This window comes from Salmo salar, chromosome 01 (assembly GCF_965601325.2).
Source record: "Salmo salar chromosome 01, fSalSal1, whole genome shotgun sequence".
Classification (NCBI taxonomy): domain Eukaryota; kingdom Metazoa; phylum Chordata; class Actinopteri; order Salmoniformes; family Salmonidae; genus Salmo; species Salmo salar.
This window is the reverse complement of record NC_138291.1, coordinates 4,821,925-4,894,013: the sequence shown is the minus strand read 5'-3', so window position 1 is coordinate 4,894,013 and position 72,089 is coordinate 4,821,925. Positions and strand designations below refer to the sequence as shown.

At 44.0% G+C, this 72,089-nt stretch overlaps 2 protein-coding genes across 6 annotated transcripts; one reads left to right on the top strand and one right to left on the bottom strand.

Annotated features, from left to right (window-relative positions):
* Nucleotides 1-20,499: 20,499 nt before the first annotated feature.
* Nucleotides 20,500-30,797, bottom strand: LOC106599105 (arginase-2, mitochondrial). Its single transcript, XM_014190234.3, has 8 exons — nucleotides 30,602-30,797; nucleotides 30,420-30,492; nucleotides 25,268-25,442; nucleotides 24,853-25,012; nucleotides 24,472-24,566; nucleotides 21,743-21,847; nucleotides 21,433-21,569; nucleotides 20,500-21,036 (listed from the first exon to the last, which is right to left on the bottom strand). The coding sequence occupies exons 1-8, from the start codon at nucleotides 30,710-30,712 to the stop codon at nucleotides 20,849-20,851; spliced, it is 1,044 nt and encodes a 347-aa protein (XP_014045709.1). The 5' UTR covers nucleotides 30,713-30,797; the 3' UTR covers nucleotides 20,500-20,848.
* A 967-nt stretch (nucleotides 30,798-31,764) lies between these two features.
* On the top strand, nucleotides 31,765-66,059 carry LOC106599215 (RNA-binding protein 25). 5 transcript variants are annotated; one of them, XM_045706956.2, is made up of 18 exons: nucleotides 31,765-31,942; nucleotides 32,310-32,421; nucleotides 32,720-32,769; nucleotides 32,933-33,109; nucleotides 37,001-37,058; nucleotides 38,658-38,818; nucleotides 40,100-40,297; nucleotides 44,833-44,916; nucleotides 49,358-49,692; nucleotides 49,785-49,896; nucleotides 51,416-51,505; nucleotides 51,687-51,760; nucleotides 55,115-55,265; nucleotides 55,980-56,505; nucleotides 58,488-58,798; nucleotides 62,040-62,138; nucleotides 64,204-64,251; nucleotides 64,705-66,059. In XM_045706956.2, the coding sequence occupies exons 2-18, from the start codon at nucleotides 32,328-32,330 to the stop codon at nucleotides 64,795-64,797; spliced, it is 2,661 nt and encodes an 886-aa protein (XP_045562912.2). In that variant the 5' UTR covers nucleotides 31,765-31,942; nucleotides 32,310-32,327; the 3' UTR covers nucleotides 64,798-66,059. The 5 variants fall into 5 exon arrangements, with proteins under 5 accessions (XP_045562912.2, XP_045562843.2, XP_045562831.2 ...); XM_045706887.2 differs by having other exon boundaries at nucleotides 40,100-40,300; XM_045706875.2 differs by having other exon boundaries at nucleotides 37,001-37,073.
* Nucleotides 66,060-72,089: the final 6,030 nt, after the last annotated feature.

Here is a 72,089-nt window from a genome sequence, read left to right as displayed (position 1 = left end):
TTGGTTCTCATTGGGGAAGACTGAACTCAAGTTAGGGATTATATGTCATACTGTCCTATACGACTTTGCCCAGCATGTTATACCCCAGAGGTTGTAAATAAACCCTTTTTTAAGCTGATACAATTTGAATCATTTATTATAGGGCTCTGAAACCCATCGCCGAATGGCTTCAGACTGAGCATTTCTCATTCATTTACAGGGAGCAATTTCCGTTTTATAACCGGTAGTTTCCATTTATTTAACAGTATTGTAACACAAAGTCAGAAAATGTATGTTATAATGTGCACCTTACCATATATTTACATAAAATAACATATCAATGTCATAAAACGAATCACAAAGAAATGAGTTCAAACTGGAATATAATATCTCTACTCAAACGAAACCATTAACTTAAAAATACCTTGAGAAAACAACAGGAATATAATAACTCTTAACTCAAACGATACCATTTCAAACAGTCATTCCTCAAACACTTTCATCCTCTTGAGTCACAGTCCTCTGAGTCGCTGTCCTCTGAGTCACTGTGGAACACCTCTTCACCAGTCCTGACCATATCATAACCAGCCAACATCGTAAATTCTGCAGGAGGTTCAACATGTTCTGCATTTTCTTTGGGAGCAACACAGAGGCACCCAAGAGAAGCAAGCGCCTCTTCAAAAAGCCCCAGCTCTCTCTGGCAATACAAAAGGACCATTGTGTAGGTCTGCCTCTATAAGAGGCCTTTCCTCGGCTGCCCTAAGGCACAATAGTGTGCAGCAGCATCACACAACACACTGCTTGGCCCGGAGAAGACTGTCCCCCAAGCTGTTGGACACCTGGGACCAGACTGGATATTCTTGCTGTGGAACATCCATGTACTCCAGTCTTGGGGGAAATTGAAGTGACTTGTTCCTTCCATTGTAGTCGTTGATCTGATGTTTGTATTTCTATGCCTGCTTGATTTTTCTAGAGAGACGCACAACAATTTTAGATGGAAAAAAAACTAGTTGAAAGAAATGGTAATGAAAATCTTGAAAGTTTGATAGAAATCTTTATTGTACAACTGTATACTGTACATATTTATTTTACCTTTATCTAACTAGGCAAGTCAGTTAAGAACAAATTCTTATTTTCAATAACGGCCTAGGAACAGTGGGTTACCTGCCTTGTTCAGGGGCAGAACGACAGATTTGTACCTTGTCAGCTCGGGGATTCGAACTTGCAACCTTTCGGTTACTAGCCCAACGCTCTAACCACTAGGCTACCCTGCCACCCCATATACCAATACAGTGGGACAAATATGATGGAGATAACATTGTAAAAAAAAAAAAAAGTGTTTTACTTTTCAAGTGCAGTAGTCAGCCATGTGTTCCTATCATCAATGATTGTTGTTTACATAATCCACAAACCATCCGTTTTATAAATTACAATCTGGGTCAGGTGGGCATGATGTGAAAGCTTGGGTCTATTGCCAACTAAAGTAGCTAAGCTATAAAATATGATCTTACAGGGGTTATGAAGGCAGTTCAGGAAAACAGAATATTGGTGTCCACCGAAAGGAGAGATGAGTGTGTGTGCCACGGCGCATGTTCTTCACAATAAACAACCCAGTGTATTCCATGTCATCTGGTAACTGTACATCAAACGGGCTCATTCTGTTCAGAACAACCCAGTGTATTCCATGTCATCTGGGAACTACATCAAACGGGCTCATTCAGAACAACCCAGTGTATTCCATGATATCTGGTAACTACATCAAACAGGCTCATTCTGTTCAGAACAACCCAGTGTATTCCATGTCATCTGGGAACTGTACATCAAACGGGCTCATTCTGTTCAGAACAACCCAGTGTATTCCATGTCATCTGGGAACTGTACATCAAACGGGCTCATTCTGTTCAGAACAACCCAGTGTATTCCATGTCATCTGGGAACTGTACATCAAACGGGCTCATTCTGTTCAGAACAACCCAGTGTATTCCATGTCATCTGGGAACTACATCAAACGGGCTCATTCTGTTCAGAACAACCCAGTGTATTCCATGTAATCTGGGAACTACATCAAACGGGCTCATTCTGTTCAGAACAACCCAGTGTATTCCATGTCATCTGGTAACTGTACATCAAACGGGCTCATTCTGTTCAGAACTACCCAGTGTATTCCATGTCATCTGGTAACTACATCAAACGGGCTCATTCTGTTCAGAACAACCCAGTGTATTCCATGTCATCTGGTAACTGTACATCAAACGGGCTCATTCTGTTCAGAACAACCCAGTGTATTCCATGTCATCTGGGAACTACATCAAACGGGCTCATTCTGTTCAGAACAACCCAGTGTATTCCATGTCATCTGGGAACTACATCAAACGGGCTCATTCTGTTCAGAACAACCCAGTGTATTCCATGTCATCTGGTAACTGTACATCAAACGGGCTCATTCTGTTCAGAACAACCCAGTGTATTCCATGTCATCTGGGAACTACATCAAACGGGCTCATTCTGTTCAGAACAACCCAGTGTATTCCATGTCATCTGGTAACTGTACATCAAACGGGCTCATTCTGTTCAGAACAACCCAGTGTATTCCATGTCATCTGGGAACTACATCAAACATAGTGATTATAAAGGTTGACATTGTGTATGATATGAGTTTATATGACATGAGTTTATATGACATGAGTTTATATGATATGAGTTTATATGATATGAGTTTATATGACATGAGTTTATATGATATGAGTTTATATGATATGAGTTTATATGATATGAGTTTATATGATATGAGTTTATATGATATGAGTTTATATGACATGAGTTTATATGATATGAGTTTATATGATATGAGTTTATATGACATGAGTTTATATGACATGAGTTTATATGATATGAGTTTATATGACATGAGTTTATATGATATGAGTTTATATGACATGAGTTTATATGATATGAGTTTATATGATATGAGTTTATATGACATGAGTTTATATGATATGAGTTTATATGACATGAGTTTTATGGTTTGGAAATGTGAAGTGCACATTTGGACTCACAGGTGTTTTGGTTTGCTTGTATGACATCAAAGCGGTATTTATTATAATCCTCTACAGCTCATCTTTTCAGAATACATAAAGTCCTCTTAATTTACAGCTTTTCTCTCACTCAGACAACAACACATTTTGCTAAAGTTTCCCAATTAGCAGGAGGGATGGGGGCAACTTCCTGTCATGTGGTGCTCAAGAATCAGAACAGCTGTCAATCAAAACCCCCATACAGAGCTGAGAAGCACAGAACGAGAGCCTGATGTATAGCGTGTTAGTGGACAGCCTGACCTGATGTATAGCGTGTTAGTGGACAGCCTGACCTGATGTATAGCGTGTTACTGGACAGCCTGACCTGATGTATAGCGTGTTAGTGGACAGCCTGACCTGATGTATAGCGTGTTACTGGACAGCCTGACCTGATGTATAGCGTGTTACTGGACAGCCTGACCTGATGTATAGCGTGTTACTGGACAGCCTGACCTGATGTATAGCGTGTTAGTGGACAGCCTGACCTGATGTATAGCGTGTTAGTGGACAGCCTGACCTGATGTATTGCGTGTTAGTGGACAGCCTGACCTGATGTATAGCGTGTTAGTGGACAGCCTGACCTGATGTATAGCGTGTTAGTGGACAGCCTGACCTGATGTATAGCGTGTTAGTGGACAGCCTGACCTGATGTATAGCGTGTTAGTGGACACCCTGACCTGATGTATAGCGTGTTACTGGACAGCCTGACCTGATGTATAGCGTGTTACTGGACAGCCTGACCTGATGTATAGCGTGTTACTGGACAGCCTGACCTGATGTATAGCGTGTTAGTGGACAGCCTGACCTGATGTATAGCGTGTTAGTGGACAGCCTGACCTGATGTATTGCGTGTTAGTGGACAGCCTGACCTGATGTATAGCGTGTTAGTGGACAGCCTGACCTGATGTATAGCGTGTTAGTGGACACCCTGACCTGATGTATAGCGTGTTAGTGGACAGCCTGACCTGATCTATAGCGTGTTACTGGACAGCCTGACCTGATGTATAGCGTGTTACTGGACAGCCTGACCTGATGTATAGCGTGTTAGTGGACAGCCTGACCTGATGTATAGCGTGTTAGTGGACAGCCTGACCTGATGTATAGCGTGTTAGTGGACAGCCTGACCTGATGTATAGCGTGTTAGTGGACAGCCTGACCTGATGTATAGCGTGTTACTGGACAGCCTGACCTGATGTATAGCGTGTTAGTGGACAGCCTGACCTGATGTAAAGCGTGTTAGTGGACAGCCTGACCTGATGTATAGCGTGTTAGTGGACAGCCTGACCTGATGTATAGCGTGTTACTGGACAGCCTGACCTGATGTATACCGTGTTAGTGGACAGCCTGACCTGATGTATAGCGTGTTACTGGACAGCCTGACCTGATGTATAGCGTGTTAGTGGACAGCCTGACCTGATGTATAGCGTGTTAGTGGACAGCCTGATGTATAGCGTGTTAGTGGACAGCCTGATGTATAGCGTGTTACTGGACAGCCTGACCTGATGTATAGCGTGTTAGTGGACAGCCTGACAGGCCGTCATTATAAATAAGAATTTGTTCTTAACTGACTTGCCTAGTTAAATAAAGGTTAAATAAAAATATAATATATATATATAAATATAGGAACGTGTCCATCATGACTGTCAGGGCTAAACCAGACAAAAAGGTGTGTCTATAGATTGGGATTAAACCTTAAGTCAGAGATGAAGTAACTACTTTTCCCCGTATGGACAGCCTGACCTGCCGTTTTATTGTGTGCATAATTATGGGATATCAATACAATCCTGAACAATGGGTCATCTCAATACTTAACTGATTTCCATTTATAAATTCTTACCCTGCACCGACTCTGACTACTCAACAGAGCATCAGTTGCAACACACCATGAGATGGTGCCATCTCTTTTGGGATCTTACCAAACTGTCACGGGTGTCGTAGGGTAGAGACCAAGACGCAGCGGGAAAATGTACACTCATCTTCTTTTTTTTTTTATTGGTGAAGGAGGAAAAACACGTATACGAGAAACCACACACGAACTGGACAGTCTCGTCAGGCAAACGGCTAAACAAGAACAATCTCCCATAAAATCCCATGAAAAACAAACTCCTAATTACAGGACCTTCAATCAGAGGCAACGATAACCAGCTGCCTCCAATTGAAAGTCCGACCCCAATAAACTAAACAAAGAACTAAAATAGACTAGATAGAACATAGAAATATACTAACATAGAACATAGACTAACAAACCCCGAACCACATAAACCAAACACCCCTCTACCTAAATACATAGCCCGAACCACATAAACCAAACACCCCTCTACCTAAATACATAGCCCGAACCACATAAAACAAACACCACCTGCCACGTCCTGACCAAACTATAATAACAAATAACCCCTATTACTGGTCAGGACGTGACACAAACTTTCGTAAGTAAGACCACAACCTCCATTTGTTCTCTGTCAACAAGCTCGCTACCAGTCACATATCTGGCCCTATCAGTGACCTCTTTTTTTTTTTGGGGGGGGGGGGGGGCATTTTACCCCTATTTCTCCCCAATTTAGTGATATACAACTGGTAGTTACAATCTAGTCCCAGTAGTGCAACTGCGATGCTAGTGGTGATGCAGTGCCTTAGACCGCTGCGCCACTCGGGAGGCCCGACCTGAAATGTAAAGTACAATCAGAAACCATAATGAGCATTACAATGGGTGATGATGATTCATTAAGGGACAAATTACAACTATCTGTTTCTTAATACTGTTAAGGCCACTGTCTGCAACTACAAAGAATTAGTGTTTAACAGAATAAATTATATAGATTTTTTTTTTTTTATTCATTACCTGTCAGTCATCATCATGGGTATAGGCATGAAAGGCAGGCACTGCAACAGTGGTGTCCACAATCAGATCGGGACTGGTTTTCAAAATGTCAAAACATTTCTGTGTAAAGAGCAGTTTTTTTGGGGCATTTTTGTTATAAAACATTACTTCAAAGTGGGTATGGAGAAATCCGTATCAAACGATTCATGAATGTCTTCATGAATGGTGGTTAATAAATATTCAATACATGATCTAATGTAACTGTCACGTCCTGACCAGTATAAGGGGTAATTTTGTTATTGTAGTTGGTCAGGACGTGGCAGGGATGTGTTTGTTTTGTGTGTTTCGGGGTTTTTGGTTTATGTTCTATGTTTTCTATTTCTATGTGGTTTTTCTAGTTTGTCTATTTCTATGTTAGTTTTGGGAACGACCTCCAATTAGAAGCAGCTGGTTGTCGTTGCTTCTAATTGGAGGCCATATTTAAGTGGGGTTATTTTCTCTTGTGTTTGTCTCCGTGTTGTAGTACCTTACAGGGCTGTCGGTCGGTTTCTTTTCTTGTTTAGTGGTTACGGTTAAAATAAAAGTATGGACACTTACCACGCTGTGTATTGGTCTGATATTTCTTACTCATCAGAAGACGAAGCTTATGACATGTAACATCAAAGCTAACATAGATTGACGTATTAATTTGACCTGTAAATGAGGCTTCAGCTGGCAACCATTGCCATAATGAAGAAATGCTGTGATGTTTAGTCCCTGCGTTGCTTTCAGGTCAATGCTGGTCCCAGACGATCTTTTCAGCTGAAATAATTTAATGACCGTTTTCCTTTTTAAAACAATAATGCAAATAATGAATTATACAAAGTGATTTGTGATACAGTAAATGGTAATTTGCAAGGGTATTACTTAAACCCTGTTTGCTCTTTGTGGAGTGTAGGTCATTCACGCTGTACATTATTAACACACAGAAACAGCACATCCTCCAAATAATTACTCTCACAGGCCTAATAGTCCCGTAGAGATCTTTTTACTTGCACACAATATAGCTGGGTCTTCCCTGCCACCTAGCATCTAAGAATGTGTTTCTTAAATGCTAGGTTACACATGTTTTGTTTGATAAGTCTCCAGTATCAGCATTTACAAGCAAACAGTAACAGGGAGAATGCAAACAGCAGTTATCTTGCCAGCTACATCAGTCAACTAGTAGTGGCACATTTCTGCTCTGCTTGAGCAACATACCTGAAGCACACATATATCAGATCCCTTCTTGTGACACTAGTTTGACTTTATATCAGATCCCTTCTTGTGACACTAGCTTGACTTTATATATCAGATCCCTTCCTGTGACACTAGCTTGACTTTATATTTCATATCCCTTCTTGTGACACTAGCTAAACAAACATACATAGCATTGAAATAAGCCCACACCAAATCAAATCATATTTTATTGGTCAGATACACATGGTTAGCAGATGTTAATGCGAGTGTAGCGAAATGCTTGTGCTTCTAGTTCCGACTATGCAGTAATATCTAACAAGTGATCTAACAAATTCACAACAACTACCTTATACACACAAATGTAAAGGGATGAATAAGAATACATACATATAAATATATGGATGAGCGATGGCCGAGCGGCATAGGCAAGATGCAGTAGATGGTACAGAATACAGTATATACATATGAGATGAGTAATGTAGGATATGTAAATGTTACTTAAAGTGACTAGTGATACCTTTATTAAGTCCATTTATTTAAGTGGCCAGAGATTTGAGTCATTATGTTGGCAGCAGCCTCTCTGTGTTAGTGATGGCTGTTTAACAGTCTGATGGACTTGAGATAGAAGCTGTTTTTCAGTCTCTCGGTCCCAGCTTTGATTCACCTGTACTGACCTCGCCTTCTGGATGGTAACGGGGTGAACAGGCAGTGGCTCGGGTGGTTGTTGTCATTGATAATCTTTTTGGCCTTCATGTGACATCGGGTGCTGTAGGTGTCCTGGGGGGCAGGTAGATTGCACCTGGTGATGCGTCGTGCTGACCGCACCACCCTCTGGAGAGCCTTACGGTTGTGGGGGGAGCAGCTGCCGTACCAGGTGGTGATACAGCCTGACAAGACGCTCTCGATTGTGCAACTGTAAAAGTTAGTGAGTGTTTTAGATGACAAGCCAAATTTCTTTAGCCTCCTGAGGTTGAATTGGCGCTGATGCGCCTTCTTCACCACGCTGTCTGTGTGGGTGGACTATTTCAGTTTGTCCGTGATGTGTACCCCGAGGAACTTAAAACTTTCCACCTTCTCCACTGCTGTCCCGTCGATGTGGATGGGGGGGTGCTCCCTCTGCTGTTTCCTGATGTCCATGATCATCTCTTTTGTTTTGTTGACGTTGAGTGTGAGGTTATTTTCCTGACACCACACTCCGAGGGCCCTCACCACCTCCCTGTAGGCTGTCTCGTCGTTGTTGGTAATCAAGCCTACCACTGTAGTGTCGTCTGCAATCTTGATCATTGAGTTGGAAGCGTGCATGGCCAAGCAGTCATGGGTGAACAGGGAGTACAGGAGAGGGCTGAGAATGCACCCTTGTGGGGCCCCAGTGATCAGTGGGGTGGAGGTGTTGTTTCCTACCTTCACCACCTGCGAGCGGCCCGTCAAAGTCCAGAACCCAGTTGCACAGGGCAGGGTCGAGTCCCAGGGTCTCGAGCTTAGTGACGTGTTTGAAGGGTACTATGGTGTTAAATGTTGAGCTGTAGTCAATAAACAGAATTCTTACATAGGTATTCCGCTTGTCCAGATGGGACAGGGCAGTGTGCAGTGTGATGGCGTTTGCGTCGTCTGTGGACCTATTGGGCCGGTAAGCAAATTGAAGTGGTTCTAGGGTGTCAGGTAGGGTGGAGGTGATATGATCCTTGACTAGTCTCTCAAAGCACTTCATGATGGCAGAAGTGAGTGCAACTGGGCGATAGTCATTTAGTTCAGTTACCTTAGCTATCTTGGGAACAGGAACAATGGTGGCCATCTTGAAGCATGTGGGGACAACAAACTGGGATAGGGATTGGTTGAATATGTCCGTAAACACACCAGCAAGCTGGTCTGCGCATGCTGTGAGGACGCGGCTAAGGATGCCATCTGGGCCGGCAGCCTTGTGAGGGTTAACACGTTTAAATGTTTTACTTACGTTGGCCACAGAGACGGAGAGCCCACAGGCTTTGGCCGCTGGCCGTATCAGTGGCATTGTATTGTCCTCGAAGCGAGCAAAGAAGCCCAACAGTGTAGCTCAACCTTTAAAAGTTAATCATCTTTTGATAGTAACATCAGTGTTCCTGTTTTCAGAAGAGAATAAGAGATTGGTGAGATATTTTGATGAAAGACAAAAGGAAGCAGAGGAAGTGGTAAGTACTATGACAGTCATGTAGTCAATGACTGGAACGAACTGCAAAAATCACTGAAGCTGGAGACTCTTACCTCCCTCACTAACTTTAAGCACCAGCTGTCAGAGCAGCTCACTGATCACTGCACCTGTACATAGCCCATCCAACTACCTCATCCCCATACTGTTATTTATTTTATTTATTTTAGCTCCTTTGCACCCCAGTATCTCTACTTGCACACTCATCTTCTGCACATCTGTCACGCCAGTGTTTAATTGCTATATTGTAATTACTTCGCCACTATGGCCTATTTATTGCCTTACCTCCCTTATCCTACCTCATTTTCACACACTGTATATCGACTTTTTCTACTGTATTATTGACTGTATGTTTGTTTATTCCATGTGTAACTCTATGTTGTTGTATGTTGTCGCACTGATTTGCTTTATCATGGCCAGGTCACCTGTTGTAAATGAGAACTTGTTCTCAACTAGCCTTCCTGGTTAAATAAAGGTGAAATAAAAAGAAATAATAGGTTAATATCCAACTCAAATTTTTAGCACGTAATCATTAATTTTCTACACCAGGGGGCACTAGTGAACTGTAACGGTTCACTGATTAACCTGTTGGGGCTAGGGGGCAGTATTTGCACGGCCGGATAAAAAACGTACACGATTTAATCTGGTTACTACTCCTGCCCAGTAACTAGAATATGCATATAATTATTGGCTTTGGATAGAAAACACCCTAAGGTTTCTGAAACTGTTTGAATGGTGTCTATGAGTATAACAGAACAAATTTGGCAGGCCAAAACCTGAGAAGATTCCTTACAGGAAGTGGCCTGTCTGACCATTTCTTGCCCTCCTTGATCATCTCTAACAAATACAGGGGCTCTCTGGCATGACGTGACACTTCCTACGGCTCCCATGGGCTCTCAGAAGGCGGGAAAAAGCTGAACGATGTAATTCCATCCCCAGGCTGAAACACATTAGCGCGTTTGGCAAGTGCTCTATCAGAGGGCCATTAGACTGAGGCTCGTGCATGAGGGGATAGCATGCTTTTACTTTCACTCTCTTTGTAATAAAAAACGATTTCCCGGTCGGAATATTATCGCTTTTTTACGAGAAAAATGGCATAAAAATTGATTTTAAACAGCGGTTGACATGCTTCGAAGTACGGTAATGGAATATTTAGAATTTTTTTGTCACGAAATGCGCCGTGCTCGTAACCCTTCTTTACCCTTTCGGATAGTGTCTTGAACGCACGAACAAAATGCCGCTATTTGGATATAACAATGGATTATTTGGGACCAAACCAACATTTGTTATTGAAGTAGAAGTCCTGGGAGTGCATTCTGACGAAGACAGCAAAGGTAATAAAATTTTTCTTATAGTAAATCTGACTTTGGTGAGTGCTAAACTTGCTGGGTGTCTAAATAGCTAGCCCTGTGATGCTGGGCTATCTACTTAGAATATTGCAAAATGTGCTTTCACCGAAAAGCTATTTTAAAATCGGACATATCGAGTGCATAGAGGAGTACTGTATCTATAATTCTTAAAATAATTGTTATGTTTTTTGTGAACGTTTATCGTGAGTAATTTAGTAAATTCACCGGCAGTGTTCGGTCGGAATGCTAGTCACATGCTAGTCACATGCTAATGTAAAAAGCTGGTTTTTGATATAAATATGAACTTGATTGAACAAAACATGCATGTATTGTATAACATAATGTCCTAGGGTTGTCATCTGATGAAGATCATCAAAGGTTAATGCTGCATTTAGCTGTGGTTTGGGTTTATGTGACATTATATGCTAGCTTGAAAAATGGGTGTCTGATTATTTCTGGCTGGGTACTCTGCTGACATAATCTAATGTTTTGCTTTCGTTGTAAAGCCTTTTTGAAATCGGACAGTGTGGTTAGATTAACGAGAGTCTTGTCTTTAAAATGGTGTAAAATAGTCATATGTTTGAAAAATTGAAGTTTTTGCATTTTTGAGGTATTTGAATATCGCGCCACGGGATTACACTGGCTGTTGAGTAGGTGGGACGCAAGGACCATTCACCCCCCTGTTTGTCTATATAGATGTCCTCCACAACACTGGTTATTGTAAGGACCTTGACGAACTGGCAGAAGCGTGAAAGCCTTCCGATCCTGCTGAGGCTTGGGAGCACGATGATCCGGCGGGGGCATAGCAGCCTGACGAGCCGGCTGGGTGTCAAAACCTGACAATCCGGCTGAGGCCTGACGTGGGATAGGCGCTTTCTGAGCCAACCGGGGCAAGAAACTTCTTAAGCCAGCTAGGGCGTGACAGCCCGACAAGCAGGCTTAGGCAACCCCGGTTGCATCGATGTCGAGCCCCGTACCACAGGGGCGGAAATCCCGGGGGGGGCGGGGGGGACACGACCCCCCCCATCCTGGGAAAAATATGATTTGTCCCCCCCAATATATCACTGAAACATAACTATGTAATTTAAATAATATTAATTATACGCAATGAAAGCAATTGTGCTAATTATAGACACTTAATAGCGTGTTTTTAAGTTTCAAAAGATTGCGACCCCCCCACCCTTTGCCTCACAATGGTTTGATCCACTGCCAGTTCCTTAGCTTGCTAGGTAACAGAGAGGTCGTATCTACTGTCTGAAAGGCACTCAATGCACGTAACTGACGTGAGGTTAATCCAGTCAATCGCGCACACACACTAGCTGAATATGCAGAGCTAGCGCGCAAATATGAACTATTAAGCTAGCTAGTACCTATTCCATTTATGTGGCGTCGTCAAAGATGGAATCTTTGCTATCGTCAATTTATTCCAAGATCAGCATGCAGATGATGTAAGTTAGTGCTTCAAAGTCCCTGTGATAAGGTTAGCGATAAACTGAAATCCAAACTGAACAGAACTACACTCTGTTCTACCATTGTCTTAAATATATTTAATGGTCTCGTTGCAAAAGCTAAATTGTCGCAAGGGAACTTTTATTTATTTATTTTATTTCACCTTTATTTAACCCGGGTAGCAAAGATTATAGCAAACACCACTGAAACTGAATTGGTGCTCGCTAGCTTTGCAAATTCAGCTATTGTTGGAAGCCAGCCAATATGAAACAAACTATTAAAATTACAAAAGGTTGCAGCATATGTTGTGTAAATGGTGAACTCATACAGCTGTCAACTCTTGTCATTTTAATCCGTTTCACATTTGCTAGCTACCTTTTAGATCGAAGCCCAAATAGAATGATTGAAGATGATAGAAGCCCATCTCCTACTGTAAATAACCTACACACTGTGTGTGTAGCCAGCCAGCCAGCCAGCCAGGTAGAAAAATGGCAGAAAAATAAAAGACGGACATCAGAGTATTTTTCAATACAGCAAAACGCATAGTAAGAACCCTAGTAGCCTAATATCTCAAAGACTAGTTGATAAAATGTTCATAAGAAAGAAATGAAATTCTAATGGAAATGTTTCACAATGTCATTAGGCAGAGCAGGCAACAGATGGCACACAGACAGCAGAGTTGGGGACAGATATGCAGGGACAGACAGGCAGAGACAGGGAGTCTCAGGTAAGTTTGTTGAGTCTTTGTTTGGCAACATTATGAAAGGTTCTCAATTTTTTTGACTTGTAAAATAGGAACATAATTGGAAAATGCCATGGATAGCCTCACTCTCAACTTAAACTGGTGACTGAACTAAGATTTGTTAAAGGCAATGGTATTGCTGTTGTGATTAGTTGTGTAGTTTTGTGTACCGGTAGTTAGGAGAACGGCAAACACCTTATTTCTTTGGTTCCTCAATATACATTTACCATATTACAATGTAGGCTATGTGTTACAGCACTACTTTTGGTGTCCCCCCTCAGGAATTGCTTTTGAGAAAATTTCATGTAATTGTCCCCTCCAAAGTTGATATCAGATTTTCGCCCCTGGCTAGGCCTGTTGCCAAGCACACTGACCAAATTGCAGGCTTTCAAAAGAAGCTAATGATTCCTGATGCTTTCTGGTAAAGTATTTTGAATGATTTAATTTATTTCTGTATAGACAGAAGTAATTATATAATTTCAGCAAATGTATTTCCATTTACTTACCAATTGGACTGTTCTGCCATTTCACTCCTGTTTTGCACTCTTAGAAAAAATGGTGCTATCTAGCCTGTTGGGGCTACAGGTTAGCAATGAACCCCGAGTCGGGATTGCTAACAAGGCTGGAAATTCGACTTCACCACCAACCGGAATGTCAGCACTCCCCGATGCTTCGTATGGTGACTTCTGCCTTCTGTAAGGACCGACGCCGGGGATGAGAAGCAGGTACGGGGAGTCAAACATATAATCAGGAACAGACATAAAACAAGACAGGAACAGCGACAGCACACGGGAAAACAAGGACGTAAGACAATCAATGCTGAAGCAGGGAACAGAGCGGGGAAACCAGACAGATATAGGGGAGGTGGTTATATCTGGTTATATCTGGTTATATCTGTCTATATAGACCTCCTCCTCTACACTGGTTATAGCTGTCTATATAGACCTCCTCTACACTGGTAATATCTGTCTATATAGACCTCCTCTACACTGGTTATATCTGTCTATATAGACCTCCTCCTCTACACTGGTTATATCTGTCTATATAGACCTCCTCTACACTGGTAATATCTGTCTATATAGACCTCCTCCTCTACACTGGTTATATCTGTCTATATAGACCTCCTCCTCTACACTGGTTATATCTGTCTATATAGACCTCCTCCACTACACTGGTTATATCTGTCTATATAGACCACCTCTACACTGGTAATATCTGTTTATATAGACCTCCTCTACACTGGTTATAGCTGTCTATATAGACCTCCTCTACACTGGTTATATCTGTCTATATAGACCTCCTCTACACTGGTTATATCTGTCTATATAGACCTCCTCCACTACACTGGTTATATCTGTCTATATAGACCTCTTCTACACTGGTTATATCTGTCTATATAGGCCTCCTCCTCTACACTGGTTATGTCTGTCTATATAGACCTCTTCTTCACTGGTTATATCTGTCTATATAGACCTCCTCCTCTACACTGTTTATGTCTGTCTATATAGACCTCTTCTTCACTGGTTATATCTGTCTATATAGACCTCCTCTACACTGGTTATGTCTGTCTATATAGACCTCTTCTTCACTGGTTATATCTGTCTATATAGACCTCCTCTACACTGGTAATATCTGTCTATATAGACCTCCTCTACACTGGTTATATCTGTCTATATAGACCTCCTCCTCTACACTGGTTATATCTGTCTATATAGACCTCCTCCTCTTCACTGGTAATATCTGTCTATATAGACCTCTTCTTCACTGGTTATATCTGTCTATATAGACCTCCTCTACACTGGTTATAGCTGTCTATATAGACCTCCTCTACACTGGTAATATCTGTCTATATAGACCTCCTCCTCTACACTGGTAATATCTGTTTATATAGACCTCCTCTACACTGGTTATAGCTGTCTATATAGACCTCCTCTACACTGGTTATATCTGTCTATATAGACCTCCTCTACACTGGTTATATCTGTCTATATAGACCTCCTCCACTACACTGGTTATATCTGTCTATATAGACCTCTTCTACACTGGTTATAGCTGTCTATATAGACCTCCTCCTCTACACTGGTTATATCTGTCTATATAGACCTCCTCCTCTACACTGGTTATATCTGTCTATATAGACCTCCTCCACTACACTGGTTATATCTGTCTATATAGACCTCCTCTACACTGGTAATATCTGTCTATATAGACCTCCTCCTCTACACTGGTTATATCTGTCTATATAGACCTCCTCCTCTACACTGGTTATATCTGTCTATATAGACCTCCTCCACTACACTGGTTATATCTGTCTATATAGACCACCTCTACACTGGTAATATCTGTTTATATAGACCTCCTTTACACTGGTTATAGCTGTCTATATAGACCTCCTCTACACTGGTTATATCTGTCTATATAGACCTCCTCTACACTGGTTATATCTGTCTATATAGACCTCCTCCACTACACTGGTTATATCTGTCTATATAGACCTCTTCTACACTGGTTATATCTGTCTATATAGGCCTCCTCCTCTACACTGGTTATGTCTGTCTATATAGACCTCTTCTTCACTGGTTATATCTGTCTATATAGACCTCCTCCTCTACACTGTTTATGTCTGTCTATATAGACCTCTTCTTCACTGGTTATATCTGTCTATATAGACCTCCTCTACACTGGTTATGTCTGTCTATATAGACCTCTTCTTCACTGGTTATATCTGTCTATATAGACCTCCTCTACACTGGTAATATCTGTCTATATAGACCTCCTCTACACTGGTTATATCTGTCTATATAGACCTCCTCCTCTACACTGGTTATATCTGTCTATATAGACCTCCTCCTCTTCACTGGTAATATCTGTCTATATAGACCTCTTCTTCACTAGTTATATCTGTCTATATAGACCTCCTCTACACTGGTTATAGCTGTCTATATAGACCTCCTCTACACTGGTAATATCTGTCTATATAGACCTCCTCCTCTACACTGGTTATATCTGTCTATATAGACCTCCTCTACACTGGTTATATCTGTCTATATAGACCTCCTCTACACTGGTTATAGCTGTCTATATAGACCTCCTCTACACTGGTAATATCTGTCTATATAGACCTCCTCCTCTACACTGGTTATATCTGTCTATATAGACCTCCTCCTCTTCACTGGTAATATCTGTCTATATAGACCTCCTCTTCATTGGTTATATCTGTCTATATAGACCTCCTCTACACTGGTAATATCTGTCTATATAGACCTCCTCTTCACTGGTTATATCTGTCTATATAGACCTCCTCTACACTGGTTATATCTGTCTATATAGACCTCCTCTACACTGGTTATAGCTGTCTATATAGACCTCCTCCTCTTCACTGGTAATATCTGTCTATATAGACCTCCTCTACACTGGTTATAGCTGTCTATATAGACCTCCTCTACACTGGTAATATCTGTCTATATAGACCTCCTCTACACTGGTAATATCTGTCTATATAGACCTCCTCTACACTGGTTATATCTGTCTATCTAGACCTCCTCCACTACACTGGTAATATCTGTCTATATAGACCTCCTCTACACTGGTTATATCTGTCTATATAGACCTCCTCCTCTACACTGTTTATGTCTGTCTATATAGACCTCTTCTTCACTGGTTATATCTGTCTATATAGACCTCCTCTACACTGGTTATGTCTGTCTATATAGACCTCTTCTTCACTGGTTATATCTGTCTATATAGACCTCCTCTACACTGGTAATATCTGTCTATATAGACCTCCTCTACACTGGTTATATCTGTCTATATAGACCTCCTCCTCTACACTGGTTATATCTGTCTATATAGACCTCCTCCTCTTCACTGGTAATATCTGTCTATATAGACCTCTTCTTCACTGGTTATATCTGTCTATATAGACCTCCTCTACACTGGTTATAGCTGTCTATATAGACCTCCTCTACACTGGTAATATCTGTCTATATAGACCTCCTCCTCTACACTGGTAATATCTGTTTATATAGACCTCCTCTACACTGGTTATAGCTGTCTATATAGACCTCCTCTACACTGGTTATATCTGTCTATATAGACCTCCTCTACACTGGTTATATCTGTCTATATAGACCTCCTCCACTACACTGGTTATATCTGTCTATATAGACCTCTTCTACACTGGTTATAGCTGTCTATATAGACCTCCTCCTCTACACTGGTTATGTCTGTCTATATAGACCTCTTCTTCACTGGTTATATCTGTCTATATAGACCTCCTCATCTACACTGGTTATGTCTGTCTATATAGACCTCTTCTTCACTGGTTATATCTGTCTATATAGACCTCCTCTACACTGGTAATATCTGTCTATATAGACCTCCTCTACACTGGTTATATCTGTCTATATAGACCTCCTCCTCTACACTGGTTATATCTGTCTATATAGACCTCCTCCACTACACTGGTTATATCTGTCTATATAGACCTCCTCCACTACACTGATTATATCTGTCTATATAGACCTCCTCTACACTGGTTATAGCTGTCTATATAGACCTCCTCTACACTGGTAATATCTGTCTATATAGACCTCCTCCTCTACACTGGTTATATCTGTCTATATAGACCTCCTCTACACTGGTTATATCTGTCTATATAGACCTCCTCTACACTGGTTATAGCTGTCTATATAGACCTCCTCTACACTGGTAATATCTGTCTATATAGACCTCCTCCTCTACACTGGTTATATCTGTCTATATAGACCTCCTCCTCTTCACTGGTAATATCTGTCTATATAGACCTCCTCTTCATTGGTTATATCTGTCTATATAGACCTCCTCTACACTGGTAATATCTGTCTATATAGACCTCCTCTTCACTGGTTATATCTGTCTATATAGACCTCCTCTACACTGGTTATATCTGTCTATATAGACCTCCTCTACACTGGTTATAGCTGTCTATATAGACCTCCTCCTCTTCACTGGTAATATCTGTCTATATAGACCTCCTCTACACTGGTTATAGCTGTCTATATAGACCTCCTCTACACTGGTAATATCTGTCTATATAGACCTCCTCTACACTGGTAATATCTGTCTATATAGACCTCCTCTACACTGGTTATATCTGTCTATCTAGACCTCCTCCACTACACTGGTAATATCTGTCTATATAGACCTCCTCTACACTGGTTATATTTGTCTACCTAGACCTCCACCAATAAAATAATTGTATCGTGATTACAAGTACAACAGGGGCGTGGTGTGGTACATTCCATGTAAATGAACAGTAAAGTAATTGTATCGCACCGAGCGGTGATTTTAAAATAGAACAGTGACGTAGTGTAATGTAGATAACAGCATGTTGTGTTGTTAACAACACCTGTTACTATTCAATGACTTCCCCACACGTGGCCGATCTGTTATTGCTATCGTACCCTGTTCTACCGAGGGAAGTGTTTTTCCATTCAGCGTCACTCCCAGGGAAATATAGTGTTCTTTATAACAGAGATACAAACTAACACCCTTCATAAATATTCATATTAATGACTGTATTAAAGAAATAATACAAATACGGAGCTATAAAGTATGCTCAAAATATTTGGCAAATTATATTATTTTATATTAATACAATTGCTCAGAGAAATATATTTTGTTTAGGGGAGAGTGGGGGTAAGTTGAACCAAAGTGGGTTAAGTTAAGCCACCCTTGTTTCCAGGAAACCATACAGAAAATGTATAATTTGACTAAATATGTAGGAAGAGGTCAGTCATCATTTCATGGAGTCTGTGAATAAAGAAACCACATGGAAAAAGTAGTAAGCAAGTCGGGTGCAAAAAAAAAAAAGAAGGATTTTCATCAAGTCAAATGAACATATTGTGTTAGAGGTTTCATGATGCTTGTATAACAGTTTAGCTTCCGTCCCTCTCCTCGCCCCGAACCAGGGACCCTCTGCACACATCAACGACTGCCCCCCACGAAGCATCGTTACCCATCGCGCCACAAAAGCCGCGGCCCTTGCAGAGCAAGGGGAACAACTACTTCAAGGTCTCAGAGCGAGTGACGTCACCGTTCGAAACGCTATTAGCGCGCACCACCGCTAAGTAGCTAGCCATTTCACATCGGTTACACTTGTATCTAAACCAAAGTAGATCATTTTAAGATTGTTCTATACATCAATTAGGGTCTCAATAAGCTTCCATGTGAAGTCCTAAACATAGCATGAAAGTGCATCCATAGAGCTGTGTGGGCTAATACAATCAAAATGTTGAGCCATTACCACAAGCCTGTTCTCCCCAATTAAGGTGCCACCAACCTACTGGGGGAAAATCGCAATTGCATTTCCTTATTTCCTCACTTCCTCTCTCCTCGCCTCCTTCTCAAAACCCATTGGATGAGAAGGTCCGAACCGTTCTCATCCAATGGGTTTTGAAGAGGCGGCAAGGATTTTACCATGGTCTTCTCACGATTCCTTGTGTCCTTTACTTGAAATCCTCTCCTTGCTTCCTACTGAAGTTTTGAGAGAAATGCGGGGAGAGGACAGGAGGAAAGACTATATAGTGACAGCCTTTAGAGTATGTGATTATTGCAGAACAAATCGGTGCCTTGTAGCCTCATGAAACCAGACTGGGCACACTGAACTCTCCATATATAGACCTGGTTATACAAGACTGAACATTATATAATAGACTAAAACCAACTAGACTTGCTCTGCCAGTCATAAGCCACGCGTCTCCACGGTAACTGGTAATGAACACACATCTCATGTGGTAACTAGTAATAAACACAGACTGACGTCATTGTGGAAGACTAAATTACTTTATTTAAAAGACAGATTCAGTGGTCACATCAAAAGGCATGTTTTTTTTTTTACATTTAGTAAATCAAATAATATTATTTCACTCTTATCAGCATTTACCATATCCCTTACTTACACTACTTTTAACTTATAGAAATTTACTGGAGAAAAACTTTACCTAGTCATTTAATACTGACAAATGTAAAAACCAGACAGTAAATACATAAACATGGATTTATAATTGTGATTATTCAATGTAAAACTACAAAACATACTTCTAATAAAATGTGTCAAAACCACATCTGGTCCAAAAGTGCAAAAGCATCCCTACGACAACTCGACTGGTACAGCATCCCTACGACAACTCGACTGGCACAGCATCCCTACGACAACTCGACTGGTACAGCATCCCTAAAACAACTCGACAGGCACAGCATCCCCACGACAACTCGACTGGCACAGCATCCCCACGACAACTCGACTGGCACAGCATCCCCACGACAACTCGACTGGCACAGCATCCCTACGACAACTCGACTGGCACAGCCACTTCGTATTTAGCTGAGGTATGTCTAAACCAAACAGTGTACACATTAGTAAAATAATAATAATAATAATAATAATAATAACAGTCTGCACCTAAAACGTAGTTTTGAGGCAGTTTCATGCTTGTCGTCGTGTCCGGTTTCATTACAACCCCATTACAGAGCTGCAGCGTCAAGTCATCAGCAATGCTGAGTTTTTCTAATTATGTCTATGGCATACCGCTGATCACAGTCATATACAGTCAACATTTCCATAGTGGAGCTATGGAGGCTGTCCTTCCAAGGTTCAGGGAGACCAGCTGATCACATCAATTAGCATCCTATAGCCTGGGTACCAGTCTGTTTGTGTGACTATTTTGTGCGATTCCTTGTCCTGCCAAACAGATGACATGATAGCAAAGATCTGGGCCCAGGCTAACTTTTTCCAAGTCATCTTAGTAAATAAGGCATATAAGCCTTTAACTGGGCTTATTAGTTATTATAAGTTTAGTCATGATTGAAGTTTGACTGACTGTTGAACAGGTTGCCATACAGCACCATACACACAGAAGATGTAACAAAACCCTTTCCAACTACTGCATCAGTGTGTGTGTATGTAAAGTCTTTTAGAATTCAGGAATGCCGAGTGGTCATATGTTGAAAGTTCTTAGTCTTCTAGAAGCTGTGTTCTAGAAGCTGTGTGTTCTAGAGACGGAGCTGTTCCGTGTCCTCTTTAAGCGTTTGCGAATCCTGAGTGATGGGACCTCCCTCACGGGTCTGTCCTAGGGCGGATGCGATGACGTCCACCGCCATGGAAGCTGTGCTCTCCACCGCCTCACGACTCGCCCCCAGGTCTGGGTTGACCTCAACAAGGTCCATCACTGACAACAACCCTGGAGATTAAACACAAGTACAATCTATTAGTTTCAGTTCCTTTGGTAGAATGTTGCAGACTGAAATTTTACTTCAAACATAGAAACTGTACGTCAAAGAATGTTTCAGATTGAAATGTTACTTCATAGACAATGTTTATAATCTCATCGTACCTTAAGTATAAATATAATAAAGTTTACGTATCCACTATTCTCATCCTACCAAGAGTCGGCAATAACTTAGAGGAAAAGGCTCCAAGTTTAATGACAGACCCATTCCTCATTATTTCTTATGAATGTGTTAGTGTGACTGGCTGATCATTATCCATGAGTTTCAGTGTCTATGACTGCCATGTGAATATAAATGTTTTACTCCATCTTCTCAAAACAGAATAATTATAGCATTCCCTAACATACCTGTGTTGTGGATCTCCTCTGTGATCCAGATTCCTTCTCTGTAGGTTAGACCTCCGTTTACTGGTGTCCCTGTGGCCGGGGCCAAAGACGGGTCCATCGCATCAATGTCAAAACTCAGATGAATCGGCCGCTGCTTCCTGTTGGACAAGAGAAGAAGAAAACGGGTTCAGAATACAGTTCAGCGAATCAACTTTCAACTCAAATTCAACTGTCAACTAAATGCATCCAAACTGTCAACTAAATACATCCAAACTGTCAACTAAATACATCCAAACTGTCAACCGCAATGGTAAAAGTGTAATTAAATTACCTTGACAAGAGGTGGTCGAAAGTGACTTCCATAACTCTCTGGATACCAAGCCTGTCGATGTCTCTCATTGTGAAGTACTGGACACCCAAGTCCTTCAGGATGTCGCTGTGAGGAGAAAGGAGAGTAGAATGTCATTTAATATCATGTCTGGAAGTATATTTGGATGTAACGGGTGTAAATGTTGTGTACAAAAAAAAAAGTAAATTCACATTTGAGTCAGTTAGCAGACAGACAATCTTATCCAGATCAACTTACTATCAAAACACAGAAACACAAAGACGAATGTGTGCAAACCAAGTGACTGTGGTTTACCTGTGGTATGACTGGTATGTGGTTGTCCCACATAGCTACCTTAAGTTGAATGCACTGTGTCACTCTGGATAAGAGTATCTGCTAATGACTAACATGTAATGAAAGTGTATACTACTGCTGCAGCAATAAGTTTGTTTGTTTATTTGCATTGTTTATAATTTATTTTGTACATAATGTTGCCGCTACCGTCTCTTATGACTGAAAATCACTTCTAGACATCAGGACTGGGATTACATTTTAGTCATTTAGCAGACGCCCTTATCCAGAGCGACTTACAGTAGTGAATGCATACATTACATTTCATACACTTTTTTTTTTTTTGTACTGGTCCCCCGTGGGAATCGAACCCACAACCCTGGCGTTGCAAACACCATGCTCCACCAACTGAGCCACACGGGACTACTCACCACGGACTAGCAGAATCCTTAATCTCCTTTAATGAGTCTGACGAGCCCGACGCGAATGATATACCGCTTTCTCGGGAACAGGCCCAGATCCCCGTGATTTGCGTGAAGAGGAGGCAGAGAAAAAGGGGCAAGAGGGCAGGCTGCCTTCTGAGAATTTGTAGGTGATTGAATAAACCCCCACTGCCTTCCATTCTGCTAGCAAACGTGCAATCTTTGGAAAATAAAATAGATGACCTATGCAGAAGACTACACTACCAACGGGACATTCAAAACTGTAATATCTTATGCTTCACGGAGTCGTGGCTGAACGACGACACTATCAACATACAGCTGGCTGGTTATATGCTGTACCCGCAGGGTAGAACAGCGGCGTCTGGTAAGACAAGGGGCGGTGGACTATGTATTTTTGTAAATAACACCTGGTTATCGAGCTATAACTCGCCTGAGGTAGTGTTTCTCATGATAAGCTTTAGACCACACCATCTACCTAGAGAGTTTTCATCTGTGTTTTTTGTAGCTGTCTACATACCACCACACAGACTTAGGCTGGCACTGAGACAGCATTGAATGAGCTGTATTCCGCCATAAGCAAACAAGAAAACGCTCACCCAGAGGCGGCGAACCATCAAGGCGACGAACCATCATTGACTACAGCTCAGCGTTCAACACCATAGTGCCCTCAAAGCTCATCAATAAGCTAACCTTGGGACCTTGGGACTAAACACCTCCCTCTGCAACTGGATGCTGGACTTCCTGACGGGCCGTCCCCAGGTGGTAAGGGTAGGTAACAACACATCCGCCATGCTGATCCTCAACACAGGGGCCCCTCAGGGGTGCGTGCCAAGTCCCCTCCTGTACTCCATGTTCACTCATGACTGCACAGCCAGGCACGACTCCAACACCATCATTAAGCTTGCAGATGACACAACAGTGGTAGGCCTGATCACTGACAACGACGAGACAGCCTATAGGGAGGAGGTCAGAAACCTGGCTGTGTGGTGCCAGGACAATAACCTCTCCCTCAACGTGATCAAGACAAAGCAGATAATTGTGGACGACAGGAAAAAAGAGTTACAAGCATGCCCCCATTCTCATCGACGGGGCTGCAGTTGAGCAGGTTGAGAGCTTCAAGTTCCTTGGTGTCCACATCACCAACAAACTAACATGATCCAAGCACACCAAGACAGTCGTGAAGAGGGCACGACAAAACCTATTTCCCCTCAGGAGACTGAAAAGATTTGGCATGGGTCCCCAGATCCTCAAAAGTTTACAGCTGCACCATTGAGAGCATCCTGACTGGATGCATCACTGCCTGGTATGGCAACTGCTCGGCCTCCGACCGCAAAGCACTACAAAGGGTAGTGCGAATGGCCCAGTACATCACTGGGGCCAAGCTTCCTGCCATCCAGGACCTCTATACCAGGTGTCAGAGGAAGGCCCTAAAAATTGTCATAGACTCCAGACACCCTGGTCATAGATTGCTACCGCATGGCAAGCGGTACATGAGCGCCAAGTCTAGGGATAAGAGGCTCCTTAACAGCTTCTACCCCCAAGCCATAAGACTCCTGAACATCTAATCAAATGGCTACTCAGACTATTTTCATTGCCCCCCCTCCCCCTCTTTTACACCGCTGCTACTCTCTGTTGTTATCATCTATGCACAGTCACTTTAATAGGTCTACCTACATGTACATATTACCTCAACTAACCAGTGTCCCCGCACATTGACTCTTTACTGGTACCCCCCTGTATAGTCTCGCTATTGTTATTTTACTGCTGCTCATTAATTACTTGTTACTTTTATCTCTTATTCTTATCCGTATTTTTGGTTAGTAAGCATTTCAGTAAGCATTTCACTGTAAGTCCCACACCTGTTGTATTCGGCGCATGTGACTAATAAAATTATATTTGATTTTTACTACTGCTATACTACTACTTAAACCAAAAGTTTTAACTGTGTGTTATAATCCAGATTATTGTACTTAGTAGTTTACAGAGAAGTGTACTTACTACTCTCCCGGGTCTACGTCTCTCAGGCCAATGTAGACCAGGTCTTTAGCCGACAGGAAGGGCTTCACCCAGGAGAAGCCTGGGAGCTCTGGCATCTACAGACAACAATAACAAGAGGTGAGTATCAGGGCAGAGGAGTTTTACTGTCGTAAAGTGTAGCCTTGTTGTAGTGAGAATATAGCCTGTTCTCAGAACATGACATGCCAATAGGAGTAGGTTATACAGCACAAACAGATCTTGGACCAGGCTTGCCCTGAGAAGTGGCTGTAGACTCCTATGGTATCTAAAAGAAGATTATGCAGCACAAACAGATCTTGGACCAGGCTTGTCTCAAGGGAAGAACCAGGCTAGTGAGAATGCCCCAAGGCCCCATTCTCTTACCTTGTTCTGCAGCTCTTTGAGCATGAAGGCCACCGGCTGTCCGTGGAGGTTGCCCGAGGGAGAGGTGAAGGGCGTGTTTATGTCGGCGTGGGCATCGACCCAGATCAGACACAGGTCAGGACACTTCTTGGCGTGGCCTTCCACTGAACCAATGGCCAGGCTGCGATGGGCAGAGATCAGGAAGTGAGTTAGAATCCAATCACCAGTATTCCACCCTCCCAGGGAACACTGACCAATATGTGTCACTATCATAAAGAAACTGGTTACCCAGTTTACTCTCGCTATGTCTAGGATCCTAAACCTGCCTAATACTTCATTTCCTAACACTGTCAACGTTGACAGTTCTATAAGTCACCGTTGCTAAAATAACCACCGTTTTTCTCCGAGAACATAAAGGTGTTGTTGTGGTACGTACCTGTGGTCTCCTCCAAGCATGATGGTAGTGTTTCCGGCTCCCACAGCGTTGCTGACGGCCTCTGACAGCAGTTTGTTAGCTCTGCCCACAGTACGAGGGAAAGGGATGTGCATGTAAGGCTCGTCCTTCTCCAGATGCTGGAAGCTCAGGTCTCCAAAGTCATGCACTGGGTAATCTGTATGAGGAAATTAAAAAGGTATTTTTTTATATTCATTATTGTTTAAAATAATAATAAAATAAAAAATAAAATAGATTAAGTTAACAGAAAATGGATGAATTGTTGTGAGTATTTTTGTTAATGATTACCGTAATTTCCGGACTATTGAGCGCTCCTGAATATAAGCAGCACCCACTGAATTTAAAAAAATATATATTATTTTGAACATAAATAAGACGCACATGTCTATAAGCCGCAGGTGCCTACCGGTACATTGAAACAAATGAACTTTACACAGGCTTTAACAAAACACGGCTTGTAACAAAAATAAATAGGCTTTAACGAAACACGGCTTGTAACAAAAAAATAAAAATGAGCAGTAAACAGTAGCCTACCAAGAAAGTCATTGGTCACTATCTTCCTCCCCTTGTGCACTGAAACATTCAAGTTATCTCCTTTCAAACAAAATATATAAGCGGGAAAAATCCATATATTAGCCGCGTCATTGTTTAAGCCGCGAGGTTCAAAGCGTGGGAAAAAAGTTGCGGCTTATAGTCCGGAAATTACGGTAAGTGCATAACTAATGGATTCCTGAGACCTAGAAGTCGCCCCAGATCTAGAAACAGCCTTGGCTTTTCTGGGTTTGTTGGATGGACGCTGCTTTTAGAGCTTGTTGTGTTATCGTGCGAGTTTGTGGCCCAGACGGTTGTGGCAGAATACATATACAGTTGAAGTCGGAAGTTTTTCAACAACTCCACAAATGTATTGTTAACAAACTATAGTTTTGGCAAGTCGGTTAGGACATCTACTTTGTGCATGACACAAGTCATTTTATCAACAATTGTTTACAGACAGATTATTTCACTTATAATTCACTGTATCACAATTCCAGTGGGTCAGAAGTTTACATACACTAAGTTGACTGTGCCTTTAAACAGCTTGGAAAATTCCAGAAAATTATGTCATGGCTTTAGAAGCTTCTGATAGGCTAATTGACATCATTTGAGTCAATTGGTGGTGTACCTGTGGATGTATTTCAAGGCCTACCTTCAAACTCAGTGCCTCTTTGCTTGACATCATGGGAAAATCAAAAGAAATCAGCCAAGACCTCAGAAAAAAAATTGTAGACCTCCACAAGTCTGGTTCATACTTGGGAGCAATTTCCAAATGCCTGAAGGTACCACGTTCATCTGTACAAACAATAGTACGCAAGTATAAACACCATGAGACCACGCAGCCCTCATACCGCTCAGGAAGGAGACGCGTTCTGTCTCCTAGAGATGAACGAACTTTGGTGTGAAAAGTGGAAATCAATCCCAGAACAACAGCAAAGGACCTTGTGAAGATGCTGGAGGAAACAGGTACAAAAGCATCTATATCCACAGTAAAACGAGTCCTATATCGACATAACCTGAAAGTCTGCTCAGCAATGAAGAAGCCACTGCTCCAAAACCGCCATAAAACCGCCAGACTACAGTTTGCAACTGCACATGGGGACAAAGATCGTACTTTTTGGAGAAATATCCTCTGGTCTGATGAAACAAAAATAGAACTGTTTGGCCATAATGACCGTCGTTATGTTTGGAGGAAAAAGGGGGAGGCTTGCAAGCCAAAGAACACCATCCCAACCGTGAAGCACGGGGGTGGTAGCATCATGTTGTGGGGGTGCTTTGCTGCAGGAGGGACTGGTGCACTTCACAAAATAGATGGCATCATGAGGTAGGAAAACTGTGAATATATTGAAGCAACATCTCAAGACATCAGTCAGGAAGTTAAAGCTTGGTCGCAAATGGGTCTTCCAAAAGTGTGTGCGAGCAAGGAGACCTACAAACCTGACTCTGTCAGGAGGAATGGGCCAAAATGCACACAACTTATTGTGGGAAGCTTGTGGAAGGCTACCCAAAACGTTTGACCCAAGTTAAACAATTTAAAGGCAATGCTACCAAATACACTCAATTAGTATGTAAACTTCTGACCCACTGTGAATGTGATGAAAGAAATAAAATCTGAAATAAATCATTCTCTCAACTATTATTCTGACATTTCACATTCTTAAAAATAAAGTGGTGATCTTAACTGACCTAAGACAGGCAATTTTTACTAGGATTAAATGTCAGGAATTGTGAAAAACTGAGTTTAAATGTATAATAATAATAATAAGTTCTTAACTGACTTGCCTAGTTAAATAAAGGTAAAAGAAATATACAGTTGAAGTCAGAAGTTTACATATACCTTGGTAAAGTGTAAATAAATAAAAATAAACTGTATATATTTTTTAACCTTTATGTAACTCGGCAAGTCAGTTAAGAACAAATTCTTATTTACAATGACGGCCTAGGAACGGTGGGTTAACTGCCTTGTTCCGGGGAAGAACGACAGATTTTTACCTTGTCAGCTCAAGGATTCGATCCAGCAACCTTTCGGTTACTGGTCCAACGCACGAACCACTAGGCTACCTGCCACCCCAAAGGCATTAGGTCAAGTCTTTCTCCAGGCTCTGATGTCCAACCCCCTCTACCCTTGCTCTCTTTACACCCCCCTCTCATATCATCTCTGATTGCCGAGACGGAGTCATTCAAGCTGTCGCTGGAACCGCTGTCTGTCTGACTGGGCACTACTTTCCATGTGTGTCTTCTCAGGTTTCTCCAAGAGCAGATCACCTCCTGCTACCACTGCTACGGTGGCGACGGAGTAAACACAGACGAATTTGGTAGAAATTGGGTTGCAATGCACCCAATCTACTCGTATTGGCACCTCGGACTAATGACTTACGAGTTGAAGTAAACAACGGATTTGAAACAGCAGCTGTGGGTGACAATATTCCACCGGACTGTTTGGTGTAGAGTTACACTGCTGATCAAGGGGGGGGGACCAATGTGGTACCTCGTTATCTCTAAGACACCCCCCATGTTACCATCTTAGACCGCTGGACAGGAATAGCTGAATCCAGTACTCGGGGTGCATCTCTGTTCATGCGATCATGATCTAATACAGTATGTATTTAAACTTGATGCAATGTCAGTGATATTTGATGCAGTTCAAAGGGATATTTCCCCATCTTGGCAAGCGCACAATGACTGAACATCTCAGTCTTCTAGATATTAAAGGAAAATATCATTTTTTTTTGTCTCCCTGTTGCAAAATTAGCATCAGAAAAAGTTATTTACTTTCATACTTTTGTTTTTAATAAACTTCTCATCTCAACAGTTTGAAGTCCACTTTTACAAATAACTAAAATAGCACAATATTGCATATCAAGTGAATGTGATTTTACAAAACAACTGAAATAGCACCATATTGCATATCAAGTGAATGATTTTACAAGAGATCAAGTGTCATATCAACAAGGCACATGTTTGGACACAGCAGGAGATGAACAAAGCATTGGTCACAAACCTCTCGATAGACTAAAGGCCTTTACTTAAGGATGAGTAAACTGGAACATTTTGTTCCCAATGAGCTGCAAGTTACAATAGAAGTCACAAATACTTATAAAAATGTACCAGTAGTCTGGGCTCATATAAAACTAAAATAAAAGCACTTAAATGCGATAAAATCCCCTTGGACTAGTGTATTTAAAAATGATGGTGTTTCTTAAAGACTATGGGGTTTGATGTCTTGTTAAAAGTATGCCAGTCCTCCACATCTGACAACAGAGGGGAAAAAAACCCACCATCTAAAGATTCTCATATTACACCGCAGGCTGTCCCTGGGAATGGTTGACTGGGTGGGGCAGTTGATTGGCAAAAAGTTGACTGCCAAAAAGCACCTTGCCGTGCCATGAGTGCAAGCTGTTGATCAGTCCCACAGCTGAGTGCTCAGGGATGAGATGGGGCTAAGATTACAGGAAATGACTTGCACATTCCAGAACTGAACGTGGCTATCTCTACACTGGAACATTTGTGTCTCACTTTAACTTTAACACTCAACTAGATGTAGGCTTGCTGCACTTCATTCAGATGTGTTGTGTGTGTGCTGAGAAATAGCCATTCTCTGGGACATCATAGGCCTCACTATTTATGACCTGAGAATAATCCCATTGGTTTAGAAGTGGAATCATTTTATCTGAGGAAATTAATGCCCCTCTGCTCAGACCGGTCCATATAGTCTCCTTATGCAGACAGGTAGCCTCACACATGGACAATGTTCTACGATTTACCAACTAATGCTTTAATGAGAAAAACTAATTCTGTGTAGCATCCCTAGCCTAGCCTATGTAGATTTATTTTATCTTTTCACAATTAAGATCTGACCCTTTTAATTATTTAATTATTAGGAAGTGTAAGCATATTGTCTGACGCAATTTGTGCGCCTCCTTGCTCAGATTGGTCCACGGTCTGAAACAAACCCATGGTTTACTCTGGATTGGAACACAGTTTGGATATTACCAAAGACAGTAACGTTATAGTATGCAGTCACACGGAGCCGGATGTGTGATACAATCTCACTATTAGGTTTACACAAACTATTTTTTTTCGTATCATCTTTCAAACATTCAAGAAAGCGATAGGGCCTCCAATTAATCTATTATAGGCGGGAGCGTACAAAGGGAAAGCTGTAGTCCTAAATGGGAGGAGAGAGTTCGCTTTTTCGGGGAAGGCTCTGTATGTGCATAAAGGGGTGACGACAGCAGAGACTTGCCCATTCTTTCTCGCCCATGTGGCGCCAATAAAACCGCTCTTTTACCGTTTTATTTACGAGATAATAATCGTTTTAGATAAAAAAAGAAATAATCTGTTTAGATCGCCAGCATTCAAGGTCTAAACATTATCCTAAATATGGTTATTTTCTTTGTTTGGCAACATTAGCTTAGACCGCATTTATATGTAATACATCAGTCTTTACTTCCCCTAATAGAAGGAAAAGAGGAAGCAGTTCTCACATTAACCATTAACCTATTTCAGGGTTAGAATAAGTTTTTATATACAATTATTTTAATCCAACAGTACATTTCTAAGTTTGTTTTTAATCACATTAAGCTGTTCCATCACTTACCCAGATGTGAAAGTCTCTCGATCAGACCGGCATCTCTGATGGCTTTGGGTCCATGTTCCACCCCTCTCCTTTTCTAAAAGAAAAAAACGACAACGTTCAATAATTCTGGTAAACGAAATAGCCTAATCAAATACTCATATTAAAACAAACGAATCCTAACAGTATATGAGCTTTTTCCTTACCTGTCCTTTTGAGAATGGGCCTCCTATAACAGCCACAGAATGAACTCTGCTCTGACAGGTATTGTTGAGTTGTGTCCGTAGAAGACGACACAGTGGCCCTCTCAAAGCCATTTTAAAATCCTATTTATTAATTTATCCGTTTACTTTAACGACACACACACAAAAAAGGCTGCGATTCAAACGCTCTTCTGTAAGATCCCCCCTCTCTTATGATGTTGACGCTCAGCCGAGGGCTGGTCTTATGCTCCCTTTGAACTCATTAATATTCATGAGAGGATGCCAAGAGCGCGATCAACTAAAATGTGTAACCCTTAATTTGTCTCTAAGCATCACTGGGCCGTATAATTATTTTTATAAAAAAAACGTTATACCCCAAATCAAATTATTATTATTTTATTTTTGATTTAACCTTTATTTAAATTAGGCACGTCAGTTAATTAAGAACAAATTATTATTTACAATGACGACCGACACAGGCCAAACCTGATTGGGGAATGTGCGTCAGTGCCACATGCCACACCTTCGCACTAACCAATGAGATGGGTCCAATTGATGGGTTTGTTCAGAAGGAGTGTCTTGTGTTTCTGAATACGCACCCATGATCCCGCAATTTCGCAGGGGGGGGGAAGTTTCCACCAACACAGCAAACTGCGGTTGACAAACATGTTGGTTGACCTCGATGTCTGCTTTCCATAATTGCGCAAAACATATTAGATATCAGTCTGTACCCCATGTTTACATGTAGTGGAGTGTGACCTATTGACCATATACCAATTTGCTCTTTCAATAAGCCTGTTTTAGGGGGGGATAAGATAGGCTTATTAAAATAGCAAATAGGTATATTTTTTATTTTGGGTTATACAGTAAAAGTCAACCATTGTTTTATTTTGTGGAAATACAATAATTTAGATGAATTGTATTGTTGTTATTGAAGAATATAATGTAACAGATCGTTGCTCATGGGTACAGCTTCTCATCACCTAAATACAGTGGTTTGTTCCTGTTCTTGTTGACCTGTTTTTGGAGCAAAAACATAAAAAAATGGGGCCAGGGTACAGTACTCTATTAAACAGGGGGTATTTTGGACCAGTATGTAACCCTGTCGCCCCCAAGTGGTGAAAAATTATAAACTATTTTTATTTTGTATTTTTTAAATGGCATATCCCATAATGCATTGCAAAAAAACACAGGTCCTTGTTTGAGGCATAACGTAGCTAGCAAGTTAGCTATTGAAGACCGATTAAATATCGTTTCATTTTGTACTTTAGACTTGACTTATATGAAAACAGATATAATACGTTGACACAAGAGTACATTGTGTTGCACGCCGCCTGTTTTCAGGTATGTTAACACTAAACTATTTTTTTGTAAATGTCCATTAACGTTAGCAAAGTTAGCTAGCTAGCTAACTTGCGTGGTAGCGGTGGTATCTACCAGCTAGTAGGAAATGTAAACTAGAAAACGCATTTTTTTTGTTTTTTTGCATTGATTACCTAACCAGCCAGTATGTAGAATGTAACCTTCTTTGTGTAATGTTTAAATGCATGGCTATTTTAGATTGTGTAGGCTAACCAAATACCTAGGATAGCAGTAACCTAAGCTAGCCGGTATAGCTAGCCTAGCTAGTTTATCCACGCAGGCCAGAATCTATCCATGGGTAACCCCCATGGTAGTCCCTAAACCTGTGCGTCTCTTCTTGTTCCCCCAGGTCACTCCACCTCCCAAGATGTCGTATCCCCCACACCTGAACCGTCTCCCCCAGTTGCCCCCCGGGATTCGCCCTCCCCAATTCGCAGGGTTCCCCCAGGGAGTCCCAGCAGGTGGGATAAAGTCTAGTAGAGCTGGGCAATAATGGACAAATATCCATATCGCGAAAAATTGCCTGAATTGATTTCGATAACGATACGTTTATAACAATGTGCACCACCGTTTTTTTTTGTTTTTTTGTAATGATCTTTCAAACAACTATTTGTTTGTTGGTTGTAGTCATCAATCACCCATATTAGCAAACATATTTCATTCATATCAGAACATTCTTCGTCCACTTTAAGGGATATTGATATTCAGATCTACTGAGTGAAGAGTTTGAAGGTGATAGATTATGATGATGTCTTCCAGGTACGCCCATGATTCCAGTCCACATGGGGATAATGACCTCTGCACCTACGGTGAGCTTGAACTGTTATTATCACACACACACACACACACACACACACACACACACACACACACACACACACACACACACACACACACACACAAAGTATAAGTTCATCACACTTGCGGGCAGACAACTCTATTTCCTAATGTGTGTATTGTGTTGTATTGCAGGTCCTTGTTCCTACCACAGTGTCTATGGTCCAGAAGCCTCCCGCTCAGAGGAAAGACCTGAACCCAGTCAGAGCCAAGGAGATCCAGGAAGGGGGCAGTGGAGGTCCCACCACTACAGTGTTTGTAGGGAACATCTCAGAGAAGGCTTCTGACATGCTGGTCAGACAGCTGCTAGCGGTAAGCAAGCCTGGGATTGGAAACATGGGTTGGAATTTTATATAGAAATTATTCTGTCCAGCTTAACCAAGTCTCTCTCTCTCTCACACACACACACACACACACACACACGCACACACACACAGGGGTTAAAGTTCTCAGTCACTGTGACGGATTTCCGTCATATGGATTCTGGAGAGGTCGTTTTTGAGATCAGTCGGGGGGGGTTTGGAGATCACATAGCCTAATACAGAAACATGTCTGTTCTACAAAATATATTCCCTTTATTAAATATATTCCCTAATTTGTTCTCAAATATTACATTTTCTCTGTTACGCAGTGTGCACTGCACTGACATGCATGATTGTTGCTGACACTCTGATGTTCAGAGGAAGGGAATTAAACAGTCTGTACTGCTCAGCTCAGACAGCGGCGTGTAGTCTACTGTAGCTGCTGGTAAAGTCATTCAAAGCCTCTACTTTATCACTCAGGTCTCAGGATGTAACTTTCCAGTCTACTATTTTTGCAATGTAATGTTGTTATTAGAACAAACTCAGACAAACCTATAGAATAGTTGACCTGTTTACTTAGTCGGCGTGTTCAATGGCAGATAAATATTCCTATCGAGGCGCATTGAAGTTGCAAGTGCCAACCCTGTTCTTGGAGAGATACCTACTGTAGGTTTACATCTATCTAGTCCAGGGCTCTCCAACCCTGTTCCTGGAGAGATACCTACTGTAGGTTTACATCTATCTAGTCCAGGGCTCTCCAACCCTGTTCCTGGAGAGATACCTACTGTAGGTTTACATCTATCTAGTCCAGGGCTCTCCAACCCTGTTCCTGGAGAGATACCTACTGTAGGTTTACATCTATCTAGTCCAGGGCTCTCCAACCCTGTTCCTGGAGAGATACCTACTGTAGGTTTACATCTATCTAGTCCAGAGCTCTCCAACCCTGTTCCTGGAGAGAGACCTACTGTAGGTTTACATCTATCTAGTCCAGGGCTCTCCAACCCTGTTCCTGGAGAGATACCTACTGTAGGTTTACATCTATCTAGTCCAGGGCTCTCCAACCCTGTTCCTGGAGAGAGACCTACTGTAGGTTTACATCTATCTAGTCCAGAGCTCTCCGACCCTGTTCCTGGAGAGAGACCTACTGTAGGTTTACATCTATCTAGTCCAGGGCTCTCCAACCCTGTTCCTGGAGAGAGACCTACTGTAGGTTTACATCTATCTAGTCCAGAGCTCTCCAACCCTGTTCCTGGAGAGACACCCTCCTGTAGGTTTTCGAGCCAACCCCAGTTGTAACAAACTTGATAAATCTTGTCAACCAGCTAATTATTAGAATCAGGTGCACTCGATTAGGGTTGGTAGCTTTCCAGATACAAGGTTAGAGAGCCCTGGGCTATATTATTTAAAAAAATGTAATTTAACCTTATTTAACTAGGCAAGTCGGTTAAGAGCAAATTCTTATTTACAATGACACCCTACCCTGGCCAAACCCGGACGACGCTTGGCCAATTGTGCGCAGCCCTATGGGACTCCCGATCACAGCCGGTTGTGATACAGCCTGGATTCGAACCAGGATGTCTGTAGTGACGCCTCTAGCACTGAGGTGCAGTGCCTTAGACCGCTGCGACACTCAGGAGCCCCATATCCGTGGTCCAATATTTTAAAATAATTTTTACCAATATGTTATTTTAAAATAATTTTTACCAATATTTTTATTGGGCTCATTTCTGGAGGTGAAAATGATAGTTTTGTTGATGTCAGCATAATAAATAAATAAATCAATTAATATAAATAATATTACAGTCGACTATCCCCAGGAGCCCTTCAGCAAAGGGACTAGAATTGGTCAAAATGTACAAAATGATCCTCTTTCCCTAAAAGCATGATGGTCATGACTTTCTGACATGAAAGGACAGGTTAACTTGGCCCCAGACAATCCATCTGAGATCAATATACGTTTCAGTCTTATTACTGTATTATTAGGTTATTATTTAGTTTCAGTCTTATTACTGTATTATTAGGTTATTATTTAGTTTCAGTCATATTACTGTATTATTAAGTTCTTATTTAGTTTCAGTCTTATTACTGTATTATTAAGTTATTATTTAGTTTCAGTCTTATTACTGTATTATTAAGTTATTATTTAGTTTCAGTCTTATTACTGTATTATTAAGTTATTTAGTTTCAGTCATATTACTGTATTATTAAGTTATTATTTAGTTTCAGTCTTATTACTGTATTATTAGGTTATTATTTAGTTTCAGTCTTATTACTGTATTATTAAGTTATTTAGTTTCAGTCATATTACTGTATTATTAAGTTATTATTTAGTTTCAGTCTTATTACTGTATTATTAAGTTATTATTTAGTTTCAGTCATATTACTGTATTATTAAGTTATTATTTAGTTTCAGTCTTATTACTGTATTATTAAGTTATTATTTAGTTTCAGTCTTATTACTGTATTATTAAGTTATTTAGTTTCAGTCATATTACTGTATTATTAAGTTATTATTTAGTTTCAGTCTTATTACTGTATTATTAAGTTATTATTTAGTTTCAGTCTTATTACTGTATTATTAAGTTATTATTTAGTTTCAGTCTTATTACTGTATTATTAAGTTATTATTTAGTTTCAGTCATGTTACTGTATTATTAAGTTCTTATTTAGTTTCAGTCATGTTACTGTATTAAGTTATTATTTAGTTGCAGTCATATTACTGTATTAAGTTATTATTTAGTTTCAGTCATATTACTGTATTAAGTTATTATTTAGTTTCAGTCATATTACTGTATTATTAGGTTATTTAGTTGCAGTCATATTACTGTATTATTAAGTTATTATTTAGTTTCAGTCATATTACTGTATTAAGTTATTATTTAGTTTCAGTCATATTACTGTATTATTAGGTTATTTAGTTGCAGTCATATTACTGTATTATTAAGTTATTATTTAGTTTCAGTCTTATTACTGTATTCAGTTATTATTTAGTTTCAGTCTTATTACTGTATTCAGTTAGGTTATTTAGTTTCAGTCATATTACTGTATTATTAAGTTCTTATTTAGTTTCAGTCTTATTACTGTATTATTAAGTTATTATTTAGTTTCAGTCATATTACTGTATTATTAAGTTATTATTTAGTTTCAGTCATATTACTGTATTCAGTTATTATTTAGTTGCAGTCTTATTACTGTATTATTAAGTTATTATTTAGTTTCAGTCTTATTACTGTATTGAGTTATTATTTAGTTGCAGTCTTATTACTGTATTATTAAGTTATTATTTAGTTTCAGTCATATTACTGTATTAAGTTATTATTTAGTTGCAGTCATATTACTGTATTAAGTTATTATTTAGTTTCAGTCATATTACTGTATTATTAAGTTATTATTTAGTTGCAGTCATATTACTGTATTATTAGGTTATTTAGTTGCAGTCATATTACTGTATTATTAAGTTATTATTTAGTTTCAGTCATATTACTGTATTGAGTTATTATTTAGTTTCAGTCATATTACTGTATTATTAAGTTATTATTTAGTTTCAGTCATATTACTGTATTAAGTTATTATTTAGTTGCAGTCATATTACTGTATTATTCAGTTATTATTTAGTTTCAGTCATATTACTGTATTGAGTTATTATTTAGTTGCAGTCATATTACTGTAAACCCTGCACACAACGTGTCTTCAGGATCATGACCCATTTCTACTTTTCTTCTGCCTGTTCTTTGGGTTCTGGTCCGTGTTAAAATGTAAAACACTTTGTAACAACTGTTTTATGTATAAAAAAAGAAGGGCTTATATTAACCAATGTGATTGAATGATGATGGATCACGTTGACATTGGTGTTTAGTCTCAGATGAGGTCCCCTCTTCTTGTCCTTTTCTCCATCCTGTAGAAATGTGGCTTGGTCCTGAGCTGGAAGAGAGTCCAAGGAGCTTCTGGGAAACTGCAAGGTAAAAACAAAACAGGTACAATACTTCTACTATACTTTCCCTCCTTTCCTTGTTATGTTGTTACCGCCACGCCTGTGTTGTTACCGCCACGCCTGTGGACGCCCGTGTTGTTACCGCCACGCCTGTGGACGCCCGTGTTGTTACCGCCACGCCTGTGTTGTTACCGCCACGCCTGTGGACGCCCGTGTTGTTACCGCCACGCCTGTGTTGTTACCCCCACGCCTGTGTTGTTACCCCCACGCCTGTGTTGTTACGGCCACGCCTGTGTTGTTACCGCCACGCCTGTGTTGTTACCGCCACGCCTGTGGACGCCCGTGTTGTTACCGCCACGCCTGTGGACGCCCGTGTTGTTACCGCCACGCCTGTGGACGCCCGTGTTGTTACCGCCACGCCTGTGGACGCCCGTGTTGTTACCGCCACGCCTGTGGAGGCCTGTGTTGTTACCGCCACGCCTGTGGACGCCCGTGTTGTTACCGCCACGCCTGTGGACGCCCGTGTTGTTACCGCCACGCCTGTGGACGCCCGTGTTGTTACCGCCACGCCTGTGGATGCCTGTGTTGTTACCCCCACGCCTGTGTTGTTACCCCCACGCCTGTGTTGTTACGGCCACGCCTGTGTCGTTACCCCCACGCCTGTGTCGTTACCGCCACGCCTGTGGATGCCTGTGTTGTTACCCCCACGCCTGTGTTGTTACCCCCACGCCTGTGTTGTTACCCCCACGCCTGTGTTGTTACCCCCACGCCTGTGTTGTTACCCCCACGCCTGTGTTGTTACCCCCACGCCTGTGTTACGGCCACGCCTGTGTCGTTACCCCCACGCCCGTGTCGTTACCCCCACGCCCGTGTCGTTACCCCCACGCCCGTGTCGTTACCCCCACGCCCGTGTCGTTACCCCCACGCCTCTAGAATGTCGTGGTTGACCAGCCTCATGATAACTGTTTACATAGTGAGGTGATGAGGTCAGCTTCATGTTATATTAAGGAGGTGGTTCTAGTTCTGTACAACAGATGGTTTGCTGCTTGGGTTTTTAGAAACAAATGCACTTTTTTTTTTAATCGCTGATGTAAATCATAGTTAATTTATAAAACAAATAAGATTTTAAAAGAGAACAGAGTTTAGATATGTCTTTTTCTGTCAGCTCGGTACTAACTCTTGTCCTGTCTTTCCCCACCTGAGCGTTCACTAGTAACCTCTCTGTTTGAAACTTTAGTGAAATCTTCCATGTCTCTCTCTCTCCGTCTCCATCTTCCTCTCCCCCCTCTCTCTCTTTCACTCTCTCTCTTTCTCCCTCGCTCCCATATTCCTCTCCCCCCTCTCTCTCTTTCACTCTCTCTTTCTCCCTCACTCCCATCTTCCTCTCCCCCTCTCTCTTTCTCCCTCGCTCCCATCTTCCTCTCCCCCCTCTCTCTCTTTCACTCTCTTTCTCCCTCGCTCCCTCTCACCCTCTCTCCCTCTCTCTCCCCCCTCTCTCTCTCCCTCTCCCTCCCTCTCTCTCTCCCTCTCCCTCTCTCTCTCTCTCTCTCTCTCTGTCTCTCTCTCTGTCTCTCTCTCTGTCTCTCTCTCTGTCTCTCTGTCTGTGTCTCTCTCTCTCTCTCTGTAGCGTTTGGTTTCTGTGAGTACAAGGAGCCAGAGTCCACCCTGCGTTCCCTGCGTCTGCTACATGAGCTGTTGCTGGGAGACAAGAAGCTGCTGGTCAAGGTGGATGCTAAGACCAAGGCCCAGCTAGAGGAATGGAAGGCCAAGAGGAGGAGTGCCAACGGGGTGAACACACACTGCACAGCGCACACACCACACACACACCTCACACACACCTCACATCTCACACACACCTCACACACACCTCATCTCACACACACCTCATCTCACACACACCTCACACACACCTCACACCTCACACACACCTCACACACACCTCATCTCACACACACCTCATCTCACACACACCACACCACACACACCTCACACACACCTCACACACACCTCATCTCACACACACCTCACACACACCTCATCTCACACACACCTCATCTCACCCACACACCTCACACACACCTCACACACACCTCATCTCACACACACCTCACACACACCTCACACACACCTCACACACACCTCACATCTCACACACATCTCACACACACCTCACACACACCTCATCTCACACACACCACACACACACCTCACATCTCACACACATCTCACACACACCTCACACACACCACACCACACACCTCACACACACCTCATCTCACACACACCTCACACACACCTCACACACACCACACCACACACCTCACACACACCACACCACACACCTCACACACACCTCATCTCACACACACCTCATCTCACACACACCTCACACACACCACACCACACACACCACACACCGCACACACCACACACACACCTCACATCTCACACACACCTCACACACACCTCACATCTCACACACACCTCATCTCACACACACCTCACACACACCTCATCTCACACACACCTCATCTCACACACACCTCACATCTCACACACACCTCACACACACCTCATCCTCACACACACCTCATCTCACACACACCACACCACACACACACCACACACACCACACCCCACACACACAACATGGTGTGAGTAGTAGGCCTATGTCCTATCTATCTATCATGAGAGGTGATGGAGGAGAACAGAGAAAGATTTTATTACATTTTTAATTGAACCTTTATTTAACCAGGCAAGTCAGTTAAGAACAAATTCTTATTTACAATGACGGCCTACACCGGCCAAACCCGGACGACTGCTGGGCCAATTGTGTGCCGCCCTATGCGACTCCCGATCACGGCCGGTTGTGATACAGCCTGGATTTGAACCAGGATGTCCGTAGTGACGTCTCTAGCACTGAGATGGAGTGCCTTAAACCGCTTGCACCACTCGGGGATACAACTTATGATTCCATTTACAGCCAAGGTAAATGGAAATATCATATCCATTAGACATGGGGATTCATAATAAGAACCTCCCTCTCTGCTTCCTGTTTGTGTCTCATAGGGAGCAATGTCAGAGGACGGGCTCAAGGAGGAAGAGGAAGAGGAGGAGGAGGATCTTGATGAGGACACAAAGCGTCGTGACCAGATAGTGAAGGGGGCCATCGAGGGGTTGATCCGGGAATACGGCAGTGAGCTCAACGCCCCTTCTCAGGACGGGGACAACCAGCCTCGCAAGAAGAAGAGAGAGAAGAAAGAGGAGGTAGTAGCATCCATTCCACTGAAGAGAGGAGGTAGTGGCGTCCGGGCTCCGCCCAACGGGGGAGGTAGTGGCGTCCGGGCTCCGCCCAACGGGGGAGGTAGTGGCGTCCGGGCTCCGCCCAACGGGGGAGGTAGTGGCGTCCGGGCTCCGCCCAACGGGGGAGGTAGTGGCGTCCGGGCTCCGCCCAACGGGGGAGGTAGTGGCGTCCGGGCTCCGCCCAACGGGGGAGGTAGTGGCGTCCGGGCTCCGCCCAACGGGGGAGGTAGTGGCGTCCGGGCTCCGCCCAACGGGGGAGGTAGTGGCGTCCGGGCTCCGCCCAACGGGGGAGGTAGCGGCGTCCGGGCTCCGCCCAACGGGGGAGGTAGCGGCGTCCGGGCTCCGCCCAACGGGGGAGGTAGCGGCGTCCGGGCTCCGCCCAACGGGGGAGGTAGCGGCGTCCGGGCTCCGCCCAACGGGGGAGGTAGCGGCGTCCGGGCTCCGCCCAACGGGGGAGGTAGCGGCGTCCGGGCTCCGCCCAACGGGGGAGGTAGCGGCGTCCGGGCTCCGCCCAACGGGGGAGGTAGCGGCGTCCGGGCTCCGCCCAACGGGGGAGGTAGCGGCGTCCGGGCTCCGCCCAACGGGGGAGGTAGCGGCGTCCGGGCTCCGCCCAACGGGGGAGGTAGCGGCGTCCGGGCTCCGCCCAACGGGGGAGGTAGCGGCGTCCGGGCTCCGCCCAACGGGGGAGGTAGCGGCGTCCGGGCTCCGCCCAACGGGGGAGGTAGCGGCGTCCCGCTCCGCCCAACGGGGGAGGTAGCGGCGTCCGGGCTCCGCCCAACGGGGGAGGTAGCGGCGTCCGGGCTCCGCCCAACGGGGGAGGTAGCGGCGTCCGGGCTCCGCCCAACGGGGGAGGTAGCGGCGTCCGGGCTCCGCCCAACGGGGGAGGTAGCGGCGTCCGGGCTCCGCCCAACGGGGGAGGTAGCGGCGTCCGGGCTCCGCCCAACGGGGGAGGTAGCGGCGTCCGGGCTCCGCCCAACGGGGGAGGTAGCGGCGTCCGGGCTCCGCCCAACGGGGGAGGTAGCGGCGTCCGGGCTCCGCCCAACGGGGGAGGTAGCGGCGTCCGGGCTCCGCCCAACGGGGGGAGGTAGCGGCGTCCGGGCTCCGCCGAACGATGATATACATTTATATCTACAATAGAAATGTATGTTTGTAAATTGGTGTAGAATTGCGTGTATGACTGCAGGCTACCAGTGAGCTACCACTTCCTTCTGGCAGAACTAAAATTGTGATTGGCCTGTCACTTTATCATTAACCTACTGTAAGTCCTAGTCCCATTTCGAGGATTTCAAAGGTCCAATGCAGCTTTTTTAAATTTTTTTATCTCAATATCAAATCATCTCTGCATTGTTTTCAATAGAAACTGTCAAAAAGAAACAAAAATAGCTTCTTAGCTAAGAGCAATTTCTCAAGCAGGAAATTAGTTAGGACTGTTTGGAAGTGGTCTGAGTGGAGAGGGGGGGAACACAGAAACTAGCTGTTATTGGCAGAGAGGTTTGGAACTCTCTTTCTTATTGGTCTATTAACTAATTTACCTCATTGTGATGTCACCGTGGAACGCCAAAACTCCAACCCACCAAAACAGGCTGAAATTTCAAGCGGTCTTTTCAAACAGCTCTTACACTAAAAGGGCATGATCATAATTTTCACAATTTCACTGTATTATTTTAACCTATTAGTGTGGAAATATATATAAAACACAGGAAATCACGTTTTTAAATGCACTGGCCCTTTAAATCCTTGAGTCACCATTTTGTTGTGATGAGAGATTGTCAACTTATCAATCTGATTTGCATGTGAAGTGTGTTTGTTTCTTTACTTACAGCGCCTTGAAAAAGTATTCATCCCCCTTGGCGTTTTTCCTATTTTGTTGCAGCGTTACAACCTGTAAATTGAAATGTGTTTCATATAATGGACCAACACAAAATAGTCCAAATTGGTGAAGTGAAATTTAAAAAATTACTTGTTTCAACAACCAAAAATTACAACAACAAAAATATGCAAAAGTGGTGCGTGTGTTCACCCCCTTTGATATGAAGCCCCTAAATAATATCTGGTGCAACCAATTACCTTTAGAAGTCACTTAATTAGTTAGATTGCACACAGGTGGACTTTATTTAAGTGTCACATGATCTCAGTGTATATATACAGCTGTTCTGAAAGGCACCAGAGTCTGCAACACCACTAAGCAAGGGGCACCATGAAGATCAAGGAGCTTTCCAAACAGGTCAGGGACAGAGTTTTGGAGAAGTACAGATCAGGGTTGGATTATAAAAAAAATATCTGAAACTTTGAACATGCCACGGAGCACCATTAAATCCATTATTAAAAAATAGAAAGAATATGGCACCACAACAAACCTGCGAAGAGAGGGCCGCCCACCAAAACTCACGGACCAGGCAAGGAGGGCCTTAATCAGAGAGGCAACAAAGAGCCAAAAGATAACCCTGAAGGAGCTGCAAAGCTCCAGAGCGGAGATTGGAGTATCTGTCCATAGGACCACTTTAAGCCGTACACTCCACAGAGCTGGGCTTTACGGAAGAGTGGCCAGAAAGAAGCCATTGCTTAAAGAAAAAAATAATCAAACACGTTTGGTGTTCGCCAAAAGGCTTGTGGGAGATTCCCCAAACATATGGAAGAAGGTACTCTGGTCAGATGAGACTAAAATTGAGCTTTTTGGCCATCAAGGAAAACACTGTCTGGCGCAAACCCAACACCTCTCATCACCCTGAGAACCCCATCCCCACAGTGAAGAATGGTGGTGGCAGCATCATGCTGTGGGGATGTTTTTTATCGGCAGGGACTGGGAAACTGGTCAGAATTGAAGGAATGATGGATGGCGCTAAATACAGGGAAATTCTTGAGGGGAAACCTGTTTGACTTCCAGAGATTTGAGACTGGGACAGAGGTTCACCTTCCAGCAGGACAATGACTCTAAGCATACTGCTAAAGCAACACTTGAGTGGTTTAAGCGGAAACATTTAAATGTCTTGGAATGGCCTAATCAAAGCCCAGACCTCAATCCAATTGACAATCTGTGGTATGACTTAAGGATGGCTGTACACCAGTGGAACCCATCCAACTTGAAGGAGTTGGGGCAGTTTTGCCTTGAAGAATGGTCAAAAATCCCAGTGGCTAGATGTACCAAGCTTATAGAGACATACCCTCAAGAGACTTGCAGCTGTAATTGCTGCAAAAGGTGGGTCTACAAAGTATTGACTTTGGGGGGGTGAATAGTTAAGCAAGTTTTCAGTTGTTTTTTTGGTCTAATTTGTTTGTTTCACCCAAAAAAATGTTTTACATCTTCAAAGTTTTACATCTTCGATTTTAATTCCAGGTTGTAAGGCAACAAAAATAGGCAAAATGCCGAGGGGGGTGAATACTTTCGCAAGGCACTGTATGTTCCAGGAAGACATCAACGCCGTAGAGATTAAATAAAGTTGGCCAATGTAAATACGTGTATTAATTCAGCTACCAACAAATGCAACTATTAATGATTTTGGTTGACCTGAAATCATAAAGGTGTTCTCACCCCATTTGTCATATTTAAATACTAGCGAGTTGCCATTTTGTGGCGAGAGAATGCCTTCATATCAAACTTATGTACATACATTTACCGGACACCCCTTCAAATTTGTGGTTTCGGCTATTTCAGCCACACCCGTTGCTGACAGGTGTATAAAATCGAGCACACCGCCATGCAATCTCCATAGACAAACATTGGCAGTAGAACGGCCCGTACTGAAGATCTCAGTGACTTTCAACGTGGCACCGTCATAGGATGTCACCTTTCCAACGAGTCAGTTCGTAAAATGTCTGCCCTGCTAGATCTGCCTCGGGTCAACTATAAGTGGTGTTATTGTGAAGTGGAAATGTCTAGGAGCAACAACGGCTCAGCCGTGAAGTGGTAGGCCACACAAGCTCACAGAACGGGACCAGTGAGTGCTTAAGCGTGTAAAAAATCGTCTGTCCTCGGTTGCACCACTCACTACCAAGTTCCAAACTACCTCTGGAAGCAACGTCAGCACAATAACTGCTGTCAGGAGCTTCATGAAATGGGTTTCCATGTTTCCTTGAGCAGCTGCACACAACCCTAGTATTGCCAAGTGTCAGCTGGAGGGGTGTAAAGCTCGCCCCCTTTGGACTCTGGAGCAGTGGAAACACGTTCTCTGGAGTGATGAATTACACTTCAACATCTGGCAGTCCGACGGACGAATCCGTCAGGTGGCCACATATACTTTTGGTAATGTAGTGTGTGTACAGTAGTCTGTTTCGTGACTTGTGTTCCTGTACTGTACTACCTCCAGCAATCTGATTACTTGTGTTCCTGTACTGTACTACCTCCAGCAATCTGATTACTTGTGTTCCTGTACTGTACTACCTCCAGCAATCTGATTACTTGTGTTCCTGTACTGTACAACCTCCAGCAATCTGATTACTTGTGTTCCTGTACTGTACAACCTCCAGCCATCTGATAAGCTGTTTCATGATTTGTTTCCCAGGAGGACATCAATGTGATGGAGATGGAGGATGACAAAAGAGACCTGATATCCAGAGAGATCTCTAAGTTCCGGGACACTCACAAGGTAACGTAGCCAGCCCACTGTTCTCTCTCACCTTACCACTCACATTAGGCGTTTGGGGAGAAAGAACTACAATACCCACATCTACATCACACCTAGTGTAGTTTCAACATCCTGTTACCTATTGGGACTTCAAAATTCATGTATTGACCAAATATATAGGAGAGTAGGTAACGTGCCACTGAAAGGGATACATTTACAATCAAAGTCACACGTGAAAACATTGGGTGAGCTCGTTTTGCATAGCCCGGTCCCCCTTCCTATGATTATTCGTTCATATTGTCAACAACATTTAGTTGAGATATTTCCTCATTTTGTGCATTTTTGATCAATTGAACTTGATAAAAAATGTAATATTTATAAACAATATGTATCCCATCAGTCAGCAATGCTATTTCAGTAGCCCCTAAAGATCGTAGGATCAACTGTTAACAATAGTGACTTGGGATGAAACTACGCAGTAGAACTACCAGCTAGAGAGTAGGGTGGACGTAATGTAATGGTCCTTTTTAAAGCTAATCTATTGATTATAACCCCACCATTATGGTAGACGACATATTGGTGACTAAAGCAAGATGAATCTCAGAGCTTTGGGGAAAGTGTGTACGGATGTAAGTATCATCTTTAATTTCTTCTTCTCTACGTCTCGGGCGCTCCTTTCTGGAGGACTTGCATAGGGGCAGCTGGCTCTGAGACTGTTACTGCACTATATAGGGTGACGTTTTTTCGACCGACGCTGGTCAAAAGTAGTGTAATATGTTTATTTTACCTTTTTTATTTAACTAGGCAAGTCAGTTAAGAACAAATTCTTATTTTACAACGATGGCCTAGGAACAGTGGGTTAAACTGCCTTGTTCAGGGGCAGAACGACAGATTTGTACCTTGTCAGCTCGGGGATTCGAACTTGCCACCTTTCGGTTACTAACCCAACGCTCTTAACCACTAGGCTACCCTGCCGCCCCCATGTAGGGAATAGGGTGGCATTTTGGATACAAGCTTGTGTTTGTAGGTACTAGCTAGTTGACATGGTTAAAAGGAGGTCCACTGGCAGTGTGAATAGAAGACCCAGAAAGAGAGAGACTAGTGAACCTACGCAGGTCCTAGTGGTGTACGGTGCATTCTGAATGTATTCAGTACCCCTTGACTTTATCCACATTTGAGTTACGTTACGGCTTTATTCTAAAAATGATTACATCGTTTTTTTTCTCCCTCATCAATCTACACACAATACCCCATAATGACAAAGCAAAATGTTGCAAATGTGTATATTTTTAAAACAGAAATATAACATTTACATTAGTATTCAGACCCTTTACTCAGTACTTTGTTGAAGCACCTTTGGCAGCGATTACAGCCTCGAGTCTTCTTGGATGTGACGCTACAAGCTTGGCACACCTGTATTTGGGAAGTTTCTCCCATTCTTCTCTGCAGATCCAATCAAGCTCTGTCAGGTTGGATGGGGAGCGTTGCTGCACAGCTATTTTCAGGACTCTTCAGAGATGTTTGATCGGGTTCAAGTCCGGGCTGTGGCTGGGCCACTCAAGAACCTTCAGAGACTTGTCCCGAAGCCACTCCTGCGTTGTCTTGGCTGTGTGTTTAGGGTCGTTGTCCTGTTGGATGGTGAACCTTCACCCCAGTCTGAGGTCCTGAGTGCTCTGGAGCAGGTTTTCATTAAGGATCTCTCTGTACTTTGCTCTGTTCATCTTTCCCTCGATCCTGACTTCCTGCCGCTGAAAAATCATCCCCACAGCATGATGCTGCCACCACCATGCTTCACCGTAGGGATGGTGCCAGGTTTGCTCCAGACGTGACGCTTGGCATTCAGGCCAAAGAGTTAAATCTTGGTTTCATCAGACTAGAGAATCTTGTTTCTCATGGTCTTAGAGTCCTTTAGGTGCCTTTTGACAAACTCCAAGCGGGCTGTCGTGTGTTTGACTGAGGAGTGGCTTCCATCTGGCCACTAACATAAAGGTCTGATTGGTGGAGTGCTGCAGAGTTGGTTGTCCTTCTGGAAGCTTCTCCCATCTCCACAGAGGAACTCTGGAGCTCTCTCAGATTGACCATCGGGTTCTTGGTCACCTCCCTGACCAAGGCCCTTCTCCCCCGATTGGTCAGTTTGACCGGGCGGCCAGCTCTAGGAAGAGTCTTGGTGGTTCCAAACTTCCATTTAAGAATGATGGAAGCCACTGAGTTCTTGGGGACCTTCAATGCTGCAGAAATGTGTTGGTACCTTTCTCCAGATCTGTGCCTCGACACAATCCTGTCTCAGAGCTCTACGGACAATTCCTTCGACCTCATGGCTTGGTTTTTGCTCTGACATGCACTGTTAACTGTGGGACCTTATATAGACAGGTGTGTGCCTTTCCAAATCATGTCAAATCAATTGAATTTACCACAGGTGGACTTCAATGAAGTTGTAGAAACATCTCAAGGATGATCAATGGAAACAGGATGCACCTGAGCTCAATTTCGAGCCTCATAGCAAAGGGTCTGAATACTTAAGTAAATAAGGTATTTCTGTTTTTATATATTTAATACATTTGGAAAAAAATGTAAACCTATTTTTTTCTTTGTCATTGTGGGGTATTGGGGTATTGTGTCGTTGTGGGGTATTGTGTCGTTGTGGGGTATTGTGTCGTTGTGGGGTATTGTGTCGTTGTGAGGTATTGTGTCGTTGTGGGGTGTTGAGGTATTGTGTCGTTGTGGGGTGTTGGGGTATTGTGTCGTTGTGGGGTATTGAGTCGTTGTGGGGTATTGTGTCGTTGTGGGGTATTGGGGTATTGAGTCATTATGGGGTATTGAGTCATTGTGGGGTATTGTGTCATATTGTGTCATTGTGGGGTATTGTGTGTAGATTAATGAAGACCATTTTTTTTATTCAATCCATTTTAGAATAAGGCTGTAACGCAACACAATGTGGAAAAAGGGGAGGGGGGGGGTCTGAATACTTTCCGAATTCACTGTATAAATCAAATCAAATTGTGTTGGTCACGTACACATATTCAGCAGATGATATTGCGGGTGTAGTGAAATGCTTGTGTTCCTAGCGCCAACATTGCAGTAGTATCTAACAACACACACATCTAAAAGTAAAAAATAATGCAATTAAGAAATATATAAATATTAAATCGAGCAACGTCGGAGTGGCATTGACAAAAATTACACTGTATACATATGAGATGAGTAAAGCAGTATGTAAACATTATTGAAGTGACTCGTGTTCCATTATTAAAGTGACCAGTGATTCCACGTCTATGGGGCAGCAGGGTTGAGTAACCAGGTGGTAGCTGGCTAGTGATGGCTGTTTAACAGTCTGATGGCCTGGAGATAGAAGCTGTTTATCAGTCTGATGGCCTGGAGATAGAAGCTGTTTAACAGTCTGATGGCCTTGAGGTAGAAGCTGTTTAACAGTCTGATGGTCTGGAGATAGAAGCTGTTTAACAGTCTGATGGCCTGGAGGTAGAAGCTGTTTAACAGTCTGATGGCCTTGAGGTAGAAGCTGTTTAACAGTCTGATGGTCTGGAGATAGAAGCTGTTTAACAGTCTGATGGCCTGGAGGTAGAAGCTGTTTAACAGTCTGATGGCCTGGAGATAGAAGCTGTTTAACAGTCTGATGGCCTGGAGATAGAAGCTGTTTAACAGTCTGATGGCCTGGAGATAGAAGCTGTTTATCAGTCTGATGGTCTGGAGATAGAAGCTGTTTACCAGTCTGATGGCCTGGAGATAGAAGCTGTTTAACAGTCTGATGGCCTGGAGATAGAAGCTGTTTAACAGTCTGATGGCCTTGAGGTAGAAGCTGTTGCGTAAAGAGGAGTTCAGTCCCCCAGGGGCTGTGAGCTTTGTGGTGAGTTTGGTAGTCGATGTACAGCATCCTCACTAATGCATTCCTTCTGTCCAGGTGGGTGAGGGCAGCGCGAGGGCGATTTGCGTCGTCCATAGGGATGTTGGGATTACTGCACAGTTTCCTAGAGAAATGCATGCGTCCTTTACATGCGAGTCCAGTTCAGGTGACACACGGGCCTCTGGAAGCAACGTCAGCGTAATACCTATTCGTCGGGATCTTCATGAAATGGGGTTTCCATGGCAGAGCAGACGCACACGAGCGTAAGATCACCATGCGGAATGCCAAGAGTCAGCTGGAGTGGTGTAAAGTTTGCTGCCATTGGACTCTGGAGCAGTGGAAACACGTTCCCTGGAGTGATGAATCACGCTTCACCATCTGGCAGTCCGGCGGAAGAATCTGGGTTTGGTGGATGCCAGGAGAACGCTACCTGCCCCAATGCATAGTGCCAACTGTAAAGTTTGGTGGATGAGAAATAATGGTCTGGGGCTGTTTTTCATGGTTCCAGGTAGCTTGTTCTCACTGCTGTGTTGACTGTGTTGTCTATGGGGGAATACAGCAGTAGAGTGACTTAACACAGGGGTACTCCTCTTCTTCCTGTAGAAACTGGAGGAGGAGAAGGGAAAGAAAGAGCAGGAACGGCAAGAGATCGATAAGGACAGGAGGGAGAGAGACAAAGAGAGGGAGCGAGAGAGGGAGCGCCGGGACCGCGAGAGGGAGAAGGAGAAGGAGAGAAACGACAACAACAACAAGGACAGAGACCGGGACCGGATCGATCGGGAACGTGAACGGACAAAGGAGAGAGAGAGGGAACGAGGAGAGAGGGAACGAGGAGAGAGGGAACGAGGAGAGAGGGAACGAGGAGAGAGGGAACGCGGAGAGAGGGAACGCGTGAAGGAGCGGAGTCGAGAAGTCAGCAAAGACCGCAGTAGATCCAGGTTGGTATGAGGATCCTAGATCAGCGCTCTGAATACAGGTGCTGGTCAGCTGTAGAAGTGGTGAGTGTTTGAACTCACGTCTCTGCCTGTAGAGAACGGAGCCGCGATGAGAAGAAACACGACCGTGAGGAAGATCAGGAGGAGGCGTACGAACGCAGGAAGCTGGAGAGGAAGATGAGGGACAAGGAGACTGCCTACCAGGAAGTAAGTTTGACGTGTAGTCCATGTTGACAAGGCTTTAGGCCGAATTTATACCCTACGCAAGTACACAACGCAAGAACTACATTAGCTACGGAGAAATGGTAATCCTGTAAAGTTACAAAAATACTCAAACGCGTGCAGCCCTGCAGCTCCACACAGGTATGCATGATTAACATTCTTATTTGCTAACAGCTTTCTTGCGTTACGTACATGTGTAGGGTTAATTAGGCTTTACCACTGCAATATACTGTCGTAGCATGGAACACAACCAGTCTGACAACTCTTTCTGATTCCCTCAGGCCTAAGGCACTTAGGTATGTGTTCCAAATGGCACCCTATTCTCTATATTGTGCACTACTTTAGACCAGAGCCCTATGCCACCCTGTTCCCTATATAGTGCACTACTTTAGACCAGAGCCCTATGGCACCCTATTCCCTATATAGTGCACTACTTTAGACCAGAGCCCTATTCCCTATATAGTGCACTACTTTAGCACAGAGCCCTATGGCACCCTATTCCCTATATAGTCCACTACTTTAGACCAGAGCCCTATTCCCTATATAGTGCACTACTTTAGACCAGAGCCCTATGCCACCCTGTTCCCTATATAGTGCACTACTTTAGACCAGAGCCCTATGGCACCCTATTCCCTATATAGTGCACTACTTTAGACCAGAGCCCTATTCCCTATATAGTGCACTACTTTAGCCCAGAGCCCTATGGCACCCTATTCCCTATATAGTGCACTACTATAGACCAGAGCCCTATTCCCTATATAGTGCACTACTTTAGACCAGAGCCCTATGGCACCCTATTCCCTATATAGTGCACTACTATAGACCAGAGCCCTATTCCCTATATAGTGCACTACTTTAGACTAGAGCAGGGTTCCATTTGAGACACAAGCCACTGTGCTCATACTGGCTCTGTCTTCAGACAACTCAATTGAACACCTGTCTATGTATAAATGCAAATTACAGTTGGTTTGGATGCTGACTGGCTGAAACAGCATTTCGGCTGTGTGTGTGTGTGTGTAATGTGTGTGTAATGTGTGTGTAATGTGTGTGTGTGTGTGTGTGTGTGTGTGTAATGTATGTATGTGTGTGTGTGTAATGTGTGTGTGTGTGTGTGTGTGTGTGTGTGTAATGTGTGTGTAATGTGTGTGTAATGTGTGTGTGTGTGTGTGTGTGTGTGTGTGTGTGTGTGTGTGTGTGTGTGTGTTATGTATGTGTGTGTGTGTAATGTGTGTATGTGTGTGTGTGTGTGTGTGTGTGTGTAATGTGTGTGTGTGTGTAATGTGTGTGTGTGTGTAATGTGTGTGTGTGTGTTGTGTGCGTGTAATGTGTGTGTGCGTGTAATGTGTAATGTGTGTGTGTGTGTGTGTGTGTTGTGTGTGTGCGTGTAATGTGTGTAATGTGTAATGTGTGTAATGTGTAATGTGTGTGTAATGTGTGTGTGTGTAATGTGTAATGTGTGTGTGTGTGTATATATATCAGATGTTGTTGCTCTTCTTCTTCTCAGCGTCTGAAGAACTGGGAGATCAGGGAGAGGAAGAAGGCTCGGGACTACGACAAAGAGAACCAGCGAGAGGAGGAGAGACGACATGAGATGGTCAGAGAGATGATTCTAGATATGCCTTCTATAAGTATACATTCTCTCTGATTCTGTCAACCTGTAATGCCACATGCATGTAATCGCTTCACTATGTCCTGGCCTCTGAATCTGTCTAAATCTGTGATGTGTGGATACTTTGGAGTTGGTATGTAATCCAGTGTTTTTCTTCCTCCTACAGACAAAAGAAGGCAAGCGTCTGAAAGAGTTCCTGGAAGATTATGACGATGACAGAGATGAGTCAAAATACTACAGGTGAGACGGCACCGTTTATAACACACAGACAGATGAGTCAAAATACTACAGGTGAGACGACACCGTTTATAACAGAGACGAGTCAAAATACTACAGGTGAGACGACACCGTTTATAACAGAGATGAGTCAAAATACTACAGGTGAGACGGCACCGTTTATAACAGAGATGAGTCAAAATACTACAGGTGAGATGACACCGTTTATAACACACAGACAGATGAGTCAAAATACTACAGGTGAGACGACACCGTTTATAACAGACGAGTCAAAATACTACAGGTGAGATGGCACCGTTTATAACACACAGACAGATGAGTCAAAATACTACAGGTGAGACGACACCGTTTATAACAGAGATGAGTCAAAATACTACAGGTGAGATGGCACCGTTTATAACAGACGAGTCAAAATACTACAGGTGAGACGGCACCGTTTATAACAGAGATGAGTCAAAATACTACAGGTGAGACGACACCGTTTATAACACACAGACAGATGAGTCAAAATACTACAGGTGAGACGACACCGTTTATAACAGACGAGTCAAAATACTACAGGTGAGATGGCACCGTTTATAACAGACGAGTCAAAATACTACAGGTGAGACGACATCGTTTATAACAGAGATGAGTCAAAATACTACAGGTGAGATGGCACCGTTTATAACAGACGAGTCAAAATACTACAGGTGAGACGACATCGTTTATAACAGAGATGAGTCAAAATACTACAGGTGAGACGGCACCGTTTATAACACACATACAGATGAGTCAAAATACTACAGGTGAGATGGCACCGTTTATAACACACATACAGATGAGTCAAAATACTACAGGTGAGACGGCACCGTTTATAACAGAGACGAGTCAAAATACTACAGGTGAGACGACACCGTTTATAACAGAGATGAGTCAAAATACTACAGGTGAGACGGCACCGTTTATAACAGAGATGAGTCAAAATACTACAGGTGAGACGGCACCGTTTATAACACACAGACAGATGAGTCAAAATACTACAGGTGAGATGACACCGTTTATAACAGAGATGAGTCAAAATACTACAGGTGAGACGGCACCGTTTATAACAGACGAGTCAAAAACTACGGTGAGCGACCCGCGCGGTCCCGGGAGATGACACCGTTTATAACACACAGACAGATGAGTCAAAATACTACAGGTGAGATGACACCGTTTATAACAGACGAGTCAAAATACTACAGGTGAGACGACACCGTTTATAACACACAGACAGATGAGTCAAAATACTACAGGTGAGATGACACCGTTTATAACAGACGAGTCAAAATACTACAGGTGAGACGGCACCGTTTATAACAGATGAGTCAAAATACTACAGGTGAGACGACACCGTTTATAACAGACGAGTCAAAATACTACAGGTGAGATGACACCGTTTATAACACACAGACAGATGAGTCAAAATACTACAGGTGAGACGACACCGTTTATAACAGATGAGTCAAAATACTACAGGTGAGACGGCACCGTTTATAACAGAGATGAGTCAAAATACTACAGGTGAGACGGCACCGTTTATAACAGAGATGAGTCAAAATACTACAGGTGAGACGGCACCGTTTATAACAGAGATGAGTCAAAATACTACAGGTGAGACGGCACCGTTTATAACAGAGATGAGTCAAAATACTACAGGTGAGACGACACCGTTTATAACACACAGACAGATGAGTCAAAATACTACAGGTGAGATGACACCGTTTATAACAGAGATGAGTCAAAATACTACAGGTGAGACGGCATCGTTTATAACAGAGATGAGTCAAAATACTACAGGTGAGACGACACCGTTTATAACAGACGAGTCAAAATACTACAGGTGAGATGGCACCGTTTATAACAGAGATGAGTCAAAATACTACAGGTGAGACGACACCGTTTATAACAGAGATGAGTCAAAATACTACAGGTGAGACGACACCGTTTATAACACACAGACAGATGAGTCAAAATACTACAGGTGAGATGACATCGTTTATAACAGATGAGTCAAAATACTACAGGTGAGACGGCACCGTTTATAACACACAGACAGATGAGTCAAAATACTACAGGTGAGACGACACCGTTTATAACAGAGATGAGTCAAAATACTACAGGTGAGATGACACCGTTTATAACAGACGAGTCAAAATACTACAGGTGAGACGACATCGTTTATAACAGAGATGAGTCAAAATACTACAGGTGAGACGGCACCGTTTATAACAGAGATGAGTCAAAATACTACAGGTGAGATGACACCGTTTATAACACACAGACAGATGAGTCAAAATACTACAGGTGAGATGACACCGTTTATAACAGAGATGAGTCAAAATACTACAGGTGAGACGACACCGTTTATAACACACAGACAGATGAGTCAAAATACTACAGGTGAGACGGCACCGTTTATAACAGAGATGAGTCAAAATACTACAGGTGAGATGACACCGTTTATAACAGAGATGAGTCAAAATACTACAGGTGAGACGGCACCGTTTATAACACACAGACAGATGAGTCAAAATACTACAGGTGAGACGACACCGTTTATAACAGAGATGAGTCAAAATACTACAGGTGAGACGGCACCGTTTATAACAGATGAGTCAAAATACTACAGGTGAGATGACACCGTTTATAACAGACGAGTCAAAATACTACAGGTGAGACGGCACCGTTTATAACACACAGACAGATGAGTCAAAATACTACAGGTGAGATGACACCGTTTATAACAGACGAGTCAAAATACTACAGGTGAGATGACACCGTTTATAACAGACATACAGATGAGTCAAAATACTACAGGTGAGACGGCACCGTTTATAACAGACGAGTCAAAATACTACAGGTGAGACGGCACCGTTTATAACACACATACAGATGAGTCAAAATACTACAGGTGAGACGACACCGTTTATAACAGACGAGTCAAAATACTACAGGTGAGACGGCACCGTTTATAACAGACAGACAGATGAGTCAAAATACAAGCTGTTGGAACTGGTCGGTGGAAGCCACAAACAAAGGAGCCAGCTGTGTTGGGTCTGGCACCCTGTAGCAGAGCTGAGTTCCAATGCTATTTTAAATCATTTCCTAATCTCAAGTTGGGCTTGATTTGAGTTAGGCGTGGGTGGGGGGGGTAAAGAAATAGCAAACCCTTGCCCATCTGGCGCTATAGGCAGCCTAAAGCAAATGCAAAGTATTTGAATGATTACAAATAGTATTTTAACACAGGTCTGTAGTGTTAATCTGTATGACTGACTGACTGTCTGTCTCTCTGTCGTCGTCGTCGTCCCCCCCCCCCCCCCCCCCCCCTCTCAGGGGTAGTGCATTACAGAAGCGTCTGAGAGACCGTGAGAAGGAGACAGAGCTGGATGATAGAGACAGGAAGCGGGAGAAGGAGGAGCATGATCAGATCAGACAGAGACTGTTAGCTGAGGGACACCCAGACCCTGAGGCCGAGCTGCAGAGGGTATGTCTCCGTCTGTCTGTTGTGGAACAGGAGACAGGCAGACGGTCTGGCTGGCTGGCTGGCTGTTGTGGAGCTCTCCTATGACCAAGGTCGTGTTCACGAGGGCACATCGTAACAATGTGTTTTGCAAGGGAAAACGCAACGCTGCGTTCTGTCTCTCGTGTGCCTCCCGTCTGTCTCGTGTGCCTCCCGTCTGTCTCGTGTGCCTCCCGTCTGTCTCGTGTGCCTCCCGTCTGTCTCGTGTGCCTCCCGTCTGTCTCGTGTGCCTCCCGTCTGTCTCGTGTGCCTCCCGTCTGTCTCGTGTGCCTCCCGTCTGTCTCGTGTGCCTCCCGTCTGTCTCGTGTGCCTCCCGTCTGTCTCGTGTGCCTCCCGTCTTCCTCCCGTCTTCCTCCCGTCTTCCTCCCGTCTTCCTCCCGTCTGTCTCGTCTTCCTCCCGTCTGTCTCCCGTCTTCCTCCCGTCTGTCTCCCGTCTTCCTCCCGTCTGTCTCGTGTGCCTCCCGTCTGTCTCCCATCTTCCTCCCGTCTACCTCCTGCTGGTTAACTTTGGCACAGTAACAGACATGAGAAATGTTGATCAGTGTGTATTGTACCTGTCAAATGGGGACAATACACACTAATCAACAAGGCACATTCATGACATTTTGTTTTGTTTTATTTTCATTTGTAAAGTGTGTTGAGACTTTAAATAAATTGTGATTTGATTTTTACACCAAGATGGAGGAGGAGGCAGAGAGGAGGCGGCAGCCCCCAGTGAAGCCGGAGCCAGAGGAGGAGGAGGAGGAGGAGGTGCAGCAGGAGAAACCACACAGGGAGAGGGAGCACCGAGAGAGGGAGCACCGGGAGAGGGAGCACCGGGAGAGGGAGCACCGGGAGAGGGAGCACCGGGAGAGGGAGCACCGGGAGAGGGAGCACCGAGAGAGGGACAGGAGAGGAGGTGGAGGTGCAGACAGGCCTCCTCCCGAACACCCTCAGTCCCAATCAGACGATGATGTGGAGGATGGAGAGGAGCTTGACGATCGTGACGGGGAAGACTCGTCAGATGCCAGGACACACCCACACCTCAAGCCCACACTGCGGCCAATCACGTCGGCACCCTCTGTGTCGTCGGGCAGCGGCGGCGCCACGCCCAACTCCCCTGGCAACGAGTCTCCGTGTGGCATCATCATCCCCCATGAGAACTCTCCAGAAGCCCAGCCCACAGATGAACACCGGCCGAAGATAGGCCTCAGCCTGAAACTGGGTGAGTTAGAACCAGCCTGACTGGGCCGGTTAGAACCAGCCTGAAACTGGGCCAGGTTAGAACCAGCCTGAAACTGGGCCAGTTTAGAACCAGCCTGAAACTGGGCCAGTTTAGAACCAGCCTGAAACTGGGCCAGTTTAGAACCAGCCTGAAACTGGGCCAGTTTAGAACCAGCCTGAAACTGGGCCAGTTTAGAACCAGCCTGAAACTGGGCCAGTTTAGAACCAGCCTGAAACTGGGCCAGTTTAGAACCAGCCTGAAACTGGGCCATTGAGATGGCTTGGGATGAGTTGGACCGCAGAGTGAAGGAAAAGCAGCCAACAAGTGCTCAGCATATGTGGGAACTCAAGACTGTTGACCGGGCGCTCAGCTCATTCAGCGGTGTGTAGCTGTAGTATGAATGGGTGAGGGGGGGGGGGGTATGAATGGGTGGGGGGAGAGTGAGGGAGGGGGTATGAATGGGTGGGGGGGAGTGAGGGGTATGAATGGGTGGGGGGGAGTGAGAGAGGGGGTATGAATGGGTGGGGGAGAGTGGGGAGTATGAATGGGTGAGGGGGGGTAGGAATGGGTGGGGGAGAGTGAGGGGGGGTATGAATGGGTGAGGGAGGACTGAAGGGGGGTATGAATGGGTGAGGGAGGAGTGAGGGGGTGTGTTCATAGATATAACAAAGGCCTTAAAATGTCCAAACTCGTCTCAGCCAAATTATAATAGTACCACATCAAAGCAATGCAGTTCAAACAACAATAAACTGGCAGCAACCTCCCTTTAACTGAAATGGCAACCCAAATACGTCTGGCAGGGCAGTAACAGTCCAGCGACATCAAAGGGAAGATCATTGGGGGGGTTAAAACATTCTCCTGCAGTGTAAAGCAATGGAACGATAGAGAGAAAATGAATGAGAGAGAGAGAGGGCTTTTAACTGTTGACTTCTGGGCTTGCAGTTTCACCTGTTGACTTCTGGGCTTGCAGTTTCACCTGTTGACTTCTGGGCTTGCAGTTTTACCTGTTGACTTCTGGGCTTGCAGTTTTACCTGTTGACTTCTGGGCTTGCAGTTTCACCTGTTGACTTCTGGGCTTGCAGTTTCACCTGTTGACTTCTGGGCTTGCAGTTTCACCTGTTGACTTCTGGGCTTGCAGTTTCACCTGTTGACTTCTGGGCTTGCAGTTTCACTGACTGTCCGTCGGATACATCTGGTGGCTGGTTGGTTGTTTTGTCATAGCTTTGCAACGATGTTGCAACGACTCCATGCGATCGATGACCGGAGCGGTCGCAACACATAACCACGAGCTAGAGCGCTAACACCGGCCGTCGACTTAAACACTTCACGAACGAAACGCGCTGAAAATAAACAAGACTTCTGCAGAGTTGCACAAACTGTCAAACTGCTAACTGATAGCTCCTTAGTTCTCCACAAAGAGCCAATCTTTTTTTCCCTCTCCTTCCCGACAGCTGATGCACACCCAAAGTGTCGGCTCACAGTGCTTGATTTCGCCACAATTTTGTGTGTGTGGGGTACAGAGATGAGGTAGTCATTGAAAAATCATGTTAAACACTATTATTGCATACGGTGTCCATGCTCCAACTTAGTATGTGACCGGTTTAGCAGATTTCAACTCTTGAATTTTATTTAGGCTCGTCATAACAAAAGGGGTTGAATACTTATTGACTTAAGACATTTCAGCTTTTCATTTGTAATTAATTTGTAAATATTGCTAAAAACATAATTCGACTTTGACGTTATGGGGTATGTGTGTGTGTGTGGACACAATCTCAATTTAATACATTTTAATTTCAAGCTGTAACAACAATGTGGACAAAGTCAAGGGGTGTGAATACTTTCTGAAGATGTTAAACGTTTTACATCTGTATGCTAAAGGTACCGTAACTTTTCTTCTAATACATTTAAAAGTTAATAGTTACTTCCCTACTATATCTCTCTCTCTCTCTCGCTCTCGCTCTCGCTCTCGCTCTCCTCCCCAGGCGCCGGCGCCAGCCCCAACCATCAGATCCACACTGGGAGTAAACGTAAGAAGCTGGCCAACGTCGACAGCGTCTTCAACAAGTTTGGAGAGGAGGAGGCCGACGAGGCGCCCCGTAAACGTAAGCTGGTTCCGCTGGACTACGGTGAGGACGATAAGAGTTTGGGTCTGGACGGGGCGGAGGTACCTGGAGGGAAGGGAGGACAAAACACAGAGGAGAAACGAAAACACATCAGGAGTCTGATTGAGAAGATTCCTACGGCCAGACCTGAGCTGTTCAACTACCCTCTGGACTGGACCGCTGTGGACTCGGTAAGGATGAAGACGAGGTAGTGGAGAGACTATAGGACCAGGTTTTATGGATAGATTACAGGGATTTACATCAATAGACCGCTGTGGACTCGGTAAGGATGAAGACGAGGTAGTGGAGAGACTATAGGACCAGGTTTTATGGATAGATTACAGGGGATTTACATCAATAGACCGCTGTGGACTCGGTAAGGATGAAGACGAGGTAGTGGAGAGACTATAGGACCAGGTTTTATGGATAGATTACAGGGATTTACATCAATAGACCGCTGTGGACTCGGTAAGGATGAAGACGAGGTAGTGGAGAGACTATAGGACCAGGTTTTATGGATAGATTACAGGGGATTTACATCAATAGACCGCTGTGGACTCGGTAAGGATGAAGACGAGGTAGTGGAGAGACTATAGGACCAGGTTTTGTGGATAGATTACAGGGGATTTACATCAATAGACCGCTGTGGACTCGGTAAGGATGAAGACGAGGTAGTGGAGAGACTATAGGACCAGGTTTTATGGATAGATTACGGGGATTTACATCAATAGACCGCTCTGGACTCGGTAAGGATGAAGACGAGGTAGTGGAGAGACTATAGGACCAGGTTTTATGGATAGATTACAGGGATTTACATCAATAGACCGCTGTGGACTCGGTAAGGATGAAGACGGGGCAGTGGAGAGACTATAGGACCAGGTTTTATGGATAGATTACAGGGATTTACATCAATAGACCGCTGTGGACTCGGTAAGGATGAAGACGAGGTAGTGGAGAGACTATAGGACCAGGTTTTATGGATAGATTACAGGGATTTACATCAATAGACCGCTGTGGACTCGGTAAGGATGAAGACGAGGTAGTGGAGAGACTATAGGACCAGGTTTTATGGATAGATACAGGGGATTTACATCAATAGACCGCTGTGGACTCGGTAAGGATGAAGACGAGGTAGTGGAGAGACTATAGGACCAGGTTTTATGGATAGATTACAGGGATTTACATCAATAGACCGCTGTGGACTCGGTAAGGATGAAGACGAGGTAGTGGAGAGACTATAGGACCAGGTTTTATGGATAGATTACAGGGATTTACATCAATAGACCGCTGTGGACTCGGTAAGGATGAAGACGAGGTAGTGGAGAGACTATAGGACCAGGTTTTATGGATAGATTACAGGGATTTACATCAATAGACCGCTGTGGACTCGGTAAGGATGAAGACGAGGTAGTGGAGAGACTATAGGACCAGGTTTTATGGATAGATACAGGGGATTTACATCAATAGACCGCTGTGGACTCGGTAAGGATGAAGACGAGGTAGTGGAGAGACTATAGGACCAGGTTTTGTGGATAGATTACAGGGATTTACATCAATAGACCGCTGTGGACTCGGTAAGGATGAAGACGAGGTAGTGGAGAGACTATAGGACCAGGTTTTATGGATAGATACAGGGGATTTACATCAATAGACTGCTGTGGACTCGGTAAGGATGAAGACGAGGTAGTGGAGAGACTATAGGACCAGGTTTTATGGATAGATTACAGGGATTTACATCAATAGACCGCTGTGGACTCGGTAAGGATGAAGACGAGGTAGTGGAGAGACTATAGGACCAGGTTTTATGGATAGATTACAGGGATTTACATCAATAGACCGCTGTGGACTCGGTAAGGATGAAGACGAGGTAGTGGAGAGACTATAGGACCAGGTTTTATGGATAGATTACAGGGATTTACATCAATAGACCGCTGTGGACTCGGTAAGGATGAAGACGAGGTAGTGGAGAGACTATAGGACCAGGTTTTATGGATAGATTACAGGGATTTACATCAATAGACCGCTGTGGACTCGGTAAGGATGAAGACGAGGTAGTGGAGAGACTATAGGACCAGGTTTTGTGGATAGATTACAGGGATTTACATCAATAGACTGCTGTGGACTCGGTAAGGATGAAGACGAGGTAGTGGAGAGACTATAGGACCAGGTTTTATGGATAGATTACAGGGATTTACATCAATAGACCGCTGTGGACTCGGTAAGGATGAAGACGAGGTAGTGGAGAGACTATAGGACCAGGTTTTATGGATAGATACAGGGGATTTACATCAATAGACCGCTGTGGACTCGTTTAGGATGAACTCTTCTAGCCTGGTCCCTGATCTGTTTATCATTTCAACTCCATCACTAGTGCAAAATGGCAAGGAGTGGAATGATAACACAAACAGACTGGTACCCAGGCTAGAGCTCTTTTTCCCTAAATATAGTGTGATGGATTCTGGGTTCTAACTCCTAAACTTGAAATAAGGTTAATTATCAGATATTCTATTGAAATATTGAGTGCTATGGTTTAGAGGGTCTACACCAGAGGTTACATTTTGCATTTAACATTTTTTGTCATTTAGCAGATGCTCTTATCCAGAGCGACTTACAGTAGTGAAGGCATATATTTCATACATTTTCTTTTCTCCGTACTGGTCCCCCCGTGGGAATCGAACCCACAACCCTGGCGTTGCAAACACCGTGCTCTACCAACTGAGCCACACGGGTATGGGTATCTGTAATAGGAAGGTATATAGTGTGTGAAACTAAGCTTGGAATGTACTGAGTGTTAGAGAGAACGATCACATGGCAGGCATAGATAAGGGGGGAGAGTCATGGATTAGTGATGAAGTGTGTGTGTGGGGGGGGGGGGGACGGGGGACGGGTCGAGATCAGGTCACGTTTAAGGGAGAAGAAACAGTTTATTGTCCGTAATCACTTTAGTTTCCTGCCTAGCGATAAACATGTAATGTTTAGCGAGAAGGAGGAGACTCCACCCCCAAAGTGACGTACACATACCACCGGCTATTGTAAACATGTTTTTGTCGACTCGGCTGTTCGATAGAGAAGTAGAAAGTGAAAATGTGTGTTTTATAATCTCTATTAGCTATGCTTTGTAGGAGTGGATTTATACTTAGTCGTCACGAGGTCTGAAATAAACTCGCTCGTTTGTAAATTAGAGTTCGGATGCAGTCGGACTGCGCGATGAATGCCTTTTTTTTTTTTGGTCTCGTCTTGTCCCGGAGAATCTTGTCGGAGATGTGCTCTCTCCCTTTTACATTTCTGAGGCGCCGCAGCTAACCATTTAATCGCACCGGTATGAATTTGGCGTGTGTGTAAGTTTTGTGGGGGGGGAGTTGGAGTTGGGACTGTCGCTCCTGTGTCTCTTTTAAAACACACCAAGTCTACCACCTTTGTTCTTCTCCTCAGACTCTGATGGACCGACGCATCAGGCCCTGGATCAACAAGAAGATTATAGAATATATCGGAGAGGAGGAAGCTACGCTAGTCGACTTTGTTTGTTCGAAGGTGAGTTGTACTTGTCTTTCTGCACTAACTGTATGTGGCTCAGAGAGTCTGCTAAATGACTCACTACTGTAGTGGCTCTGGATCAGAGAGTCTGCTAAATGACTCACTACTGTAGTGGCTCTGGATCAGAGAGTCTGCTAAATGACTCACTACTGTAGTGGCTCTGGATCAGAGAGTCTACTAAATGACTCACTACTGTAGTGACTCTGGATCAGAGAGTCTACTAAATGACTCACTACTGTAGTGGCTCTGGATCAGAGAGTCTGCTAAATGACTCACTACTGTAGTGGCTCTGGATCAGAGAGTCTGCTAAATGACTCACTACTGTAGTGGCTCTGGATCAGAGAGTCTGCTAAATGACTCACTACTGTAAGTGACTCTGGATAAGAGAGTCTGCTAAATGACTCACTACTTTAGTGGCTCTGGATCAGAGAGTCTGCTAAATGACTCACTACTTTAGTGGCTCTGGATCAGAGAGTCTGCTAAATGACTCACTACTGTAAGTGGCTCTGGATCAGAGAGTCTGCTAAATGACTCACTACTGTAAGTGGCTCTGGATCAGAGAGTCTGCTAAATGACTCACTACTGTAAGTGGCTCTGGATCAGAGAGTCTGCTAAATGACTCACTACTGTAGTGACTCTGGATCAGAGAGTCTACTAAATGACTCACTACTGTAGTGACTCTGGATAAGAGAGTCTGCTAAATGACTCACTACTGTAGTGACTCTGGATCAGAGAGTCTGCTAAATGACTCACTACTGTAGTGACTCTGGATCAGAGAGTCTACTAAATGACTCACTACTGTAGTGACTCTGGATAAGAGAGTCTGCTAAATGACTCACTACTGTAAGTGGCTCTGGATCAGAGAGTCTGCTAAATGACTCACTACTGTAAGTGGCTCTGGATCAGAGAGTCTGCTAAATGACTCACTACTGTAAGTGGCTCTGGATCAGAGAGTCTGCTAAATGACTCACTACTGTAAGTGGCTCTGGATCAGAGAGTCTGCTAAATGACTCACTACTGTAAGTGGCTCTGGATCAGAGAGTCTACTAAATGACTCACTACTGTAGTGGCTCTGGGTCAGAGTCTGCTAAATGACTCACTACTGTAAGTGACTCTGGATAAGAGAGTCTGCTAAATGACTCACTACTTTAGTGGCTCTGGATCAGAGAGTCTGCTAAATGACTCACTACTGTAGTGACTCTGGATCAGAGAGTCTGCTAAATGACTCACTACTGTAGTGACTCTGGATCAGAGAGTCTGCTAAATGACTCACTACTGTACTGGCTCTGGATCAGAGAGTCTGCTAAATGACTCACTACTGTAAGTGGCTCTGGATCAGAGAGTCTGCTAAATGACTCACTACTGTAAGTGGCTCTGGATCAGAGAGTCTGCTAAATGACTCACTACTGTAAGTGGCTCTGGATCAGAGAGTCTGCTAAATGACTCACTACTGTAGTGGCTCTGGATAAGGATATGAACACAACCTACAGCTTGTCATAAGCATGTGTTGTTTTCAGTCCTTCACATTGGCCATGTAGATGACAGGATGCTGTCAAAGGTATTGGGGATGGACCCAGTGTTTATTGCTGTGACGTGTAACATAATCTCTGCACTAGGCTGGTGTGATGTTTGACCAGCTGTTATGTTGTCCCCTAAAGGTCATGTAGTCCCCTAAAGGTCATGTAGTCCCCTAAAGGTCATGTAGTCCCCTAAAGGTCATGTTGTCCCCTAAAGGTCATGTTGTCCCCTAAAAGGTCATGTTGTCCCCTAAAGGTCATGTTGTCCCCTAAAGGTCATGTTGTCCCCTAAAGGTCATGTTGTCCCCTAAAGGTCATGTAGTCTCCTAAAGGTCATGTCTCACGGTGTGATGTTTAACCAGCTTGTTATGTTGTCCCCTAAAGGTCATGTAGTCTCCTAAAGGGCATGTCTCACGGTGTGATGTTTGACCAGCTTGTTATGTTGTCCCCTAAAGGTCATGTTGTCCCCTAAAGGTCATGTTGTCCCCTGAAGGTCATGTCTCACGGTGTGATGTTTGACCAGCTTGTTATGTTGTCCCCTAAAGGTCATGTCTCACGGTACACCGCAGGGGATCTTGGATGATGTTGCCATGGTGAGTGGATCATAGAAAATCATTAAACGTGATCACAGGAACGGATTTTTCTAGGCTGAAACCAGTTTTAGTGATCGTACGTTAATGCGTGTAATGTACTTCTGGCTTGTTCTACTAGCTCAGACTTTTAAGTGAGGAAAACATGTACTTGCTACGACTGAGACGTGTAGTTTTTCTCACGTTGTCGTTTTAAGATGAATGCACTTAACTGTAAGTCGCTGCGGATAAGAGTCTGCTAAATGACATGTAAAATGTAAAAATGATATGTAATCTTACATTTGAGTTAGTTATAAAAAAAAAAAAAGTGTGAGAGACAAGACCACTCCACTCACTGAACTGAATGATTTATTGTTACCTGTTTCTCGTCAACAGTGCAGTACTCTAGACATAACGGGTGTTAGAACGTGTGTTAGTAAATGACGACACCACTAACTGATTTATTGTTACCTGCAGGTTCTGGATGAGGAGGCAGAGGTGTTCATAGTTAAAATGTGGAGGTTGTTGATCTACGAAACAGAGGCTAAGAAGATTGGTCTGGGGAAATGAAGACTAGTACTACTATCTAGTACTACTACAGTATTACTGCTGTCAGGGACAGTTTTTTTCCCCCTCTGGTTTCAAGTCTCTTTATTTCTCTGACTGATCGACTGATCACACGGACACCTCTCACTCACTAGGGTGTCGGGACTACGAATATGGGCCTTGTTACCAGTCCCCAACCACCCTCTACCCCCCTCTACCACTCAAACCCGCCTCTACCGCTCCCCAACCCCCCCTCTGTCACTCAAACCTGCCTCTACCGCTCCCCAACCCCCCCTCTGTCACTCAAACCCGCCTCTACCGCTCCCCAACCCCCCCCTCTGTCACTCATCCCTCCTCTACCGCTCCCCAAAACCCCCTCTACCTCTCATCCCCCTCTACCGCTCCCCAAACCCCCCTCTACCTCTCATCCCCCTCTACCGCTCCCCAAACCCCCTCTACCGCTCATCCCCATCTACCGCTCCCCAAACCCCCTCTACCGCTCCCCAAACCCCCTCTACCACTCCCCAAATCCCCCTCTACATACCCCCTCTACCGCTCCCCAATCCCCCTCTACCGCTCCCCAATCCCCCTCTACCGCTCCCCAATCCCCCTCTACCACTCATCCCCCTCTACCGCTCATCCCCCCTCTACCACACCCCAAATCCCCCTCTACCACTCATCCCCCCTCTACCGCTCATCCCCCCTCTACCGCTCCCCATTCCCCCTCTACCGCTCATCCCCCCTCTACCGCTCCCCATTCCCCCTCTACCACTCATCCCCCTCTACCGCTCACCCCCCTCTACTGCTCATCCCCCCTCTACCACTCCCCAAATCCCCCTCTACCACTCATCCCCCTCTACCGCTCCCCAAACCCCCTCTACCGCTCCCCAAACCCCCTCTACCGCTCCCCAAACCCCCTCTACCACTCTATCGCTCCCCATTCCATCAGTAAAGAACAACAGCTGCTGTCATTGTGTGTCTGTGTGTGTCTGCAAGAGAGAGCTTGACTGTGTTGAATGTGAAAGTGCCCACAAGCTTACTGCATGATATCCAAATTGTTTATCAGCTGGTGGGGAGAGAGCCTGTCAAAGGCAAAGCCAGCTCATCTGTGTGTTTTTACCCATTGTCATTTTGTCTGCTCCGCTGCGCCTCAACTGACACATTGGGCTTTATGGTTTAGTATTGTCCGGGAGGTATCTTATCTCGTTGGTATCGTCTGATTGGAGGATTCGCTCCACTGTGTAATCTAATGATGAAATTAAAGAAGCTTTTAAAAAAAAAAAAAATGTGTGCAATTTGTTTAAACTGAACATGTAGAAATAAGATGTCATTACTGGATGTAATTATGGAATTATTTAGGTTTCTATTTTTCACTAAAGGATAGAGTTGGGAATGGGCCTCGTAACATTACTCCAATACCCTAGTTACGCACTCTTAATTACTCCAATACCCTAGTTACGCACTCTTAATTACTCCAATACCCTAGTTACGCACTCTTAATTACTCCAATACCCTAGTTACGCACTCTTAATTACGCCAATTCCCTAGTTACGCACTCTTAATTACGCCAATTCCTTAGTTACGCACTCTTAATTACTCCAATACCCTAGTTACGCACTCTTAATTACTCCAATACCCTAGTTACGCACTCTTAATTACTCCAATACCCTAGTTACGCACTCTTAATTACTCCAATACCCTAGTTACGCACTCTTAATTACTCCAATTCCTTATATATCTACGGGGACTATAGATAGTGAGGTGTTGAACCCTATCTACTGGGACTATAGATAGTGAGGTGTTGAACCCTATCTACGGGGACTATAGATCACGAGGTGTTGAACCCTATCTACGGGGACTATAGATCACGAGGTGTTGAACCCTATCTACGGGACTATAGATAGTGAGGTGTTGAACCCTATCTACGGGGACTATAGATAGTGAGGTGTTGAACCCTATCTACGGGGACTATAGATCACGAGGTGTTGAACCCTATCTACGGGGACTATAGATAGTGAGGTGTTGAACCCTATCTACGGGGACTATAGATAGTGAGGTGTTGAACCCTATCTACGGGACTATAGATAGTGAGGTGTTGAACCCTATCTACGGGGACTATAGATCACGAGGTGTTGAACCCTATCTACGGGGACTATAGATAGTGAGGTGTTGAACCCTATCTACGGGGACTATAGATAGTGAGGTGTTGAACCCTATCTACGGGGACTATAGATCACGAGGTGTTGAACCCTATCTACGGGGACTATAGATCACGAGGTGTTGAACCCTATCTACGGGGACTATAGATCACGAGGTGTTGAACCCTATCTACGGGGACTATAGATCACGAGGTGTTGAACCCTATCTACGGGGACTATAGATAGTGAGGTGTTGAACCCTATCTACGGGGACTATAGATAGTGAGGTGTTGAACCCTATCTACGGGGACTATAGATAGTGAGGTGTTGAACCCTATCTACGGGGACTATAGATCACGAGGTGTTGAACCCTATCTACGGGGACTATAGATCACGAGGTGTTGAACCCTATCTACGGGGACTATAGATCACGAGGTGTTGAACCCTATCTACGGGGACTATAGATAGTGAGGTGTTGAACCCTATCTACGGGGACTATAGATAGTGAGGTGTTGAACCCTATCTACGGGGACTATAGATAGTGAGGTGTTGAACCCTATCTACGGGGACTATAGATAGTGAGGTGTTGAACCCTATCTACGGGGACTATAGATAGTGAGGTGTTGAACCCTATCTACGGGGACTATAGATCACGAGGTGTTGAACCCTATCTACGGGGACTATAGATCACGAGGTGTTGAACCCTATCTACGGGGACTATAGATAGTGAGGTGTTGAACCCTATCTACGGGGACTATAGATAGTGAGGTGTTGAACCCTATCTACGGGGACTATAGATAGTGAGGTGTTGAACCCTATCTACGGGGACTATAGATCACGAGGTGTTGAACCCTATCTACGGGGACTATAGATAGTGAGGTGTTGAACCCTATCTACGGGGACTATAGATAGTGAGGTGTTGAACCCTATCTACGGGGACTATAGATAGTGAGGTGTTGAACCCTATCTACGGGGACTATAGATCACGAGGTGTTGAACCCTATCTACGGGGACTATAGATAGTGAGGTGTTGAACCCTATCTACGGGGACTATAGATAGTGAGGTGTTGAACCCTATCTACGGGGACTATAGATAGTGAGGTGTTGAACCCTATCTACGGGGACTATAGATAGTGAGGTGTTGAACCCTATCTACGGGGACTATAGATAGTGAGGTGTTGAACCCTATCTACGGGGACTATAGATAGTGAGGTGTTGAACCCTATCTACGGGGACTATAGATCACGAGGTGTTGAACCCTATCTACGGGGACTATAGATCACGAGGTGTTGAACCCTATCTACGGGGACTATAGATAGTGAGGTGTTGAACCCTATCTACGGGGACTATAGATAGTGAGGTGTTGAACCCTATCTACGGGGACTATAGATAGTGAGGTGTTGAACCCTATCTACGGGGACTATAGATAGTGAGGTGTTGAACCCTATCTACGGGGACTATAGATCACGAGGTGTTGAACCCTATCTACGGGGACTATAGATAGTGAGGTGTTGAACCCTATCTACGGGGACTATAGATAGTGAGGTGTTGAACCCTATCTACGGGGACTATAGATCACGAGGTGTTGAACCCTATCTACGGGGACTATAGATAGTGAGGTGTTGAACCCTATCTACGGGGACTATAGATCACGAGGTGTTGAACCCTATCTACGGGGACTATAGATAGTGAGGTGTTGAACCCTATCTACGGGGACTATAGATAGTGAGGTGTTGAACCCTATCTACGGGGACTATAGATCACGAGGTGTTGAACCCTATCTACGGGGACTATAGATCACGAGGTGTTGAACCCTATCTACGGGGACTATAGATAGTGAGGTGTTGAACCCTATCTACGGGGACTATAGATAGTGAGGTGTTGAACCCTATCTACGGGGACTATAGATCACGAGGTGTTGAACCCTATCTACGGGGACTATAGATCACGAGGTGTTGAACCCTATCTACGGGGACTATAGATAGTGAGGTGTTGAACCCTATCTACGGGGACTATAGATAGTGAGGTGTTGAACCCTATCTACGGGGACTATAGATAGTGAGGTGTTGAACCCTATCTACGGGGACTATAGATCACGAGGTGTTGAACCCTATCTACGGGGACTATAGATCACGAGGTGTTGAACCCTATCTACGGGGACTATAGATAGTGAGGTGTTGAACCCTATCTACGGGGACTATAGATAGTGAGGTGTTGAACCCTATCTACGGGGACTATAGATAGTGAGGTGTTGAACCCTATCTACGGGGACTATAGATAGTGAGGTGTTGAACCCTATCTACGGGGACTATAGATAGTGAGGTGTTGAACCCTATCTACGGGGACTATAGATCACGAGGTGTTGAACCCTATCTACGGGGACTATAGATCACGAGGTGTTGAACCCTATCTACGGGGACTATAGATCACGAGGTGTTGAACCCTATCTACGGGGACTATAGATAGTGAGGTGTTGAACCCTATCTACGGGGACTATAGATAGTGAGGTGTTGAACCCTATCTACGGGGACTATAGATAGTGAGGTGTTGAACCCTATCTACGGGGACTATAGATAGTGAGGTGTTGAACCCTATCTACGGGGACTATAGATCACGAGGTGTTGAACCCTATCTACGGGGACTATAGATAGTGAGGTGTTGAACCCTATCTACGGGGACTATAGATAGTGAGGTGTTGAACCCTATCTACGGGGACTATAGATCACGAGGTGTTGAACCCTATCTACGGGGACTATAGATCACGAGGTGTTGAACCCTATCTACGGGGACTATAGATAGTGAGGTGTTGAACCCTATCTACGGGGACTATAGATAGTGAGGTGTTGAACCCTATCTACGGGGACTATAGATCACGAGGTGTTGAACCCTATCTACGGGGACTATAGATAGTGAGGTGTTGAACCCTATCTACGGGGACTATAGATAGTGAGGTGTTGAACCCTATCTACGGGGACTATAGATAGTGAGGTGTTGAACCCTATCTACGGGGACTATAGATCACGAGGTGTTGAACCCTATCTACGGGGACTATAGATAGTGAGGTGTTGAACCCTATCTACGGGGACTATAGATAGTGAGGTGTTGAACCCTATCTACGGGGACTATAGATAGTGAGGTGTTGAACCCTATCTACGGGGACTATAGATAGTGAGGTGTTGAACCCTATCTACGGGGACTATAGATCACGAGGTGTTGAACCCTATCTACTGGGACTATAGATAGTGAGGTGTTGAACCCTATCTACGGGGACTATAGATAGTGAGGTGTTGAACCCTATCTACGGGACTATAGATAGTGAGGTGTTGAACCCTATCTACGGGGACTATAGATCACGAGGTGTTGAACCCTATCTACGGGGACTATAGATAGTGAGGTGTTGAACCCTATCTACGGGGACTATAGATAGTGAGGTGTTGAACCCTATCTACGGGGACTATAGATAGTGAGGTGTTGAACCCTATCTACGGGGACTATAGATAGTGAGGTGTTGAACCCTATCTACGGGGACTATAGATCACGAGGTGTTGAACCCTATCTACGGGACTATAGATCACGAGGTGTTGAACCCTATCTACTGGGACTATAGATAGTGAGGTGTTGAACCCTATCTACGGGGACTATAGATAGTGAGGTGTTGAACCCTATCTACGGGGACTATAGATCACGAGGTGTTGAACCCTATCTACTGGGACTATAGATAGTGAGGTGTTGAACCCTATCTACGGGGACTATAGATAGTGAGGTGTTGAACCCTATCTACGGGGACTATAGATCACGAGGTGTTGAACCCTATCTACGGGGACTATAGATAGTGAGGTGTTGAACCCTATCTACGGGGACTATAGATAGTGAGGTGTTGAACCCTATCTACGGGGACTATAGATCACGAGGTGTTGAACCCTATCTACGGGGACTATAGATAGTGAGGTGTTGAACCCTATCTACGGGGACTATAGATAGTGAGGTGTTGAACCCTATCTACGGGGACTATAGATCACGAGGTGTTGAACCCTATCTACGGGGACTATAGATAGTGAGGTGTTGAACCCTATCTACGGGGACTATAGATCACGAGGTGTTGAACCCTATCTACTGGGACTATAGATAGTGAGGTGTTGAACCCTATCTACGGGGACTATAGATAGTGAGGTGTTGAACCCTATCTACGGGGACTATAGATCACGAGGTGTTGAACCCTATCTACGGGGACTATAGATAGTGAGGTGTTGAACCCTATCTACGGGGACTATAGATAGTGAGGTGTTGAACCCTATCTACGGGGACTATAGATCACGAGGTGTTGAACCCTATCTACGGGACTATAGATCACGAGGTGTTGAACCCTATCTACGGGGACTATAGATAGTGAGGTGTTGAACCCTATCTACGGGGACTATAGATAGTGAGGTGTTGAACCCTATCTACGGGGACTATAGATCAGCGAGGTGTTGAACCCTATCTACGGGGACTATAGATAGTGAGGTGTTGAACCCTATCTACGGGGACTATAGATAGTGAGGTGTTGAACCCTATCTACGGGGACTATAGATAGTGAGGTGTTGAACCCTATCTACGGGGACTATAGATAGTGAGGTGTTGAACCCTATCTACGGGGACTATAGATCACGAGGTGTTGAACCCTATCTACGGGGACTATAGATCACGAGGTGTTGAACCCTATCTACTGGGACTATAGATAGTGAGGTGTTGAACCCTATCTACGGGGACTATAGATAGTGAGGTGTTGAACCCTATCTACGGGGACTATAGATAGTGAGGTGTTGAACCCTATCTACGGGGACTATAGATAGTGAGGTGTTGAACCCTATCTACGGGGACTATAGATCACGAGGTGTTGAACCCTATCTACGGGGACTATAGATAGTGAGGTGTTGAACCCTATCTACGGGGACTATAGATAGTGAGGTGTTGAACCCTATCTACGGGGACTATAGATCACGAGGTGTTGAACCCTATCTACGGGGACTATAGATCACGAGGTGTTGAACCCTATCTACGGGGACTATAGATAGTGAGGTGTTGAACCCTATCTACGGGGACTATAGATCACGAGGTGTTGAACCCTATCTACGGGGACTATAGATCATGAGGTGTTGAACCCTATCTACGGGGACTATAGATCACGAGGTGTTGAAC

Bases quoted from the DNA above. Each gene is read 5' to 3' on its own strand.
- LOC106599105 (XM_014190234.3), bottom strand. From the start codon at position 30,712: ATGGCTTTGAGAGGGCCACTGTGTCGTCTTCTACGGACACAACTCAAC. The intron at 25,443-30,419 runs GTAAGTGATGGA...TTCCTCATACAG, and splicing joins CGAGAGACTTTCACATCTGG to ATTACCCAGTGCATGACTTT. The intron at 24,567-24,852 runs GTAAGAGAATGG...TGTTGTCTGTAG, and splicing joins TCAAAGAGCTGCAGAACAAG to ATGCCAGAGCTCCCAGGCTT.
- LOC106599215 (XM_045706854.2), top strand. From the start codon at position 32,328: ATGTCGTATCCCCCACACCTGAACCGTCTCCCCCAGTTGCCCCCCGGG. The intron at 51,506-51,686 runs GTCAGAGAGATG...TTCCTCCTACAG, and splicing joins AGGAGAGACGACATGAGATG to ACAAAAGAAGGCAAGCGTCT. The intron at 51,761-55,114 runs GTGAGACGGCAC...CCCCCCTCTCAG, and splicing joins GATGAGTCAAAATACTACAG to GGGTAGTGCATTACAGAAGC.